General features: G+C 39.0%; 5 protein-coding genes across 7 annotated transcripts; 3 read left to right on the plus strand and 2 right to left on the minus strand.

Moving 5' to 3' along the window:
- Positions 1 to 11,878: 11,878 nt before the first annotated feature.
- Positions 11,879 to 20,321, plus strand: LOC116194334 (high mobility group B protein 15). 2 transcript variants are annotated; one of them, XM_031523123.1, is made up of 8 exons: positions 11,879 to 11,977; positions 12,153 to 12,223; positions 15,842 to 16,075; positions 17,671 to 17,749; positions 18,028 to 18,190; positions 18,274 to 18,399; positions 18,788 to 19,197; positions 19,491 to 20,321. In XM_031523123.1, exons 3-8 carry the CDS (start codon positions 15,900 to 15,902, stop codon positions 19,977 to 19,979), a joined length of 1,443 nt encoding a protein of 480 aa, XP_031378983.1. In that variant the 5' UTR covers positions 11,879 to 11,977; positions 12,153 to 12,223; positions 15,842 to 15,899; the 3' UTR covers positions 19,980 to 20,321. The 2 variants fall into 2 exon arrangements, with proteins under 2 accessions (XP_031378983.1, XP_031378982.1); XM_031523122.1 differs by having other exon boundaries at positions 11,938 to 12,223.
- A 14,949-nt stretch (positions 20,322 to 35,270) lies between these two features.
- LOC116195592 (copper transporter 5.1-like) lies at positions 35,271 to 36,408 on the plus strand. The gene has a single exon (XM_031524859.1). The coding sequence runs from the start codon at positions 35,658 to 35,660 to the stop codon at positions 36,132 to 36,134; it is 477 nt and encodes a 158-aa protein (XP_031380719.1). The 5' UTR covers positions 35,271 to 35,657; the 3' UTR covers positions 36,135 to 36,408.
- A 520-nt stretch (positions 36,409 to 36,928) lies between these two features.
- LOC116195591 (transducin beta-like protein 3) lies at positions 36,929 to 43,915 on the minus strand. Of its 2 annotated transcripts, none has more exons than XR_004154686.1 (14): positions 43,362 to 43,915; positions 43,075 to 43,257; positions 42,303 to 42,452; positions 41,940 to 42,157; positions 41,552 to 41,834; positions 40,901 to 41,035; positions 40,600 to 40,718; positions 39,809 to 39,965; positions 39,403 to 39,649; positions 39,243 to 39,319; positions 38,899 to 39,018; positions 38,197 to 38,327; positions 37,927 to 38,097; positions 36,929 to 37,546 (listed from the first exon to the last, which is right to left on the minus strand). XR_004154686.1 is itself a non-coding variant. In XM_031524858.1 (14 exons), the coding sequence occupies exons 1-14, from the start codon at positions 43,659 to 43,661 to the stop codon at positions 37,166 to 37,168; spliced, it is 2,676 nt and encodes an 891-aa protein (XP_031380718.1). In that variant the 5' UTR covers positions 43,662 to 43,912; the 3' UTR covers positions 36,929 to 37,165. The 2 variants fall into 2 exon arrangements, 1 of the variants encoding a protein (XP_031380718.1); XM_031524858.1 differs by having other exon boundaries at positions 37,927 to 38,101; positions 43,362 to 43,912.
- A 9,299-nt stretch (positions 43,916 to 53,214) lies between these two features.
- On the plus strand, positions 53,215 to 56,460 carry LOC116197606 (cytochrome b5, seed isoform-like). The gene is made up of 3 exons (XM_031527784.1): positions 53,215 to 53,635; positions 55,523 to 55,589; positions 56,050 to 56,460. Exons 1-3 carry the CDS (start codon positions 53,546 to 53,548, stop codon positions 56,292 to 56,294), a joined length of 402 nt encoding a protein of 133 aa, XP_031383644.1. The 5' UTR covers positions 53,215 to 53,545; the 3' UTR covers positions 56,295 to 56,460.
- A 5,484-nt stretch (positions 56,461 to 61,944) lies between these two features.
- LOC116197094 (cyclin-dependent kinase inhibitor 5-like) lies at positions 61,945 to 65,557 on the minus strand. Its single transcript, XM_031527118.1, has 3 exons — positions 64,872 to 65,557; positions 63,280 to 63,486; positions 61,945 to 62,638 (listed from the first exon to the last, which is right to left on the minus strand). The coding sequence occupies exons 1-3, from the start codon at positions 65,378 to 65,380 to the stop codon at positions 62,560 to 62,562; spliced, it is 795 nt and encodes a 264-aa protein (XP_031382978.1). The 5' UTR covers positions 65,381 to 65,557; the 3' UTR covers positions 61,945 to 62,559.
- Positions 65,558 to 71,479: the final 5,922 nt, after the last annotated feature.

A 71,479-nucleotide genomic window follows, 5' to 3' on the forward strand; every position in this document is an offset into this window, starting at 1 on the left:
ATGAGCCGCCCATCCATTTCACGATGGTCCGGATCGAGTGTTGCCGTGATTTTAGATCGATTTCATCACGGGCTTCAATCATGGGCCACTCCCAGTTGGGCAAGTCTCATGGGCTTTTTATGTTTAGGCCTTATTTACTGCGTAGTGCTGAAAATAAGTGTAACCAATACCTCTCGCCTGTCTAGCAACAGGATAGTATCGAGCAAGGCTGGACATGTAATTATAATTTGCCGCACAATCCTAATTGAACCATGTGAATGTCTTGCCTCCAATGGTTGTAGGTTAGCAATTAGCTTGAACTTCCCTTTGAAGATAGCAATAGCGGCCACGTAGCCAGCTATTGCATTTGACGCTCTTCTAACCATGAATCTGCTACATATGTGTCTTTCGGCCAACTATGCAACCAGCCGAGATTCATTTGGATGGAGAAAGCAGAGATGTTTGGCTCTTGCAAGCAAAACCTCCATTGCATGATGTACGGCATCTTAGTCACGGCCTCGAGCTTAGCCGCGACCTCCCGAGCGATGGAAATATAAGGAACAGCTAGCTCGGTCTAATTTCTTGCCAAATTCCGAGAATCCTCAAAGCTGAATTGAATGGAGCTGAAAACAAAAAAGTTGTAGAGCTACCTCTTGGCTTTATGTGTCACTTGGAATTACTTTGATCCAACTTTCGTAGAACAAGATATGAGATTCAGCATGAAATTGTGCATAATAGGGATAACTGGCTGTGACAACTTCTTTACTGCAGCTGAGCATCTTCCAGGCCGAATTGGATTGAGGCTAAAACATAAAAGTTGTGGAGCGTCTTCTTAGCTTTTCATTGTATTTGAAATTACCTGAATCCGAGCTTCCTAGAGTGAGATACAATCTGATCAGCAAGACTGTGCAAAGCTACAACAAACTCCTTTAACTTGTTGCAACGAATCCCAACTCTAGACTTCTTTCTTTGTACAGCAAGTTGAAGCCCAAGCTTCCTTGGATGGTCGAAGTCTTGTGTGAGGCTACCAAAGTAGATGTAGCCATGGGAACCTTAGGCGGCCACTATCAGGCGGGCGTTATATTTAGGCCTCTGCCACCGACTTAAGTGTTCTATTAGTTCACGTGGCATGGGCCACAATCGGGATTGGAGTAGCCACTATACCGTTTTATTTGGTTGGTGAGCCACCTAAGTCACATATGGGGTCATGATACTAATCGCCTAAGGATTTGTATTTGACTCGGTCTTTCTAACTAGAGAAATGAATCTAGGGATTTTATTACGAAATTAGAGACCCGCAAACCAATAATTCGCCCTTTCGGTACCCTCATGGACTCCTAATAGTTATAACTTATAACACTTTTTATTCGTTAAAGTTGTGTTACTTAATCCTATGGTCGGATCTATATTCGTGATTGACAAAGAATTTAAAGAATGAATTTACAGACTCCACACAATACACGTGTTTATACAATTATATAGTTCGTCCCAAAATGGACCACATATTCGGGCAAAAAAAAAATGAAATGGGCCATACATTCAGGCCAAAGTAAATCGGCAATACATTCAGGCCAACATACATGGCACTCACATCCACCGACCAAGTGGGCCGATAACTTGGGCCTAAAGCCCATGGAAAGAAAGTGGGCTTAGGAAAGTGGGCTTAGAACTCCTACCTAGGAAAAGTCTATCATTTTTTATCTAAGTGTACTCGTTTTCATTATTCTTTCCATTTTTCAATTTTATTCAAGAATCATATTCGCACAATTAATTATCTTAATCCCCAAATGCCGGTGTCGACCAATTCTCTAGATCTTTCAGAGTTGAGCAAGAACCCCAAAAAAGCCAAAGAATTGGACGATCTGTCCAAAAGTGATCTAGAAAGATCTTCTGTATCATGACCTAAGTTACTTGAAATCAGGTAAAAACTCAAGTTGAGACACACAAGTCCTTTCTAGACCTCCGTGCTACATCAGACCGCGCGTTTTGGGATTTTGGAAATGCGAATTTTGAAAAGGGCATTAACATGATTTGACAACTTGTCAACGTCAGTTATTAGTTAATGGCCAATTCATGCAAGTTTATTAGTGTCAAGTTGGTTTAATCATGTGAGCGTCCCGATTAACCCGCTTGTGGAATTACAGCTTAAGGATTATTGCCGAATGCAGTAAATGTGCGGGTTATAGATAATCAAACAGATCATGAATTGATCCACACAATAGAGTCTAAATACCCAAAAAACTTAATTTAATGAAAATGATTTGTGACACATCGACCAAGACAGTTCCAGGAAGGTCGAGGAGAATTTGGTCAAAAGGACCAAAATACCCTCGGAATCCAAATGGACCTGGAAAAGTCACCGATACACGAATCCATGCATTTTGCTTGGAAAATAACATTTTAATACGGGATTTTAATACGGGATTTGCAATGATATTGAAAATGCGATTGCACAAAATCCGAGAAATGGATTTCATCGAAGTAAAGAGGCGTTCTTGACCTGAATAAGGTCAAAGAGCTCTCGGCCTTTTCCTCTTGAGGATAGTCGTGAGCTTCCTTGATCTGTTTCGGGTTTCAAATGGTCTCTTTCACCCGATTTTAACTATTTCTCGCATGCTCAAACTTTAAAACACAACAAGTGACACGTCTTTTAAACATGTAAACATATACAAACATGTTATTTATGGAATCGATAAAATGATACCGACTTCATTGATGTGGGAAAAATATAAAAACTCGGGAAACGACTTAAATCGAGGCAAGTAAATCTCTCTTAACCTGAATAGCCCAAGTTAGGTCTCGGTCATCTCCCTTGGAGACAAAACTGAGAGCTCCCTTGGCTCTCCCAGGTCGGAATGATTTCCTCGACTCCGATTTAAACACTTCTCGACATGTTAGCATGTCACACGATGGTAAACGTGCATGATATAACGTGAAAATTGCATAAAAACATAATCTTACATGCAAACCAGTTCTTGAACAGCCTTATAACCCCACAAACGCAAAGAAAATGTAAAAATCCTAACTCCTCTAAATCGGGAATGGTTATACCTAGTTCCGGAATGCGCGATAGGACCATAAAAGTCGGGTTAGAGCACTGGTGGGTCGGGTTTGGGCCGGTTTTCGTTGAATAGACCCGAGTGGGAAGCAGCAGACTCGACTGTAGGTTTCTGACCCAATTGGGCACTCGGGAGAAAACAGGCTGGTTCGGACAGCTCGGGCGGCTTTTCGGAGAATGCTCGGATGTTTCGGAAAGCCAAGAGGATGCTTAACATTCCTGCAGTGGTTTCGGGAGGAGTGCAAGCGTAGATTTTCCGGAAATCAAGAGCAAAGTCAGATCAATAAGCAGAAAACAGACCCAACTAGGCTAGAACTGACCCAACTGGCAGTCCGAAAAGAAACGGCTCTCCTGGAGGCTCCCGATGGTATTTTGCTGCAAGGTCGGTGGCTCCCGACTCTTAAGAGACCCGGTCGTTTGGCGAGAAGAGCTTCGGGTTGACCCATACAACCTTGCAAAGATCAAACAAAACAGAGCACGCCCAGGAACAGACCCGATTGGGCAAGTTTCGGGTCGAACGTCACAACGGTGGCTCCCGATGGTATTTTGCTGCAAGGTCAGTGGCTCCTGACTCCTAAGAGACCCCTAGAGGTGACCGTGGTGGGCATTTGAAGAAAAAGGTGTCGGATCGACCTGATCTGCAAGGAAAAAACAAGGAAAGTCAAGAAATCCAACCCGACTAGGCAGTCGAGATGAATCTTCTTGCTGGGTTAAAACCAGCGGGTTTTCTCGAGATCTCTCGACTCCTGGATACTCTTAGGTCGTGTATGGAGGTGGTTGATAGGTTGCGGCAGCTCAAACCAACCCAAAAGGCTTGGAAACCCGAAAATGAAAAATCGGTCTGGAAAGGACCAAACTGAGTTTGGTTCTGTGGTGGACTGGTTCTATGGTTTAGAGGCTTCAAACTAAAAATATAACTTCGGAAATGGACTAAGGGGGTCGAAAACATGTGGGATATGAAGTTTGGTCAAGTTTGGATTTAAGCTGGGATGATGATCACCATGATTCCGACTTAAGTTCTTAAGGTTTTTGCTTGGTTTCAGCTGAGCTGAAGCTTGCTGCGGTTTTTCTGGTGGCAAGGGAGGTTGAGAGCATTTTTTTGAGTGAGAAATGCTAGAGAGATGATGCTTGAAGGTGTGTGATTAAGTTAATGACTTAAAGGGTATATATAGGTAAGCTTAATGACAAAATTAGTGCAAGCAAAGAGCAATTAAGCTCTTGATTAGTCTTGGGCAGTTTGGAAGAGAATATTAGGGAGGGATTTTGATTGAATGAAGATAGGATGCATTAATGAAGAAGTGATAAGAGCATTGATGGTGAAGTTGAAGTTGAAGTTGAAGTGCAAAATTGAAAGACTAAAGATATTTTGGGGCAAGTGTGCAAGAGGACTCGGAATGGGCGGCTAAGGGCAAGATGAGGCTACCCATGACCAACTGTGAGCCCCACGAGTTGTGAAGGAGAGTCGAGATGAAGTTCGGGGCTCGATTGATCGCATGTTCGAGGCTCGTGACTCAAACGAACGTTGAATTGTCGATGTGCGCGCAAAAACGGTTCAAACGAGCCCAAGATTACCCATTTTGCATAAGAAAATGTTCGGGTGATTTTGGGGCTCAAATGCCAGTTTTGCTCATTTCAGGCGATCATAGCAAAGTTAGCCGTTTCTGAATGTGTATCTCGTGTTTGCATTCCACGTTGGTCATTTTGACGTGCATTGTCAATCAGACTAAATTATTGACCAATAAGTCGGTATTGCAAATGTGAAGCCGGAGATGTCCTAGGAATCCGAAGCCGGATTTCTCAAGATGCTTTCTGAGTTGCTTGGGCAAGCCGGAGGTCACTGCAATCTCTGTTCGTCAAGAACGGACCTTGAATGATTAAAAAATACATCTGAGACCCTAAACGCACTGTTGTGGAGGCCTAGATGAATTGTGCAGTTCAGTCTGAGGATTTCACACTGAGCCTTGGGATAAGTAGCACCGTGTTGGCCAATTATCTGACGTCAAGTTTTTGCCAATAGGACCTACGGTTATGAATTTCTGTTGAAAAGTATTCTTCTTCTGTCACTCGAGAGTCATTTGAGGAGTCTGTGTGACTTCCGAGAAGTAATCCAAAGCGATGTTCATGATTTGTAGAATTGTGGGATATGATTGTGTTTAACATCGGGCATTAACTTTTGTTTGATGAATCGGCGTTTTTGGACTTCCATTGAAAAGTTGTCTGTATTCAGAAAATTGCTTGTATAAAGCAGATGATCTGCGAAATGTGTTTGAAGACACTTTTCATCTGTTTGGCACCACGAGGGATTTTTGAAGCCCAATATTGATTATCTTCTGATGGTTGAGTGAACCAGTAGAAAATAGTATTGTTGGCGTTGTATTCTGAAAATGTCGATTTATAAGTTGTTTGGGCTCTCTGTTTGTTCTGTATGTTGCTGGATGATTCTGTAAGTTTTTCTGTCATCTGCTTGTCTTTGTTGACTTGAAAATGAATAGCAATTAGCTGCTCTGTCGAGCTCTCTTTTGTATCGATACTCAAGTCATGGCCCCGAATTGTTGTGATGGACATTGTATGAATTGGTGAGCCAAAATAGAGTGTTGACCCATCATCATAAATTCACCATACATAATTAGGAAAGAAATTGGAGGAATTCACAATATTTACAAGCCACCTAACCTATTCAAGCTAAAGGAACCACTAATTGTCCTAATTAACAACTAATTGAGGCTAATTAACCACGAAATCAAACAATTGAGGCCTCATATCAATTAAGCACAAAACATAAAAATATGCATATAAGGTCCATCTCTTGCTAATTTCACCTAAGTAAGCTACTTCAAGCATAATTAAGCGTAGCCAAGTTTGTAATTAGTCCGATTATACACAAATTGAGGCAAATTACACCTAATTAACCCCAAATTGGACCTAATTGTTACCCGATCAGAATGTCAACTCGAGCATTAAGCAAGATTAAACCCAATTGGAACCTAATTAACACGTACATAGACTAATTCTAACTAATTACATCTAATTACAACTAATTATGCACATATTGACTCAATTAACTCCAAATCAAGTCCAATTAATCATGCCATTAGTCTTTCCTGAGTAAAATCAAGATTAATTAGCCAAATTTGACCCTAATTAAGCAAGATACTACTCAATTAATCCTAATTAAGCTCTAACTCACACAATCTACCAACTTAGGCATCTAATCTACGCATAATTACTCTAATTAAGCAAGTAACTACCGAAATACAAGCTAAATAGCTTGATTTTAGCTGTGGACAAAGGCTTGGAGCCTCGCATTACCTTGATTCCGAGAAATTTTCGGATCTTCGAGCTCAAATTCGGCGAAATCGGTGTTCAAGCTTTAAATTATCCTACTAATTAAAGGAACCTAGGCTCAATTAAGGGATTTGGGTCGGTAATTTGGCAACACTACAACATATAAAGTTAGCCAAAGGTCCTTAATATGAAAAATGATCCTCTATTTATAGAGAAGGAGAGTCGAGGATTGTTTATTATAATTTTCGAAACTGCAGGGATGAAAATGAAAGGATTTTTCAAATTTCGGTGGTTGAGAGGGTGCTAGCTGTCCGAACCTGTCCGTAGGGGCAACTGGCCTGTCGGAGCCCTTACTATCAAGCCGCGCGGTTACTTACACTGCCCTCGTTCAGGGACGCAGGAGGAACCAATCAACTCATACAATTTTTTGTAAAATGGGCACGAATAGTTATAATTAAGTACTTAACCCTCGAGGACTCATTTGTTTATTCTCAAAAGTTCGTCTTCTGACTTGTGATCCCCAGGTGCTTTCATTCGCTCTTCGATTCAATGTGGTTTCTGAATGATAGACCTAACCCATATCGGAATGAGGTGCTTATAGCTGCCCATATTCGGCTCAGACAAAGAGGACACATTCCAGGATTGGGCTTGGCTTGTTATTCACGTAATACTCCCACGTCCCTGTCCCTTAATAGAGATGTCATTCCTGAATGACTTTTGAAAAAGGAATGTTGGTGGCTTGATAGGTGTTTTTCATCTTTTGAAAATGATGCATCTTCCACTTGAGATGGAAGATGCGGAGTTGCTGGTTGGGGTTGAGGCAGTGGAGTAGCCGGTCTCATAGGCATTTTAGCTGCTGGCTTAGGAAGCTCCACACTACTTTCCTCATGTGCGGTAGGATGGGCACTCGATGCCTTAGCAATACTAATAGGCTTGGTGGTCGAAGATTTGGCTTTCTCCGTTGGTAAGGGTTTAGGCGATTGAGTAACCGGCCTATTTCGCTCCTTCACGGTTGAGTCGGGAGCCTTTGTGCTTCCTCCTTCTGTGGTGGTTGAAATGGCTGCATCTACTTTAGAAGGAAAATGCGAGCGTGTAGTCGAAGGTGATCGTCGATCTTTTCGACTGTTGTCTCGAATCTGCCTCAATCGCTTCTTTCGCCCGGGCGAAGCTTTCTCTTAACTCTTTAAACTCTTGTTGCAGCTGTGCACAAAGATCTAACAACTCTGAATTACCAGCTGACTGCGACTCTGTGTAACCAACTAATAGCGAAGAAATAGCTAGTTGTGCTCAACTATTGGCTGGTTGAGGCTGTGATGGCCAATAATATATGGGCGACGACAAATAGCTTGTTGAAGGCGATGCCAAATAGCTTATTACAAACTGTAGCTAAATGGCAAAGAGCTATCGGTCGATGGCATCAACAGTGAATAACTAGATGATGAATAATAATAATTATAAAAGTTTGACGAGGGTGATACGCAAGTCGATGGCGACAATGAATAATCATAATTGTTCATGTCGATGTTAGCACTACTTTGGTGGGGTCCCACCGAGTGTGCCTAAAGTTGTTTCGCGTAAAGTCACGTAATTCCACTTTTGGCGTTGGCCAGGTGAATCTCTTACGAGATCGGTATTGCCAGGTGTGCTAGGGCACAGTTCAAAGGATTGGTAGCGAAATCACCAATCGACCTCACCATGCTAGAACGTAGCGCTACAGCCCAAAGATCCGTAGGTCTAATCAGCGGATAAACTTAGGAGAGATGTCATTGTTGTGGTTGACGATGATGGTCAGACGATTATGGGGCCTGAGGATTTGGCCGCTAGAATTCTCCCCAAATATGGGCGAGTGCTAACAATAGGATGACGTCAAGAGAGACGGCTAGAAGCTGGCCTTTAGCGTAGCTCACGACCTGGTTTGGCTTGTGAAGGACTTGGATAACTTCATGATTGAGTTAGCCAGAAGTGGAATGAAACATTGGGTCAGGCTACTAGGAGCCGAAAAGGGTTAGCGCGTGTCGAAACCTTAGCTCATGGATGACATCCTCGATCGGGAACCAAGGTGGGTAGAAGGATATGCCGATGGATCGGCGGGATTTTCTCGGAAGGCTATTGCATGATAAGGAAGGGGTGCATGAAAAATAGATATGTTAGGAGCAAATGCAATAAGTAAAGATTGAAAAGATAAGTGCGTGCGTAGAGCTATTTTGTGATTGATGTCAGGGGGTTAACAATAGACAGACTCAACTTATATAGGCTAGATATGTGTGCCGCCCTAGACAATGGAAAACGTGAAATGACCTAGTAAACTAAGCAATTAGATAACCCTAGGACTATGTGAGAAATATCATTTAGTTATTGCCTAAAACGCTAGACTAATGAAAGAAATAAACATCTAGCTACTACTTAGAGAATAATTCTCCATTATTCGTGACTATGCAAAGCTAAAGACTAAGGAATGAAAATAAAATAAGAGGGAAAGTCCATATGCAGCACGTCCATACAATCTTCAACAATGCAATCTTACATCTGTTTCCATACGTCTCATTTGCTTCCAATTTGGCTCCATGGATGCATCATGTATGTAATCTTCTTCACTTTGGTAATATATGGACACCTTCTTGCATGGGAATTTTCTACCATCTCAGGCTCTTTGGAATATTCTTCTTCCATCTTAAGATCTAATTCATATGAAAATTCCTTGATGCTCACTCAATCTTCGTACGTGCCCAAGAATTCGTCCACGTTTGTTCTCACCTATGCTTAGAAATAATCCACGATTTTCCTCCACGAGCCAACCATCCATTTCGCGGTGATTCGGGTCGGGTGTTGCTGCAACTTTGAATCGGTTTCATCACAGGCTTCGATAATGGGCCACTCCCAGTTGGGCCGGTCTCATGAGCTTTATACATTTAGGTCCTACTTACCGTGAAGTGCGGAAAATATTTGTAAATAATTTCATGTGGGCATTATAATTACTATTAGATGCCATCTATGTCCACATCATCACTTGTTGGCACTCTATGATGACTTGAATCAAAAGGGTATAATAAGTTAGACGTTTTAAGGTCGATTTACCTAAAGTTGTACTGATACTACTCAATTGACAATATGGGCGAACATATAAGACAACCGCTATTATATTACCAAAATAAAATAGAAATAGAGCTAAGGTTGCATACCCTGGATGGTAAAACCACCTATTAGCAAGACATTAAATGGTCATATGCAGAGGCACTTTAATTTAGAATAGGGATTCTTGAAAAAGAACGTATGTGGCATGATCTGTTGGCATGCTCTATCTTTCATGTATATATTCATAACAATTATGATTCATTTAAGAAAAGGATCTGGTGCAACAGCATTTTTATTGATTGAGGTACTAAGTTAAATTTTTATCGATGAAACTCCCGTAATTCTTATTTTTCCTTTCTCTATCCACTTCAAGGCTCATAGACATGGTTCATAACCGGGAAGAAAGAAAATTATTACCGATCTCTGCCGCATGACTAGTGACTCATTGCTAGTAACAATGTTTTTCTTTTTGCTGGATCATTTAGTGACCATGTTAATTGTGTTCTTGTGTGGCCCTTTTCATTCAAATACCAAAATGGTATTTTAATTTCTTGGATAGACCACATGCCTTTAGTCGATGAATGTCGACTTTAATTAGTGCGAAATTGAGAACTAATTGATACAATATTCTTAACACAAAATAATTTTTAATGCCATCCTTGTGCATAAAGTAAAAAAGACTATAACAGCTCAGTTATAGATATAATACCCCGTCAATTCAGAGTTATTTGTTTATAGAGTCTTGGGTTTGTACATGTAAAAAATGTATTGAGAACTCGAATTAATTTTATTATAATTGACTCAATAAGTTAATATCTTTTTAAGTGATTTTTATATTTTTCGCAAAGTTTCTGGATTGATTAAACTCCTGGTTGATATGAATGCATAGCTAGGCCCCATTGATGTCGGTCCATTCATCATGACAAGGTTAATTAATGTTATTTCACCTTCCAAAGTTCCAAAAGGCCATGAGAAAAAGACTTAACGTGGCCAACCCAAATCTACTTACCTTCGTATCCTCAAATTTTATCATATTTTCATAAATAAATCTCAAATTTATTTAGGAAAAATAAACTGTATCTAGACATGTGTAGGTGCCAATTGCCACGAATTTAGCCATGCACGTGACTTGCACACCTGCACGTGACCAATCACCTTCGTTCCTCAGTACGACCTGCTTTCATGGGATGCCCATGATCTCAAAATTCTAGAAGTGATCATTTTGTCCGACTTTATTTTATATGGTCGTGCTTCTAAAAGATATTTATGTTGATATCCGAATATTACGCACATTGATTTTTGAAAATATATCAAATATCTTACATGATATGATCTCTTAAACTGCACAAAACTGTTATCAAAATTAGAAGGATCCCTAAATAATGGAGTTCTCAAGAGATAATGTATTTTGCTTTATCTATTTATAGTAAAATATACCTGCATGAAATTGGCACCAGATATAATAAATCCATATATATGCGGTCGATATTTAGGAGATCATATACAATCCATAGAGCATATTATCTATTGGTCTTGTTACGTAATTGTTCTAAAAAATTTTAAATTACGAAAATTTCATATGAATCTTGAGATTATATACTTTGTTCATAGCGTTAATTAATTCTAATTCAATAGGCTTTGGCTCCGAATTCACAGTTATAAATTCTTTCCTAGGAAATTAGTCATACCTTCAATATAATTCGTCGAAATAAGAAATGGTAGGTAGTGGTATTAATAGGAGCGTCTATTATTAATCATTAATCATATGCTAAATATAACCGAGTCAAATAAATAAGAGGATGTAAGACTTTTTCCAAAGGCTAATAAATGGACGATTTTTGCTTCCAAAGAAGCATTTGTTGCGGCACCCATATCTCATCACACAACCTTCCATTCATTTAATTTCCCCATAAACATAAAAAAAGTATAAATTTATTTTTAGGGTTATTTAAGATTTTTTTTTTAATCTTAGACTTATCATTTTGGTTTAAGAGATAATGCCGTTCCAAAGAAGAATGCGAATAGGCTACGTTTTGGGATTCGCCCGCTTGTTTTGCCACCATTATAACCCATGATTTTATTTTCATAATTTTGGTTATTTGAATTAGTATACTGATGGACAAGGTCCTCAACTTTGGATCAATTATAAGTGCATCCCTAATTCTTGAAACAAGTCATACTTTTACGGGTGCTAATTAGACCTTCTTTTCTCACGCACAAATCTCCTTTTCCTTCTATCGTTGCTCATGTCAGAATGATTCGATGAGTGAAAAAACAACATCCATGTTCAAACTAGATCGAACCCGGAGAAGAGCTAACTTTATGCTATTAATGGCAACTTAGATTACAATAAAAATAAATTGGAGAGAAAGAGGTGTTAACTTTCGCGGATCACAAGCAAGGCACTAAATTATTAAATTGTAAATCATGAAAATGAAGCATTTGGTTAATTACTTACATAATTAATATCTATTATATTTAGCCAAAAGAACTTGAAAACCGTATTTTTATCTAATATATATATATATATATAGATATATAGATATGCATAGAGATATCATCATCAGCATCGATATGATAATTGTATGCTCTTAGGGCTCCTCTCTGGTTTTCTTTTCTTCTCACCCAACCAAAGTATAAATGGCTTTTTATTGAATCACCCCTTCAAATTGTCATTATCATTCTCATTATTTTTCCTAAGCCATTATTTATATATATCAATCAAATTACTAAATAGAAAAAGGAAATAATCAAGCAGGGATTGATGGATGGAAGAGGGAATTCTGAATCTGAAGAAGAAAGCTTCCATTAATTCTGAATCACTGTAAGGTAAGTCCGCTTTTTCCCTTCTTTGTCTATTATATTATTTATCTATCAATTTCGTTTGCTTTTGGTTATATTTTCTGGGTTTGCTCTGTTCTGCTCTGCTCTGTTTTGTTCTGTTCTGTTCTGCTCTGCTTCTGTGTGTATTGCCATTGTTATTAAATAATCAATTCAGACACGACCTTGAATGGGGCATTCTTGACTTAATTCCGGCATTGCAATTCCGATGATAATAATAATGGCGATGACATCATGAAAAGCACTGTCGTTCTCCCGTTTCTTGATTCAGAAATTTGCGGATATTCTTTGTTTTGTTATGGTTTTGTGTGTCCGCCATGGAAACAGAGCTCCCGATTCGAAAATTCCAAAGGGTTTAGGCGACTGGTCTTTTCTCTTTACTTGTTCGTCTGTATATATGTATATGTATATGTATGCAATATATATATATATATATATATGCATGAATTTACCCATTGCTGCCGAGTGTCATCGTTCAAGAACGAAGCATGTGGGTATCTGTCTCTCCCTCTTATGGGTATGTCTTTTTTAAGGAAAGGTTTCAATTTTACAAGGAAAAAAAAATGAAGGAAAAGTTTCAAGAAAATGAAGGAGTAGTTCTTCTTGTCAACTTTTCTTGGAATTTCTGGCTATCTGGAGGCAGAAGAAAATCAGTTTTTCCTTCAAATTTTTACTGAAAATTGGAAGAAATTTAATTATGGTTATTCGTTGCTCTTGTCTTTTTGTTTGGATCACTGGAAACTTTTACTGGGAAGAAACGATTTGATAATAATTTGCCAGAGAAAGGGACAGCAGGGAACTGTTTCTTCAAAATTGCACTGCAACCAGAGATTTTAAATTTTTTTTAAAAGAAAATTTATTTTGGAAGATTTTTACTGCTTATTAGAATTATTCGACTTAAATTTAATATTATTTTAACATTCAGATATTAGAGTACATATTAATTGATTTTTTTTTAGATTAAACATTTTCTGTACTTTTCCTTTTCTTCCTTTGTACTTTTGTAGGGCCCAGCGGATAACACTTTTTTTTTTTGAGGCATGATTATAATTTTTTCATTTTTTTTGAAGGGAAGAGAAGAGTAAATGTGTGCAGGTTGCAGAATAGATATCACAGTATCTTTGGAATGTCAGGGCAAGTAATAGCCTAAGCCTAAGTATGATGTAGGCCTGTTGCCTTCCATGCTTTGCTTTTTGTTTTTTTCGTTGAAATCTCTGCTTTGCTTTGATTCGCATAGTGCCACAGATTTATTTACTAGATACTTCTTCTTTAATATAATATGAGCAGTGTCTTTAGTAATTTTTTTAATATACATAAATATCAATAAAAGGGCATTATAGAAGTTCATCTACTTTTCATGGATTGTAAATAAATGAATAAATAAATAAATAATCCTTGATCATCATAAGTGATCTTTAAGCATTGGTTGGTTCATCTTTGGATATGAAACTAACCGAAGTGCTTGCTGCAAAATGTATTTTCTGAACATTATATCCTGAATAATAAGAAAACTTAGGAAATATCAAATTATTTGTCGAATATTCTAGCTGTTTGACATAAGTAAGCTATCAGACGTCAGATAAATCTATCAGTGCTAGCAAGATATGGGAGCAGATTTGGAATTTAATACCAGGGAGTAGGGGCCTTAAAAGACCAGAGCTTGAAAGAGGGTTATCTGCTTCTTTCCTTTTAAGCATTCTGATTTGGGGCTGAGTGGGGGCATTGAAGAGCCTGAGAGCCTCCTCTTACTGGGTACACAGAGAAAAAAAGGAGGAAATTCAATTGGTTTGTGGGACAGCCTACCCTATAGTCTGAGAAAACTCTGTACTATGTTTGCTTCTTTGCTTCTTTCTTTATAAATTATTGTGCTTTGACTTTACCTTCTATCTCCCCAAATGCTGCTGCCCTAATTAGTCCTATGGACAAAGCAAAGTTGCGATCTCAGTAAAAAATCTATTAAAGAAAACTCATATTTTACTCAAAAAAATAAAAATAAATGAAGAAGCTCATATTTTCAATGTATTTTTCATAGGTCCGATCTCAGCCATGTACTAATGCCGCACTTTTATTCTTATGATATAATATACATCTCATTCGAGTCATTTTGAAAACACACACGAGAATACTTCCTATTGAGATTAGTCGAGTGAAGTCTGCATATTCTCATTATTTAAAAAAAAAAGATTTAGTAAAAAGCAATTATATGTATTATATAGAAAATCTATTTGTTTATGGTTCTTTGGGTCCGCCATCTTGTCACTGTATTGAGTTAAGACGACTGAGAGAGGGTCGTTTTAGTTATCATTGTGGAAGGTGGCCTTTGGTCAGCAGCAATGCGTTCGGCCTCTTTAGTTGATTTTCTTTCCGTTGTGCTCTTTTCTTCCCCCTACCTCCCTCCTTCCCTCATTGTCTCTTGTGTGTTTCCCTACTGCACTTTTTGGCATCTGCCTAGTCTTATGATTTTGTCTCTGCAAGCAACTTCTCTTCCCTCTTACAGTATCTTAAGTTGTTGCTGAAATCCTTTCCTGGTTGTTGCAGTCATCCCCCTAAACCAATAGCTAGAAATCTTAGGGGCCGTTTGGATTCAGAGTTAAAGTTACTTTGATTTTGATTTTGATTTTGATTGTGGAAAATGACAAATGAGATATGATTATAAATTTGACTTGAGAAATGTGTATTTTTGTTGTGTAGTGTGTTGAGTTAAAGTTAAAGTTAAAATTTTTAAATTGGGAAATGTGTATTTTTGTTGTGTAGTGTGTTGAGTTAAAGTTAAAGTTAAAGTTAAAATCAGGATTCTTTGAATCCAAACGGGGCGTTAATACAATCATCGCGTTGTCGGTTCTTGTAGATTTGTATTAAAATAAAGCCATCCCACATCTAGACAACCTTTTCACGGCCAAAAAAGCATTAGAAGTAACTCGATTCCGAGTTACAGCTACACCTTTTCAGAAGCAGATCAAAGGACTAAACCTCGAGTCTAAGTCGCGAGTCATTGTAACATCAGTTATTTAAATGTCTATTTACGAAGCTGTCTTAAGGCAAATATCATTAATGGGGGCTACTACAATGGATTTGTCTAAACTCAGTGACTATATAGACGTCCTAAGGTTAGACGTGTGGTTAGAGTTTACATGATTAGATTTACTGAGCCATGTCATTTAAGGTAAATCCCGACTTGAAAGGAAGTTCGTTCACAGAACTGTTACAGTTACACTTATGCGACACTGGCTGGGTCTGTCAACGAGCTTATTTAGGAAAAGGGGAATGTGTCATATTAATGCAAACATATAGTTGACTAAATAACATGTGGTCACACCAGTACTTCTCCCCATTTTAGTACTTGTTATATTCATTAAGTTCCTTCACCTTTCTATGTATCAATGTGATTGCTATGGGCAATTAAAACTGAGCAAATCCTGTTTCTTCCCCATATATATATATATATATAAATGGCTGACCTCTAGTCTGACTTTTATTTATTGAATGAGTGAATATGTACGTGTAGAGTAAGAATGGCCTCTTAGGACCGAGATTTCCTCATTTTGGGTCTCTCTTTTCTTCAACAGAGAGACAATATATCTGACTCTTAAGCCATTTGACATGCAGTGTTAAGGGGAACTTAGCCATTGAACTCTTCTTTGTCAAGAGCACAAGGAGAAACAGGATGGCATCAAGTTCAAGGGCAAGTCAGAGCCAAACAATAGGAATGGGGATGAGGTCAGAGGGGAACTATCAGGCATACCCACCTCCAGTGGCAGAGTACAGTCAAGTGGTGGCAAGCCCTCAGCTCTTCATGTCCACTCTTGAGAAGCTCCACTCCACCATGGGCACCAAATTCATGTATGCTCTATGCTTCATTTCCCCTTCCCCACTTTGGCTGCAATAGTTTAAACCAGTATGTGCATATCATGTTGGACTCAACCATGTGTTTTTGCTTCTCTCTCTCTCTCTCTCTCTCTCTCTCTCTTTGATTTCCTTCTGGGTCCCTTTCGTTTCCTTGTTTATTTTTTTTCAGTTGGGACAGTTCTTTAATATATATAGAGTGGACTGATTCAAGGAGATGATCATTATGGGGCTTTGTTTTCCTAGTTCTTTAACACGATGAAACCTTTCTTTGCCCCTTTAAGAAGCAGATAGCATCACCTTATGATAGAGAAAAGGTTTTTTGATGTGCAATTTGGCATATATATGCGTGCGGTGTGTGGTTTGATAAGAGTTGGAAGTGCTTAGGCTTCAAGTGTAAGGTTTCAATTGCTATTACCTGTTCATTGAAAGGCTAGAGAAACCTATGGCCCACTGGCAATGCTTGTGGTGTGGGTAACGAATGATGCCCTTCGCCGACCGTTCCTTAGCTTTTCAGGCGTTGAATGAACAGTAAGGATGGGTCCCATGTTAATCCAACGGTCCCAAATTGCTAAGGGACGGCAAAATTTTCCTGGGATGGAACTCCACTTTTATTTGTACTTTTGTGGTACAAACCAGGCATTGAGTGCCGGCATATCCTTATAATTAACCTGTCAAAAACGCCGTTCCTCGTCTGTCTTCATGCGCTATTGGCTTGAGTTTGGATAAGTTGCACCAGACAAATATGTCTTTCCTCTTTCTTGCATTGTGGAGTAACTTTTGTTTAGGCTTTTCTGAGCAGATAGAACAGTATATTTGTTGTTGTGCTTGTAGTTTGAGCTTTAAAGCTATGAAACTTTGGCGTCATTATTCTCCTTTTCGTGGGTAGTATAACCTGGATCCATTGCCCTTATATGATAAAATTAAAACGTAACTTCTATGTGCATCGGATCTAGCGAGGGTGGCAGTCCTCAAGGTGGTGGATACTGGTATGGCAGTGATGGTGGTGGCATGAGGTGATTTCCTGTGAAAGGTTAGAGAGGAAACTTCTAGCGAGAGAACGGATGATCTAGAGTGAGAAGCTTGGAGGGAAGAAGATTCCTTTCAAGTAGGGCAATGTCCTATTTATACACTTCGAGAGCTAATATGTCACGTGGATGGATGAAGTGGCAGTGTGTTTCTGTGTCGACTTCGATCCATCCGAGCTTAGTTTAACGGAACTGGGTTGAGCTTAGTTTAGTGGAATCAGGTCTTCACGATTGTTTATATCATTGTCAGTATCATGACCTAGGGATGTACATGTCTAGATTTTTTTGCCATCATTCATTATTTAACATAATCAATTTTGTTTGTTGGCTTGCTGGTGATTCTTCATAAAAGGGTCAATGCTGCCTTTCTTTTGCATAACCAATCTTTCTTCAAAATTGTGGTGTCTTGGATGCTTAGAAGTATAGTGCTATACGAGAAAAATGTGTCATAGTTTAGGTGCTTGGCATACTCAACTTCTATGTTCGGTTCTTCAATTTGTCAATGTTTTTCCTTGTCCCTGATATTCTGTTTTTCCTTTTCTTTTGTCCTTATTTAAATTGCAGGATTCCAATCATAGGGGGAAAAGAGCTGGACTTACATCGACTCTTTGTGGAGGTAACTTCCCGTGGTGGCATCGAGAAGGTAATAACTGCAGACGTGTCTCCTAGAGTTATTTAGTTTGGTTCTGGAATACCTTTTCTTGCAATAAACATCTGAAAGCGGGAACATATTTTCTAGAAAAGTGAATTAAGAATCAATTAGATGCATCTGTTATGGCATCAAGTATTATTTTAACCAAACAACCAACAAGTCGGGCTTGTCTCAAACTTTTCACCTTTCATTTTGTACTTAACCAGCCTGATAGTGTTATATGCGACATAATATCAAGGAAATAATCTCTTGGTGAAATTGACCTGCAGATAATTAGGGAGAGGAGGTGGAAAGATGTGACAGCAACTTTCAACTTTCCATCCACCGCCACAAACGCTTCCTTCGTGCTGAGAAAGTACTATGTTTCTCTACTTCAGCATTACGAGCAGATTTACTTTTTCAGGGCCCGGGGATGGACCCCCATGCCAGCAGGTACAACCCGAGCATAAGATCTGTTCGGTTTCTAGAGAGCTGAAAAATTTCGTAACTATTTATTGCTTGGACCTTTCTTTCAGGAAACCTGCAGAGCCCTCCACTGCAGACGCTTCAGTTCCAGAGAATAGAACCTGCACCAACTCCCCAGGCTAGCAGGCCGACTTTGACCCAACAGATGAGGATGGTTCCTGCAGAGTTGCCCCGAGGTACAATATTTTTCTGTGTTGAAAGTCACATGCATACCTTGTCGTTTGCATATGAATAGAATGACATTCACTGTGGTGAAACTAGGTGGGCAACTGACCATTTAGATGAGTTGATAGATTGGTAGTATAGTATAAAGCGCAGGTGTGAAATTGATCGCTCCATTTGCTAAGCATTCATTGCTGATCTTCACTATTTTTCCAGCCCACATGCGAGGGGTTAATGTACTACATGTATATGTTATCAGGCCTTTATGGAACATTATATATCTGCAATGCAAATATTTCCCACATCCCAGTTTATCATTGATACACATTTTTCTGACCATTTGCATCTTTTGATATCTCTTACTAATGTACTTCTGCTCTTTCTTTGATGTTGATATTGTAGCATTAAGCTTAACAAACTCAGCAGGGACTCCAGTTGTGGGCGTGATCGATGGGAAATTTGAGGACGGGTACTTAGTCACAGTGTCACTGGGTCCTGAGAAGCTAAAGGGGGTGCTTTATCAGATCCCACAGGATCCGTCCCAGAAGATGCCTCAGCATCAATCAGGTGGCTTCAAGATCAACGACCGTGGGGCTCCTGCAGCATCAGTCACTGTTCATCGTCGACGACGCCGGAAGAAGTCAGAGATCAAGAGGAGGGATCCTGCACACCCTAAACCCAACCGGAGCGGGTACAACTTCTTCTTTGCGGAGCAGCATGCAAGACTCAAGCCTCTCCACCCAGGAAAGGATAGGGAGATCAGCAGGATGATTGGTGAACTCTGGAACAAGCTCAAGGAGACGGAAAGAGCTGTAAGTACCATTATGTTTTATAAGAAGATTTTACGTTGTCCCCTGAAGTCTGTTTCGGTTTTATTTATAGCTTTTCCGGGATTCATTGTCATTCTCCTATCACTAACTCGGTTTTTACATGCAGTCGAACTTGTGCCTGATTTTTCCATTATGACAAAAGGAGATGGGTTCTAGGCGAATTTGAAATGAATTCAATCTTAACTTACGAAAATACTATCATCATGATCACTGTCGTACTGTTTTTCCCATGCCTAATCGACATGAATTGATGCTTTTGTTTATGGCTTATGAAGGTGTACCAAGAGAAGGCGATGAAGGATAAAGAGAGGTACAAGGCAGAGATGGAGAATTATCGGGAGAGGCTGAGATTGGGCCAAGTCATAAGTGATGCCGTGCCATTACAGCAGAGGCTCCCCGAACTCGATGTTGAAATGGCGGAGGCAGACACTGGTACTGAGGAAGCCGAAGAGGAGTCTCCCCACACTCCTTACAATGAGAGCAGCACCGGGAAAAGCAACTCCGAGGAGTTTAAGGAAGCAGAAGCATCCTTGGTATCGGGGGCAGCTGGTGAAAGCAGCAATGAGAATATGGACACAGAGGGTCCTGCTGGGCCAAAGAGTGCGAGCCAGAACCCCGAAGATAAGGTCGAGAAGGGGAAGGTGGGGAATGTAGATGTGGGTCCGGAGGCTGCAAATGCGGAAGGTCAGCTTGGGAAAGTTGAGAGGGACGGGGAAGGTATCGACAGGTCGATGGAAATGAAGAAAGAGTGCGAGGGAAATTAGGGGTTTTGCAGTTAGAAACATAGGTTATGTTATTGGTTCTTTGATCATATCTGGGATGGTTTATAGTCGATAGAATCAGCTCGCTCTCTCTCTCTCTCGTTCAGGCAAGAGCTGAAGTTTTGGCCGGCTAATTTCCATATGGTTTCTAGGTTGAAGAAATTTGATGCATTTTTTTTAGGAAATCAGCTGCATTGATCCTCTTTATTGAACAGTAGCTCTTTTGCTCCTGTTACAGTTCTATCATAACTGTCCATAAGAAATTTGATGCATTCTAAGTAATATTTAATTTTGTATGTTTTACAACAATATATACAAAACTAGAAAAAGTTGTGTTTGGAAATATTTCATGACAAATGAGTCACTGTTGGACCATCTCATGGTGTCTTCATGTGTTCCGTCTCATGTCACTTAATGTCCATGACAAGTTGCAGCCGGCTAAGGCTGTTCCAGCTTTGACCGCCAGACCCGAGGCTGGATCAGAAAATGCAAAGACGAGACCTTTTTGTGACTGGCCAGAGATCTTTTGATGCTGGTGAGTAAAAAGAGGCGGGCCTGAGCTACCAATGCCGGGGATGCTTATGGTGGTTTGGGTCATCCACAGTAGTGGTGTGAGGCCGGCTGGTCGTCACAAATGCAGCCACCCAGGAATCCTCACCGTCATGGACCACCCTAGACAACTTACAAGATTTCCATGATCAATCTATGCGCAACAGAGATACGTTCGATATATGCGGGGATTCCCTAAGGTCAGCTTAGATGTCCAGTGGTGGCCCGACATCATCTTAATGGGCAACAAACCTGAGACGTTCCAGGGCTGGAAACTGGCCTTAAGACCATAATATGTGGCATTCCCTACGAAGGTCGGCTTAGATGTCGAGTGGTGGCCTGACATCATCAGGCCTGGAAACTGGCCTTGGGACCATAATACCGAAGCGGCCTAAGGCCTAAACAACCCAATAAAAGAAACAATAAGGATACTGGAGAGACCCAATTACACACACTAGTGGTATGTTAATGGAATTTTTCATCTTCATCCATGAAACAATTGAAAGTTTAACCAACGTAGATTGGTTCAAGCGGTTCGGCGCTTATTCCGCTTAAGCAAAGGCTTGGGTTTAAGTCCTTGTGAATGCAAATAATTCACGCTATGAGAGTTTTACCCCTTAATGGGTCGACCCAGCTTGATTGAATTAGTCGGGGTCCAACTAGGCTTCTGAATACCCGGGTTCACACCGAGAAATAATTGAAAATGTAGCAACTTCTTTTGGAAATGGGTTATGGGTATACTCTTGGAATCAACCAAATTAACTAACCGGATAAGTGGATTTTATTCATTTTCAGAAATTCTATAAGGCTTGCAATTGTTTCTCAAAGAACAGAAAGAGAATTGGTAGCAAAAACTGAATTATGCAGCAAGACAAGATGTATTGGAAGGGAACTTCTACTTCATTCAAAAACTGAAATTGCAAAAATACAGACTCGAGACTAGAGCTTCACGATAAACACATGTTGCCCACTAACAACTTGTTTGGTCCATAAAACCGGCTACTAACTAACAGAACAACTAAAACATGCATCTAAACACTCCTAAAAGATAGGACTGACCAAGTAAGACAAACAACTAATTAACTCTTAGAAAATAGGACCGACTTAATAGAAAATAGACAAGTCTTCTGAATTGCAGTACACCAGCTTCACCTCTCTAGTCTTCTACACTTCTCTCAAGAAGTACTACCTGACCTTAAAATGCTTTGTTCTTCCATGAAATACTGGATTAAGTGAAATGGCCAGAGTACCTTGATCATCCACAAATACTTGTATGCCTTTTTCTTGCTCCAAATGCATATCATCCACCAGCTTCTTCAACCATAATGCTTGATTCACAGCTGCAGTTGCTGCAATGAGCTCCACTTCTGCAGTTGATTAAGCCACCAACTCCTGCTTCTTTGAACACCAAGAAAAACATCCCGATCCAAATGTGAATATAGCCAAAAGTACTTCTCATGTCTTCTACTGATCTAGCCCAATCATTGTCAAAATATCCCTGCAACTTAGACTCCTGAACTCAACAAAACTTAATCCCATATGAAAGAATACCCTTGAAGTACCTCAACACCCTCTTTGCAGCTATCATAAACAACTCACTTGCACTATTGAGAAATATATACAAGATACTTACAGGAAACATGATGTCTGGCCTAATTGCAATGAGATACATTAGATAGCCAATCAAGCTCCTGTAAAGACTTTCATCTGTAGAATATGCATCATCCTTCTTCTGCAGCCTCTCTTTTTTACCCATTGGAGTATTCACACTTTTGCGCTCCTCCATACTGAATCTCTTCAAGATCTCCTTCAAGTACTTTTTCTAACAGATAAAAACTTCATTTTGAGTCTGCCTAACCTCCATCCCCAGAAAATAAGACATCTCACCAAGATCAGTCATTTCAAATATCTTCATCATCTCTTTGCTTGAATGCAGTAATATGAGCACCATTACTCCATCTTACCAGCATATCGTCAACATAAAGAAACACCACCACCAAGTTAGATGCTTCTCGACATATAAAGTGGATTTATCGAGTCTTTTCTTAAAACCTAATCCCAGCAAGTGCTCATCCATCTTACTATACCATGCTTTGGAAACTAGTTTCAAGCCATAGAGAGCGTTACCCAGCAAATAAACTTTTTCCTCCTGGCCTAGTGTGACAAATCCTTTGGCTGCTCAGCATAAATTCCTGCCTGCAACACTCCATTCAAAAATGCAAATTTCACATCTAACTGATACACTTTCCATCCTTGTTGAGCTGCCAAAGCAAGAATCGTTCTAATTGTATCTGGTCTTGCCACATGAGCAAAGGTTTCAGAGAAATCGACTTCTCAAACCTGTGCATATCCTTTCACCACCAACTTGGCCTTATGCTTATTCACCAAGCCATCAAGATTGAATTTGGTCCTGAAAACCCATTTTACTCCAATCACTTTCCTGTCTTTAGGCCTCTCCGCTAAGTCCCATGTTTGGTTCTTTTTTTATCATAGCCAACTCTTCCTTCATTGCATTCATCCACCTCTGATCACATTTGGCTTCCTCATAACTTGCAGATTCCAAAACAGCCACACTGTACCTCTGATATATATCAGTTAGAGATCTAGTACCTCTAATTGGAACATCATCCACCAGCTCATCAGATTCTAGTGAGAGCTCTTTCTGCTTGCCTTGTGGCTCATCTGTCCAATCCCATTGCTCATCTTCTAGAAACTGAACATCTCTGCTTGTGATTACTTTTCTAGTCTTTGGTTGATATATTATGTAAGCTTTTGACACAAGGCTGTAGCCAACAAACACATCTGGTTTAGCCTTCTCTCTTGGCTTGTCTCTCTTGACCTGTGGAATATAAGAAAAAACACAAACAGCCAAACATCTTAAGGTTATGCAGATTTGGTTTTGTTCCAAACCATGCTTCAAATGGTGTTTTTCCCTCTATTACCCTCGTAGGCAGCCTATTTAGCAAAAAAATAGTTGTGTTAACCGCCCCCGCCTAAAACTCCTTTGGTAGACTTTTCTCATGCAACAGACATATGGTTATCTCCATGAAAGTTCTATTCTTCCTGTCACTGACTCCATTCTGTTGTGGTGAATATGGAGCTGTCAACTGGTGTTCAATGCCAGCTTCCTCACAGATAGGAGTTGAATCTTCTTGAGGTATACTTATTCCCATTGTCAAACCCGATAACATTTATCTTCTAGCCACTTTGATTCTCCACTAACTTCTTGAACTTTAGAAAGATGTCTGTACCCTCAGACTTCTACTTCATAAAGTAGATCTAACACATTCTTGTAAGATCGTCAACAAAAATAATGAAGAACCTGTTGTTATTTAGTGATGGAGTTGCTTGTGGACCATAGACATCTATGAGAATTAATTGTACCTTTTCATTGGCTCTCCAAATGGATTGCTTGAATCAACTTCTGGTCTGCTTGCCCATAAGACATGCTTTACATCATGGGAATTGCTCATCCAGAGTTGGCGGACCACTTGTCACGCCACTCCTATACATATACAACAATCTTTTGTGATGAAAGTGCCCCAACCTCTTGTGTCGTATTTCTAAATCACTGGCCTGACACTTGAATGGCACTTGCTCATTTTCGAGAGGATTTGGAGAAAAACTCTTATGCTGCATGTTTATCTTGAACAACTCCTGGCCACTGAAATCAAAGATCAAACACTTCCCCTTTTCAAATATCACGTTAAATCCCTTCTCTACCAATTGCGCCACACTCAACAAATTTTGATCAATCTCAGGCACATACATCACTTTAGAAGCCAGCTTAGTTCTGACACAACTCTCTATTGCTACAGTCCTTTTACCTTTCACCTTTAAGGACTAACCATTCCCAATCCTCACTCTTACCTTCATTGACTTGTCAAGGTCTCTAAATAGCTTTTCATCACTTGTCATGTGGTTTGTGAAACCACTATCAACAAGCCAACTATCACATGGAGTACTAGAGTGAAACAAGAGGCAACAAACAGTTGATCTACTTCTTGTTGGACGGTAGCATGTGTTTCACCTTTATGCTGGTCTCCATTCTCTTTGTAGAACTTCTCAATGTGTCCAATTTTATGACATCTTCTGCACCTTACATATGGCCTCTTCTAGCACATAAAGTGGGGATTATTCTGTTTTCCACATTGCTCGCATGGTGAGCACCTCCGCCTTTGTTGCCTGCATTGCCTTTGAGCTACTGTCATTCCCTTTCTTCCATTTTCCACTTCTTCTCTTTCCCTCCAAAATTTGGTTGCACTTTGGCCTTTAGAGCTTCTTCTCCACTTCCTTCTAGCCTCATTGACCTCCTCTATTCTAGTGCTTGCAAAGCACTAACCAATTCTGCCAGCCTAATTTGAGATGAATCCTTGTCATTCTCCAAAGAGGCAATGGTTGCCTAGTACCTCTCAGGTAAAGAAACAAGGATCTTATGCACCAGCCTATTGTCAGAAAGGTTAGTACCAAGTATTCTTGCCTTGTTTGCAATGTCTATCAACTTGGTTGAATACTCATTGATTGTCTCATACTCTTTCATCGGCAATCTCTCAAATTCCCTGACCACATTCAACATTTTCATGCGCTTAATCCTTTCATCTTATGGATACTTAGCTTTGAGGAAGTCCCAGATTGCCTTGGCTAATTCACAAGCCATAATTATGCTAAAAATGGCAGGTGAAACAGCAGCATATAAACAAGCTTTGGCCTTGACTTTCCTGGTCGTCATTTCCTCGTGATACCTGATATGATTCAAGGTTGAATTGTCAGGAAGTGCAGCCACCTCAAAAGCGTTTTTCATTGCTTCCCAGTAATCACAACCCTCCAGATAGGCTCGCATTCTCATTGTTTGATAATTCTCCCCATCAGATACTAGTGTAGCCAGGGTAGAGAAACTGCTCAATCCTGCTTCCATGTTGTCTCAACTTCTATAGATGCAGACACAAGTCTCAATCAGTCTCACAAGTCACTCTCACAACTCCTTAAGATCAGGTAGGCTATGATACTAGTGTTGTTTCTCAAAGAGCAGAAAGAGAATTGACAAAAAAAACCAAATTATGCAGCAGGATAAGATTTATTGGAAGGGAACTTCTACTTCATTCAGAAATTGAAATTGCTTATATACAGACTCAAAGCTAGAGCTTCACCATAAACACACGTTGCCCACTAACAACTTGCTTGGTCCACAAAACCAGCTACTAACTAACATAACAACTAAAACATGTAGCTAAATACTCATACAAGATAGGACTGACCAAGTAAAACCAACGACCAATTAACTCTTAGAAAAACGGGACTGACTTAATAGAAAATAGACAGTGCAGCATTGATACATCAACACTTGCTCCACTTTTCCAAATTAAATTTCTGGCGAGTTAGGAGCATCTTGATCAGATTTAATTGTTGATGCAGAAAAGGACGAAGCTACAAAATGATTGATGCCATGCTTGCCTCAAATGTAGTAGAGCTAAGCGTCATGTTGGTTCGATTTTAAATAATCCTGACATTTTGATTAGCTTTAAAGATATTGTTTGGTACGCCATATATAGATTGGGATTGGGATTTTAAAATCCTTATCTCGTGTTTGTTGGCGTCGGGATAGGGACTAGATTTAGGATAAATCGAGATATAATTATTAAAGGCAGACAAGGATAACAATATATGTATTCAATAAAAAATAGGATGAAAAAATATGTAAAATGACATTGCTTTGAATCATATTTTGAAATCTACCTTAGCAATGGAAGAGCAATAGCAAGGGGTGGTGATCGCCCCGACCTCAGTGACCACCGATCTTGCGAGGTTATCGCCAACTCCAGAGGTCACCAATAACCTCAATTGGCACGGTGATTTCCCAACACCGGCCACCATCTCAATTGGCTCAGTGGTGGCCGATGCGTCTTTTGCCCTCCTCCTTCTCTCTCTCTCTTTCATAAGAAAAAGAGAGCTGGATGATTTTATGGTCAGTGGCCTGACGCAGACCATCATTGCTTGGTCGAGGTTATTGGTGACTTCTGGGGTGGTCGACGACCTCTCCAAGACGGTAATAGGCGACGTCGGGCAACCACTGCCCTTCTCACCGTGTTAAGTAGTCGACTTTTTTTTTCTAATTTCAATTTTTTTATTTTATTTTAAGAAATTTTAAAATAATTAATTTTGGACACGTCACTTTTGTCATCTCTTTTTTATATTCCAATCCCAAATCTTGATATACCCTAAACACTTAATTAGGGTATTATATATGCTTGGGATTTAAAAATCCATCCCATCCCACCCTCATCCCTATTCCTAACCAAACTACTAAACATAGGTAAGAGTAGTATTTATGTCTAGAATGAGATTCACTCTATTGTTTTCATGCATTGATAGTTTCGGGAACATTGCATATATGGACAGATTTACTACCATTTATAGGCTATACTGCTGGGAAACACAACTTAACAACAAATCAATAAACATCTCCCATGGTGCTACTTTCAGAGGAAAATACATTTCCATACAAAAATTGTTGTAAATTTATAAAGGAAGATTGTGACTTGTGAGAGGAAACATGCATGGAGTGAATCGAGGAAATATGTGAAAGTAATTCACAATGAAAAGTGCTTCGAGTCAGGAGTTAAGTGCTTCGAATGGGATACGAATCAAAATTCGTATGAAAAAATAATAATCGGTCAAAAATTATTGTGCAGCTAATAGATGACTTGGTGCCACATCACTATAGTTTTAGTGCTGCAGCACCGAAGTTGCTATTGATTTTAAGATCAATCGATGTCGCAACACCGAAATCGATACTGTTGCATGGCGGCAATTACCATGTTTTAGTTCAGTCGACGCAGCAGCACCGAAATCGATACTGTAGCACGACGCCACTTACCATTTAAAAGTTGTAAACGTTGGCTGCAAGAACATGACCGTTTGAAAGAACACAACTACTCATATTATAAATAAACTGATGAGGGATGAACAGATATAACAACACAATATTAAACACATTTTCTCCCCTTATTCTCTTTGTTCTTCTTCCCTCGGTACTCTTAAGAGAAGTCTCAATGAGAGATCTTCGTTCTTGCTGCACGAAGATCTCAATGGTCGTGGCATTTTAGAGGTGATAATATAATCAAGATTCTCGTGATAAACTTTTCGTAATGGGGCGACAATCACCTTAAGGAAACAGATCTTCATGCCTCTAACCACACTTGCTGATCTACTTTCTGACCCTCTTCTTCAACAATCTTAAAGTGATTAGTCGTGACAGAGAAAGGATCGAAATCCGCTTTCAAGACAACGGCTCTGTGCAGGTGAAGGTCGAACGACGTGAAGACGGTGAAGTTCTCGGTAAGTATCACATTCTCGAGACACTCCCCAATCGTCATGCAATCTTAGTATATCCGTGAAGTTCTCGAATGAGATGCAACAAGGGCTCGAGTATGAAACCAACAATTGAGGTGCGCGTAAGCTTTTAATTATGATGCTCTTTCAATTTGAAATCATAGATTATATATCCGTGATGAATTAAGTCCATGGTTTACTCATATTTGTGTCCAAATTGAAAGAAATATATGTGTATTTTTCTGATTCAATGCAAGCGGATGCGATCATCGTAAAGTTGCTTCCCGAATTGCTTGATTACATAAAGATATTATTGCACATCATTGAAGCATTCACTATAGAGCAAATTTGTAAACAACTGCAGGTTAGATCGAAAAATCGCGATATGCGGTAGAAAAGCATTGAAATTGAGCTCTAAAGTGAAATTGGTCTATTTAGAAAATAACACCCAAAAGGCAAAGGACATGAGAAAGTTTCTTTGAGTTACACAACAGTGAGCCCAAATAAAATTAATGCGAGTGGGAAGCGATACTATTGTGATGGAAAGTTTTGGTTATGCATGTGCAACAATAATAACAAGGGTTAATTACACTAGTGGTCCAAAAAGTTTTACAAATGTATTAGGATGGTCCAAAAAGTTTTTTTTACTACTTGACGATACAAAATGTTTCAAAACCGTGACATTGTAGTGCATTCCGTCAATTCATGATTGATGTCGTGGCAAAATACTGATGTGGCAAGAATATTGTAATAATAAAAATATTTTTTTATTTTAATTAAAACTCCAAACTTTTTAAATTTCAAAAGGACCTAAATTTTTTGGATTTTTTCAAATTTTCCCCAACGCTCTCTCTCCCTCCACTATTCATCGTCTTCCTCCTCCCCCTCCATTGTTCATCATCTCGCCGAGTCAAAGGCGAGTCCCTAGCCTGCGGTTGCATTCCTTCTTGGACCTCACGCGTCCCATGCACGAGACCTTGGGCGAAGACAGCTCGATCACCGGAGCCTCCGATTTCCCGGTGGATCCAAACCATTTGAGGAAAAGCCGAGTGTTTCCTGCTTGATCACCGGAACCTCTCATTAGCTCCGGTTTCATTTGATTTTCGTCATTTCTACTGAATTTATTGGGCTGATAGGGCCGAGATTTGGCAGCAGCGGTAGAAGGCTTCGGAGCATGAGTTGTGGCTCCGAGCTCGCGTCATGGTGACGACCGTGTCGACAGCTCTGAGCCCTAAGGCAGCTCAGCAGGGAGGTTCCTGCATTGCCATTTCAAGGTCACTTCTGTTGCCCTCCAACTCCGACTCCAACAATGCCGTCGCTTCTCGTCGTCCCAACGGCCGAGAGGTAAGCTCTCGTTACATGTCTGCTCTATCTTCGAATTCCTTCTCGTCTTCCACGGTAAAACGGTCCGCGTCGCCCCTGATTTCAAGAATAGCCGTTTCGCCAGCTGTTTCGACGTCGTCTCTAACAGCTCCTCCAGCAGCAATGAAGCACTCACAGTCCGTGGAGAGGAGGCCGATGGCGACTCCTCGGCCTTCGACTCAACGAGATGATGAATAGTGATGAATAGTGGAGGGGGAGGAGGAAGATGATGAACAGTGGAGGGAGAGAGAGGGTTGGGTCAAAATTGAAAAAGTCCAAAAAATTTAGGTCATTTTGAAATTTTAAAAGTTCGTAGTTTTAATTAAAATTTAAAAATATTTTTTATTATAATATTATTGCCACATCAGCATTTTGCTACGGCGTCAATCATGAATTGACGGAATGCACTACAATGTTACGGTTTTGAAACATTTTGTACTATCAAGTAGCAAAAAAAACTTTTTTGGACCAACCTGATATATTTGTAAAACTTTTTGAACTACCAGTGTAATTTATCCTAATAACAATGAGATCATGTTTCTGTTTATATTCTTCTATTTCATTGTGAATAGGCTAGTGCATGTTAAGTTCAGATCATTAAAATCTATGTCAAAGTATGATTTATTAGTTGTGATAAGTGTGATGCTAAACAATGTAAAATTTGCATTGAGCCTAAAAAAAAATTGACAAGAATATCACTTCCTAAGTCTCAAAGGAATACCAAGTTAGTAGAGTTAATTCATTCAGATAGATGTGAACTAATTAGCATGGTAACTAGAGGAGGAAAAAGATATTTCATTACATTCACTGAAGACTTCTCTAGTTATACATTTATTTATCTGATGAAACATAAAGGTCAAACTTTTGAAATGTTTAAATGTTACAAATCAACTGTTGAAAAACTAACCAAAATAAAATTAGAGTTTTGAGTTATAGAGGTGGAGAGTATTTCTCCATAGAGTTCTCTTCATTCTATGAAAAAAATGAAAACAAGTGCTCCATATACTCCTCAGCAGAACGTCTGGCAGAAAGAAAAAATCGAACACTAGTGGACATGACAAATGTTATGATTATAATTGCAAATCTTCCAATAAATTTGTGGGGTGAGGCTCTTTTCACTGCTTGCCATGTGCATAATTGAATTCTCTCAAGGAAGTCGAAAGTTTTTCCATATAAATTATGGAGAGGGAGAAAACCCAACCTAAGTTATCTTAGAGTATGAGGTTGTCTAGAATATTATAGAGTTATGGATCCTAAAAGAACAAAGTTATGACTGAGAGTTCTAAGAAGTGATTTTGTGGGTTATGCATAAAATTCGAAGGCATACAGGCTTTTGGATTTATATTTGAATATAATTGTCAAACCAAGGGATGTAGAATTCTTAGAAAATAAATTTACAAACTTTGAATCACATCAGGATGTGCAACCTACTGATCCTAACTTGGAAGCTCCACTCAGGGAAAAAAAATTCCCAAAATCTTCTAGTGAACCTAGGAGAAGTAAGAAGGAAAGGAAGGAAAAGAGTTTGGATCTAGATCCTTTTTATTTCCTGGATTTATGTCATTTGTTAGAGGTGTACATTCGGTAACAAATAATATGCCCATTACTTAAATTGTGATGATGATCTAAAGACTTTAGGGAGGCATTGGCATTGAGAGATGCGGTCTTCTCGAAGGCGGTTATTAACAAAATGCATTCCACATTGTCTAATAAACTTGGAATTTAGTTGATTTGCCTCCTTGGTCAAAGCCTATTGGATGTGCATGGGTGTTTAGGAGAAAATTTAATGATGTTGAACTAGATTTAGTTGCTAAAGTATTTAGACAGAATGAGGGAATTGATTATTTGATACATAAGCACCAGTAGTTTTGATAACATTCATTAGAATGTTGTTTGCAATAGCATCAATATGTAAATTGGAAGTACACCAAATGGATATAAAAAAGAAAAGTTTTGAATGGTGATTTGGGTGAAGTTTATACGGAGCAACAAGAAGGATTTGTTATATCTGGAAATGAATAGAAGGTTTGCAAGTTAAATAAGTCCTTATACGGGCTGAAACGGGCACTAGAAACATTGGTATAAAATTGAACTAATTCATTTATTTTATCCCATGGTCTTAGGCATAACAGTGTTGATAAAAGTGTTTACTCAAGTTAACTAAGAACTATGGATTGATTGTATGCCTACATGTGGATGATTTGCTTATATTTGGTACTAGTAAGAAGGGCATAAAGGAAATCAAAAGGTGTCTAACTTTAAAATTCCAAAGGAAGGATCTTGAGAATTAGACACTATTTTGGAATTAAAGCTGGAAAACATAGTGGGGGTCGTGCCTTGGGTTATGCCTTTTGTTAGTTCCAGTATATTGAAGATTATTGAACAAATATAAGTATTTGAGATTCAAATTAGCAAATACCTCATTTGATGTCTCATGTAAATTAACAGTTAATGAGGGTCGGTCAACTTTTCAGTTGGAATATGCAAGTGTAAAATAAACATTAATGTATATAAAGCATTGTATTGGATATAATATAGATCTTGCAATTTGCAAACTTTCAAGGTGTACAAGTATCCTTGGTAACATATAGTGAAAGACTATTGGCCGAGTACTTGGTCTTTAAGCAAGGTAGCTATCAACATAGGATATTCTTAAGGTATTAGATCGATACACGGACGATAGTTGGACATCTAGTGTTAACAATAATAAATCAACATCTGAGTGGGTTCACTCTTGGAAGTGGAACGGTGTCATAGGCATCGAGGAAACAAACTTGTATTATACATTCGACAATGGAGTTGGAGTTTGTAGTTATTGCTGCAGGGTGCTAAGAAGCAAAATGGCTGAGGAACTTATTGTTGGATATCGGATTATGGTCACATTTGATGTCAACCATCTCATGGAATTTTATTAGAGAAACTACGATCTTTAGAGGGTCAAGCAAGATTTACAATAGAAATCTAGACATATGTGCCTGAGACATGCATATGTTACACGGATGCATTCCTCGGAGGTAATCATGATCGTGTGTATTAAAGAATTTGACGGATCCGTTTACAAAAGGTCTTGGATGAGACACTATAAGTTCTACCCCAGATGGCATGGATTAAAACCTATAATATAAAGAGTCCTTGGTAATGAGAACTAACCTTTTCTTGAGCACTACCACTTGTTTAAAGGTTTAATGGGTAACAAGAAGTTACTGATAAGTGACTGGATTGATTGTTACGATTAAGGAAGGATGAGTATATGTACTCTTAATAAGGTTGAAATAATTTTGTGGCCTTAGTACCATGGCATAATGCATGAACCTCACCTATATAGACACTAGAAGTGGTGTTGCTTCTACCAAAAGTTGGATTTTACTTTTCTAAGACTGCGTTTGATTTGTTAGTGTGATTTTAAAATCATGATTTTGATTTTGATTTTGATTTTGATTGTGGAAAAAGACAAATGAGATGGTATTATAAATTTGACTTGGGAAACGTGTGTTTTTGTTGTTTAGTGGGTAGAGTTAAAATCAAAATCGCGATTCTAAAATCACACCTACATTTCAAACGGGCCAATGTTCATGAAAATTAAGATGAAGCACATGGCTAGAAAAGTGCTAGGTATAATTTATGAGCTTCTCATAGAAAACGGGATGTTCTTGTGTGTGTGGTATTTCCGATCTTGATACTAGGAATCTCGGTTTAAACACAAAGCCACCATTGATTTCATTGAGGTTTTGAGATACCTACACTAACTGGAGGTCTAAATCGAAAGATACCTTCTCGTATGCATGAGAATGTCATATTGCTCAAAGTCACAATCTAAGTTGGACAATGTTGTAAATTTATAAAGGCATATTGTGACTTGTGAGAGGAAACATGCATGGAGTGACTCGAGGAAATATGTGAAATTAATTCTCAATGAAAAGTGCTTCGAGTCAAGAGTCCGATGCTTCGAACGGGATATGAGTTGGAGTTCATATGAAAAAATAATAATCTATCAAAATTTATTGTGCATATAATAGATGACTTCGTGCCGCAGCACTATAGTTTCAGTGCTGCAGCACCGGAGTTGCTATTGATTTCCAGATCAATCGATGCTGCAATACTGAAACCGATGTTGCAGCACAGGGCGATTACCATGTTTCAGTTCAGTTAGCATTGCAGCACCGAAACCGATGTTGCACCACGGAGGTGGTTATCATTTAATAGTTGTAAACGTTGGCTGTAAGAACATGACTGTTTGAAAGAACACAACTACTCATATTATAAATAAACTTATGAGGAATGAACAGACATAACAAAACAACATCAAACACATTTTCTCCCCTCATTCTCTTTGTTCTTCTTCCCTCGGTACTCTTAAGAGAAGTCTAAATGAGAGATCTCCGTTCTTGTTGCACGAAGATCTTAGTGGTTGTGTTGCATCTTGGAGGTGATAATATAATTAAGATTCTCGTGATAAACTTTTCATAGTGGAAACGATAAGAAAAGGGATCTTCACATCTCTGACCACACTTTTCGATCTACTCTCCGATCCTCTTCTTCAACACAAATACTCTTGAAAGTTTGTAGAAAATTTTGGTTTACTTACATTCATTCTTTAATTATTAAAAAATAGTAATTTGACAATTTGACTCCAAAACAAATCCAAAATAATAAAAAAAAAATCCGATAAATTCCTCCAAATCGTTTAATGAACTATCCAAACAAGGGTTTCGGAACCCCTTTGTAACCTCTCAAAACATTTTCCCTCCTCACCCTGTCATAATCTTCCAAACCCCTCCCCTCCAAACCCCTTAATGATGGAAATCCAAACTTAGTGTTAAAAGTAGAATTTAAAGCCCTTACGCTTGGGGAACTTACAAAAGCTTCACTGGGATATATAATAATTAATTTAAAAGAGCGCACACACTCAAGACTTGTGAGAGAGTATTTAGGCTAATGTCTTCTCCCGTAAGACACACACACCTAATTATATTAGACACAGAGACACTAATATTTTAAATACGATGAATTGTGCACTTGTACAATATTTACACTAATAATCAAAGATCATGGATACCTGCACAAGACACTGATATCCGAGTAATAATTAACGAAGGTCTTCGTCAACTTGACTCTTTGGGAATTGGAATTGGGGATGGTGCCATCTGTGTTTCTTGAGACCAAAACCAAAAATTTGCATCTTGAAATCTACAATTTTGCCTGCACACGATTTAACCAACAACTTTGTATGAATATCATATATCTTCAAAAACTAGCACCTTAGCTTTTTTTTTTTTTTTTGGCGAACCCCTCTTTAAAAGATTGGGGGAAAACCCGCATGTAACCTAGGCATGACTGAAATTGTTCGAAAGATCAAAGAAAAGGGTGCATCATCTCCCTTGTTTAGTTATTCCTCATCCACATGCACATTTTTTTTTATACAAATCGATGCATCAGATATTGGATTTGGAGACATTCTCATATAGACGGCAGATTGATTAAACAAATAAATAAAAAAAGGAACAAATAGTGCCTATCATTTGCTTCTCTTCGATGAATATTTTTGATATCATTTCTATATGAGACCATGATTTATGTGTAATGTTTATGCAAGATTAGTAACTGATATATTGATGGTATGCAATGAAACCGAAATCTATATATCATATATTGAAGACTCCGAGCACCTTGCCCCCTCCTCTAGTCAAACCCAGCGGTAGGCTTGCCCAATGTTCAAGAACCCTAGACTGGGCGAGCTTGGATTCGTATTTTAACTTTTTACCGGGTTTAGGTTCACCCAAATTAGGGCTCGCGAGTCGCAAGCCGTGGCTTGGACGAGCAAGTGCTACTTAATTAGCTCCCACGAGCCTCTCTCACTGAACTTGTTTCTCTCGGGCTCTATTCATGAATTTGTTTGTGTTAACATAAAAAATATCAAGGGCAAGTTTGTCCTTTGATATTTTAGTCCCATCATGTGCCATATGTTTATTTCGAGGAGCAATCAAAACAGACGAATTCAATCAGAATCTCAATTCTCATTCCCTCTCAGTTCCAGTTTCTCACCAAATTCCAATCAATTCTATCCTTATCCTGACAATGTCCCAGTCCCACCCAACCCACGAACGAGTACAATCGCCTTGCTTGGGGGAAGGACTACAGTACTTTTGGACAATTAGTACTGGACAGGGAAAGAACAGTTGTACTTCCCCATCTATGTATCTATCTTAAGCAAGAACAGTACGTACTACCTTGTGCGAGAAAGCTTAACGATAGTACTTAACGAATCCGCCTTGTTTCTCATCTCCCTTCCTCCATTGGAAATTCCGACAACCTTTGTAACATCAATCATCAGTTATTGCCCTCCTGTCCTGTTGTGTCTTAACATCAATCATCAGTTAGACACAAAATAAGGAAGAAGAAAGAAGAAGAGGAAGATCAATCGATTAATTAGCCAGCAAAAAGATGATGCACATGACGTTCTACTGGAGCAAGGAGGTGACCCTCCTGGTGGACTCGTGGCGCACCCGGTCGTGGGTCGACTACGCCCTCACCCTCCTCGCCTGCTTCCTCGCCTCTGCATTCTACCAGCTCCTCGAGGACCGCCGTGTCCGCCTCAACCTACGTCTCTCCTCCTCGTCCTCCTCATCCAGCCGGGCCACTGACAGCCCGGATGCGTCCCTGAATACGACGCTGTTATCCAAGTCGGCGAAGATCGGGTCCGGGAGTTCCAACAGGTGGTCCCGGGGTAGGGTCACGGAGGCGGTCATGTTCGGGGTGAACTCTGCGATCGGATACCTGCTGATGCTCGCGGTGATGTCATTCAACGGCGGGGTCTTCGCAAGTGTCGTCTTCGGGCTAGCGATCGGGTACTTGGCCTTCAGGAATGGGGACGAGGTAGCCTCGATGGTGGTTGCTGATAACGCCTGTGCCTGTGCCTGATCAAGCCCTACGTATAGTAATTTCATTTCTACTCTATGTTTTGTTTTTCTGGTTACTTTTGCACTTTTCAAGTACCATTGTCGAATGAACCTGCTGTGATTCCACATATGAAATGTAAACTGTGTCCAACACAATAACAGGACATTTGTATAACGCGAAAATCTTTCGAAGTCATCGACAGATTTCCGAATAAATACGGACACTATTGATGTGGAATGCATTATTAACGAGATATTTCAGACATGTCCGAATGATCGGATGAGTCGTCAACCAATAAGTGCCTCTCTAGCTTGTTACACTTCTTCCTAATTTTGTCATCTGACATCGATTTCTACATCCTTAGTATTTAAACTCAAGGGAAACGATCCCTCTATTACTTTCATCTTTTCCGGTCCCATCATCCATGTTTATAGAGCTTAATTGTTTCCACGAATTGCATCAAGTGACTCGTATTTCGTATGGCCACAGATGCATTGTATATATGCTATCCATCACTAATCATGGGATAAACGTAGATGAGCCGGCTGAGTCCCGGAGTCAGTCTCCTCCCTGTTGCTTCTCTTTAATTCCGACTCCTCAGATCAATCCTCAGAACTGCGATCCAAAGAGAGTTGGCAGAAAAAAATCCAATTCTGCGATAAGCAGCGCCAACTCTCTTCAGGTACAACCGATCCCAATCCCAAACCCCACTCTACAGAGTCTTCTCTAGCCTTACAATTTGTCCCAGCTTACCGAGGTCCCTTTTCGAATCAAATCCGATGATATAAGCTCAGTCACTTGACTTCCCAACGAGATCGAGCCAAATGCATGTGACAAACTAATGGTAATGATATGAGCTTGAGTCGGTTGATATTCCAAGGAGCAGACCCCATCTTACATGACTTGCGCTATAATATGAGGAAAACTTGTAATCAGATGTGATTTCTCTACACCTACGTCGCTGGGCCCTGGATCAAAACGGCCCTCAGCTTTAAGAAATGGCATAAATTACTCACTGATACAACAAGACAGCATGTGTTCAAAAACCTGTCTTAAGCCTCTATCGGGATAGCGACGCCACCACCTGCTGCGCCATCCTTTGCTTTCTTAGCTGATTTTCTATCTTTGGATTTGCCAGCCCGTCCTCTCTTCTTAGACACAGAAGATTTCTCTTCCAGCTCCCCTCTAATATCCCCATCTGATTTATCTGTTAGAGGCACATCATTTGTGTCTTTCATCTCAGAGTTAACTCCTAGAGGCACAGCTCTGCTACCAGCTTCTCTCACGGTTTCAGGAGCTTCTGGTTCAATGACCGACATCCCCATCAATGTATAATCCAACAAATATGTGCTCCTCACAAGCCTATCGATCCTGCTGAAGTGCCTCTGAGAATACGGAATGAGACCCTCAAGGAGCTCCCCTATGCCTTTGATCTGAAAAACACACAATCAACTTTTTGTTAATATGAACATCTTACAGAGAGCATTGCTGAAATCAAACCACAGCTTTCCTTCAAAATATATCCTCGTCTCCAACACGTCAATAAATTCGACAAAAGATGCTCTTTTTCAGAAGTCTCAGATTTTTTAGTAGAGTACTACGCATCTCCTTGTTCAGAGGTTAAAAAGGATTGCCTAGCACAGATATTATACAGAAGTGATAAGTTGATGCAACAAAGCATGCATCTTGTAGGTTCAACTAAATTCTTAAAGCAATTTTCCAGGAACATGCGGTCTTGCAAATCTCAGTCCTGACAACAGAATATGTAACAGGAAGAGGGATACTTTAATAGCATTATTAAAATGACTACTACCTTAATTATTTCAGAGGGAGGAAAGATTTTGAAGACTTCAAACAGCAGAGACTGAGCAACATGACACATTTTTGGTTTTGTATTCCACTCTCGTGCATATTCAAGAAGCTTATTAACATCTTCCTTCCCAAGGGAAGAAAGGGCTCTCTCTATGAGCTCCCGAGCTTCTTTCTTCCTACAAAAAGGATTATTAGATAGATGGATACAGATCTCAGACCAGAAAAAATGATAAATGGATATACATCATATAGAAGATAAGATGTTACATACCTACAGATTTCAGCAAACAATTCAAACAATTTATGAGGCCGCCGGAGTTCAAACGCAATTTGGATTGCTTTTGTGTAGTCAGTATCAGCTACCGCATTGTCAAGCTCTAAGCCTTTCAATACTCCTTCTTCCTGCATCATCATCAGAATTATACTTACACAACTGTGTCGCTAGAATTTTTCATCTGAAGCTCCAAAAGCATAATGAGCAAGACTTTTGCCTCGTTCAAGCAAAGATTTCACGTATACACAAGACATAAGCAAAGGACGGGAATTAGTGAAATAATGGTATTTATCCATTTTAACTGGCCTCTAACTAGTTGCTCACTCCAGTCCTTCCAGTTGAAAATTACCCATTTTTGCACATGGCAAGAGAAACACATGCTAAATTTATATCGTGGACTCTCTCTTAGTGCCGGAACCCATACCACCAGATCAAAAAGGAAATTTTCTAAATATTACTTTAGCAATTGTTCCACATGCATTACATCAGCTCTACCTTTCTACCGGACTTAAACTACAGCAGCGCAAACATAACTGACAGTGACCCATAAAATGCACCACAGTCTGACAGTGAAATGAAAATTTTCGAATGTTGCTGAGCTGATACACCTTCAGCAATGGCCAGCTTCTAGTATCTGATTACGATGCAAAAAAGCCAGAATAAAGAAAAGAGAAAATTGAAGCAGTTTTCAGACTATACCTCTTTGCGGAATGCTTCCTCTTTGTCAGAAGCAGTTGAATCATACCACAGATTGACAATAGCATCACTGCCACCGGTTGCAAGAATTTCTGTCTTTCTCCCAACAGCTACAGCCCAAACCTGTTGAGATAGCTTATCAGCATGACAAAAAGAAGATAATCTGTCGAAAAAGAAACCAGCTAAAAAGCCCCAATGTTTATCATGCTACCACCAAAATATGAAGCATCTTCCTGACAATATTCTTTTGATAAAATGAAGTGCAATAGTTTGACCATTCACCAACAGCACATCACAGTCTTGTTAAAACAGCAACTCAAAAGAAGAAACCAAGATGAGTTCAGGACCTTGTCCTCATGTTGATCATATGTAGCAATGCATTCATTGGTTCTGACAGCCCATAGCTTCACCAAACCATCAGCTCCTGAAATGGGTGGGTCTTACGTTAATCAGTTAGATTTTCATGCACTGATGGAAATAAGATACAAGATACAAACTAATTCATACCACAGGATACAAACTGAGTCCCACGAGTGAGAAATGATGCTCTTAGTACACTGGAAGTATGTCCTTCGAATGTCCTCAAGCAAGAACCATCAGGTATAGACCATATCTTAACTGTCTTGTCACCGGATGCTGTGATAACACATTTATCCACAGGCGAAAACTCCACTGACCATATTCCCCTTTTATGTCCTCTTAATACAACAACAGAAACCAGATCGGGGAGCTTCCATACACAAGCTGTCCGATCCTGTGAACAGGAAATAAGCAAAAACAATCAAAGCATATCAGACATATTTCATTAAAACCAGATAAGGAACCGCAAGGAAGCAATGCTCTTAAATTCTGTAAGAGTCTCGTATTAAATTCATGAAATAAGCAATGATGTGAATCATCAGGAACCACCAACCTGAGAACCAGAGCAAACCAAACCATCATTTGGTGAAATTGCAATGGAGTTTATATCCTTATCATGAGCTGCTACAACAGCTTTAGCCTTCAAACTAGCAGGCTCTTCTGCACCATCTGACGTGTCATCCAAACTCCAGACCTTAAGAGTGCGATCACTACAAAAAGAATGGAACAACCCCATTGAAAATCAACCCTTGAACACCATTTACTGAAAAGAAAGATGAAGACGCATGCACCACACCCTATTCCTTGCATGTAATTCTACATCATTCAGTGCCCCAGAATTTTTCAAATTAAAAATCATTACATTTTACCATGCGCACAGAACATCCACGCCAGCAAAGGTAAAGTTACAGTATACCTCATAAGGCAAAAAGGGAAAATCATTAAGTTCTACCAATGATACAACAAATAGCTGATTGAAACTCTAAAATCTTAGAGCAGCCAAGCTTGGCTACATGGAGCAAAAATTTCCTTCAACTTATAACCCATCAAGTAAAGTATATTCTTTTTTTCAGCTCAGCTCTTTCCAAGTTCAGAGTTCTGATCTAAATTGTCACATAGTGCCTAGCACTAAGGTGCAAGTTTGCAACAAGTCTTTGGACAGAAGATGGTGGTCATTTGTCCCTAGCAAAATCAAATTATGAAAAGCGTCCTATGGATTTCAAGAGCTCAGCGGAAAGCCCTCAGATATACAACAGAGATTTCTTTGATTAACAAAAACGATCAATTGTAAATAAACTAATAATACAGATTCACAAAAATGATCAGGCATGCTTATATATTTACCTACTACCACTAACGAAGAATTTTCTCTCTCTCTTTGAGAAAGCTACAGCAGCAACAGCTCCCATGTGACCTATTCCAACTCCAATACAGCATCTCCTGTCACAGTCCCACAACCTAACCTATAGAAAAGTGGAGTCAGTAACCTAGGCATATTGCAGAGAGTCCATTCATAGAGTAGTAGATCATACTTGTGCTTGAGAGATTGGCATATAACCGTAAACCATTGGTTTAACATGATAATTGAAGAAAAAAGTAGGAAAAAGGATACATCCACGGAATAATATAATTGAAAGAAGCTTACACTGCTATCCTTGCTTCCTGAGACAATAAGTTTCCTTCCGGAACTTGATACGCAGGTATCTAGGCAGAGCACAATTTCCGTGTGACCAGCCAAGACATAAGAACATGACATGGAAGCAAGTTCATATACTCGTATCTGCAAATACACAAACATAACAGAAATCAAAATTTGGGAACTTGACAACATAAACCTTCACATACAGAATAGTATACTACTATATAAAATCTAAATGACCAAAATACTGAGACTGATATGATATTTCCCTGAAGCTGTCTTTGAAACATGAGCAATGGCTTCACATAATTCAGATTGAACGTTATAACATGCATCTTGCAATTAAAATAAATGTTGCTCATTTCAGATTGTTAATGCCAGTAAAGCAATAAAACAGAATCAATAGACAATCTCATGTTTCATTTGAGGGACACCTCATTACACTTAAAAAACAATATAATGACAGCAAAGCACTAGATGAGAGTCAATAGACAAACTCCTTTTCATCTTAGTGACGCCTCTTTTACGCCTAGAAACAACACCTACCCACACATCCCACTATCCCCAGCCCACGCACTGCCAAAATATGTCCCACAACCAAGACAATATAGCATTACTTTTACTTTTTATTGAGTATAGAAGACCAGAATACACTACCTGTTCAAGATTTGTTGCAACAGCAAGAAATTGCTCCTCCTCTCCAAGAAACTTCATATCAACTATTTCTTCGTTGTTCCCTACAAGTCTTCTTTGTAAGGTTAATTGGAGTCCTTCAGGAAGACTCTCAGGGTAATAGAATAAAAACTGTTGATCAGCAGTAACACAGAGTAGCCCTTGATTCAAGGGTAACATAACAGCAGCCGTGAAACCGCTCCTTGAGTCATCCACATCTGAGCTTACAGTAACGTCAGAGGATGCTTGCTTAAACAAGCAAACCGAACTGCCAAATTAATAAAGCAAAATAAAAAAAATTCAGGAAATTCTCAGGTATTTCCTAGTATAATTGCAACAAAATAGTGTTAGGAAAGAAACTATCAATCTTTACCCTTCAGATTCCCATATCCGTATAATGCCACGCTCACCAACGGTAAGAAAATAAATTAGTGAAGATCCGCCTTTTTTCTTCCGATTTAGCTGATCATCCAAATTGAACAATGAAGCCAAAGGATTTGCAGGAGATATTATACACACGGCTTCAAGCACCTCATATGTCGGGATAGTCTTCTTACAGGTAAAGTCGAGTAAATCCCACAAAGATACAACCTGCAATAGTTTCATGCATGAATGACCAGATAGCATTTCCATATAGCTTTTAAGTACCCAAGAACATCTAAAAAGAATGAAGAGGCATGGCGTTGGATAAATCATGAAGGCAGATACTAGTAGAAACAAAGTAAAGCATGCCTGCCTTATCTCTTCCTGCAGCAAGCAATGTCCAACCATCATCGGATAATGCCACAGAGGTCACTGTTGAGTTGTGTGCTCTCAAAGTTGACACGCGCTTCTTTGCCAGGATATCCCAAACTCGTACTGTCCCATCATCACTCCCAGAAAATAGCTTTTCGTAGAGAAGAAAGGAAAAGCATGGAGCAAAATCAATGAATATAAAGAATATACAATTGGTAACTTCGTTCATGAATAAATAACCATCATATATTCAATCTTTAAAATCCCCATAAATTTTTTGGCCCCGCAAGAGGGAGCCAACCAGCACCACCAGTTAGCTTTTGGAACTTCCTTCAATTAGCAGTCATTTAAACAGAGTCCTGCTTAGGGTCTGCGACCAGTCAAATCTTCACAATACAACTTGCAGTGTATGTGGAAAATCCATAATTTAGAAAGGCTACCGGGATCCAACTCTATGGAGGAACGAGTTATCCATCTTAAGCGAGGGTTCTACTTTATGTGATTCAAGTTCTTTTGCGTCCTGACTAAAGGAAAAGTTCCATAAAAGGATCGAAGAGGTTCACAAAGTGCAACCTCCTTGCAAACTGAACTACCACAGCATATCACGCAAGTAAAAACATTTCGGGTTTTTTGCCTTGACCGACACAATGAGTCTATTCTTATGAGTAACTCTAGCAGTGGGAGACTATCCAAGCCCCGAGCATTTGAAATGCACGAACAGAGGAAGACCATACAAAAAGAGAGTGAGGGAGAGAGAGAGAACAATAACTCACAAGGGACTTATTTGGGTCAGGATGGAACAGAATAGTGGTGACAACGCCTTCGTGACCCTTGAAGTAGTGGGTGCAGAAGCCACCATCCACATCCCAGACAAGCACCTTCCTATCGGCTCCGCCTGTCGCCAGCAACCCTCCCGAGACATGGCAACCCATGCTCATCACAGGACCGTCATGACCCTGCAAGCAAATAGCATAGGACACCACTATCTATCAAGCCCCAGTTTCGTACGAACACCCTGCTGAGAGAGAAGCGGCCACTCCAAAGATTCATGTTTCATTACCTTCCAGGAACGAAGGCACTTCAAGGTGGACAATTCCCAGACTTTAATCTGTCGGCTGTGGCCGGCGGAGAAGAGGAGCTTATCGTCGGGGCTGAGACACAGGGCGGTGACGGTGTCAGACTCGCAGTCAATGGTGGACCTGATGGATGCGTTGGAGGAGTCGACGATCTTTATGGAGTCAGAGCAGGTGCAAGCGATGAAGGAGCCGTCGGAGGAGACAGCGAATGGTCCGCCGGAGTAGAACTGCTGCAGGGCCTGGGAGCACCGGTAGTTCTTCTTGAACGGAAGGGGCGCCGCCATCACCGATAGTTCTTGTTGTGGAGAAGACGAAAGCAGAGGCTGAGACACCTCTATATAGCTGTTACGAGTTAATTGGGATCGGGAAGGAACACAAGCTTGAGCGGGGAAGCTTGAGGGTTGGGGCGACAGAGCTCGGCCGGCGGAAGAGGGGTACGGTGGAACGGCACCGGTAGTGGTATTCGGGGTTTTAGGGTTTTAGGTTCGTTTGGTTTTTTTCAGAACTCAAAAAGTTTTTTCTGCCCCTCCTACGATTTGATTTTGGACCATCAACTCCATTTTTTTTAACTAAAAATATTTGTTCAAGGGATTTTTTAATTTTTTTATATTTCTTTAATTTTAGAAATAATGAGAATATACTTTCAAAAATTTACAAAACTAGGAAGGAAAAAAGGCCTTTTTTTTTTGGATAATTGCGTCATGTAACCTAACGTTTGAAGAAATTCTTAGTTCTAACCTAACGTTAATTTTGTAATAAATGTCGAGATAGATGTGAATTTAACGTGTCACGTGTGCAATTTCGTCAAAGCGGGGAAGCTTGAGGGTTGGGGCGACAGAGCTCGGCCGGCGGAAGAGGGGGACGGTGGAACGGCACCGGTAGTGGTATTCGGGGTTTTAGGGTTTTAGGTTCATTTGGTTTTTTTCAAAACTCAAAAGTTTTTTTTGCCCCTCCTACGATTTGATTTTGGACAATCAACTCCATTTTTTTTTAAACTAAAAATATTTGTTCAAGGGATTTTTTAATTTTTTTTATATTTCTTTAATTTTAGAAATAATGAGAATATACTTCCAAAAATTTACAAAAATAGGAAGGAAAAAAGCCCATTTTTTGGATAATTGCACAATGTAGTCTAACGTTTGAAGGAATTCTTAGCAGTGTTATCAGAACTGGACCGGATGATGAACCAGAAGGGGTACGGGTTCATGGGTTTATGGGTTCAACCGGGGGTTCGATGGGTCGGACCGCATGTTTATTTAAAATAAAATAAATATTCATATTATTAAAAAAATTATGATAATTAAGATAAAAGTATGATGATTTTAAAGAAATATAACAATAGTATAAGAAAGTATCTATATTTAATATTTCTTACTTCAAAACAAATATTTTATTTTAATAAGTACTTAAAAGTAGAGTTAAAAGAACAAAAAAGTGGTGGTGGCTTAGTTGGTAGTATGCTAGTATGAGAAGCAAGAGGTCATAAGTTCAAATCTTTACACAACCAACCAATTTTTACATTAAATAGGAAACCCATAAAACCCATAGAATCGGCCGGTTCAATGGAATTTTGCTCAAAACCGGCCGGTTCAATGGGTCCGATGGTTCAAAGCTGCGATTTCGATTTTCAGGCCAATCGGATCGGACATGGTGCCGGGTCCAGGACCGACCAGTCGAACCGGCCGGGCCGGTCCGGTTCTGATAACAATGATTCTTAGTTCTAGCCTAAAGTTAATTTTGTAACAAGTGTCGGGATAAATGTGAATTTAACGTGCCACGTGTGCAATTCCGTCAATTTTGAACGGAAAATTAGCGTCAGGATAGATGTGAAACCCAACACATCAACGTTGGGATATCTTAGGCAAAAAATCAAATTTGGACTAGAACTAAGAATTCTTTCAAATGTTAGGGTATATGGTGCAATTAACCCTTTTTTTATCCTCAACTTTTGACACTTTTATCATTTTGATCCTTAATCTGTTCTCTCTTTTTTTTTGACCATTTTAGTTCAAACCTTTTTTTTGTCACTTTAGTCCAGCCGTCCAATTTTCTATAAAAAAAATTCATTTTCCATCTAAAAAATTCATTTTTTAAAATAACATAACTTTCAAAATTTTAAAAATTACAAAAAAAAATTAAAAAAAGGAAGGGGAAATCGGCACAGTGAAAAGGGAGGAGGTGGTGGGGTGCCTTGCCAACGGCCACTTGGTCAATCGAAGTAACCGGCAACCTCCCTGTTGAATAGTGACCTTAATGAGACTAGCTAGCATGGCCCCAAATGCTGGAACTTGACAGAATTAAAAAAAAAAATTGAGGTTGAGAGGGAAGGGGGACGACGGGAGCCTCCCCGGCAGTTGCCACGCTCAATCGGGGTCGACGGCAACCGAGGCAGTGGCCTTACTAGCAACCACCACCCTTCCAATCATGGTCGTTGGCGACCTTAGTAGTCGTCATTAATCCCGCTTAGGGTATTGTTAGCCGTCGATCAGGCTCCCACTGTCCCACTCATCCCTCCATCTCTTCCTTCGACCCATTTTTTTCATTTTTAAATATTTTTTAAAATAGATTTTTGGACAGAAAATGAATTTTTTTGACGAAAATTGGATGGGCGAATTAAAGTGGCAAAAAGAAAACGAAAGGTTGGCTGAGAATGAGAAAAAAAAAGTTCAAAATCAAAATGATAAAGGGTCAAAAGTTGAGGATTAAAGTGTCATTTTTTCCAAATAAATAAAACTATTTGAAAAGGAGAGGACTGAACATACCAATGAGATCTCAGTGATTTCCCTTTTTCTCTTCAAAGAGGGGTGGAAGGGGCATGGGTAGCTAAGAGGAGGAGAAGAACGTGGGCAACTTAGGACTCGCATGCTTTGCAATTCAGCAACATCAGCAGCTCCCGAGCCCACCACATGACCATCATATACTCTCTCCATTTGCTAACCATTATTCCTTTGAGCCGCTATTGATCACATGCTTTTGCAATTCATATTCAAATTTTGTTATTCTTCTAATCAATCGAGTGATTCAACACTTATCCAAAATAAAAAGATCGAGTCATCGGTTAGATCCAAATAGCCCAAGTTAGAGATAAATCTCATGAGAAAGGTCGTACAATACCAAACCATCCCCACCCCTACCCCTACCCCAATCCTGCCCTTGGGGAGTGAGCATCAGTACTTTGATATTTATCAGTACTTTCCCTTTTTTGGACCTTTAAACAAATCCTCGCCAATGAAGGAAATAGTTTTTTTTTAATGGATTTTGAGGAAATCAGAAGGGAAAAGAGTTCTATTAGTGTAAGTCAGTTCCGTATTAGTGTTGGCGCTATGCTCTTTCCTTCTCGGATTGATATTTATTATAGAGGGAAGTCTTTCATTTCCCTGTTAGGGTGGGGCCTTGTACAAATTTTTAAATGATCATTTATGAAAATAATATGACGAAGAAGAACCAATAAAATTCTTTGCATTGGCAAACAATTATGGCATTGCCCATGAGATTAACACCTAATATACGAGTTTATTACATTCTAAATGGTTTTTCCTCATATCACATGACGAGATACGATCACCAAAGAATTTATCGTGCATTTATAATTGTCTTCTAGGCTTTGACCAGTGTTACGGGATAAATTGGCCAAGTGAGGAAAGAGGGCTTACAGACTTGCCTAGAGTACTTTGGGGAAATATTGGTTTTCTTTAGCGTGGGCGTGGATTTTAGATCTCCGTCACCGACTTTGAGGTGTTCTGTTAGTACACGTGGCATGGGGTCCAATTGGGGATTAAAGTCGCCATTACATCGTTTATTTGGCCGGTGAGTCACCTAAGTCACTTACGGGATTGTAATACTGACCGCCTAAGAATTTTAAGTTTGACTTGGTCTTTCTAACCAGAGAAATGAGTCCATAGGCTTTGTTACGAGATTAGAGGCTCGCAAGCCAATAACTTGCCCTTTCGGTACCCTCTTGGGCTCCTAATAGTTTTAACATTTTTTATTCGTTAAAGTCGAGTTATTTAATCATAGAGCCGGTCTACATTCGCGAATGTACAATGAAATTAAAGAATGAATTACAGACTCTGCGCGATACACGTACATATATAATTATATAGTCCGACTCAAAAAATGGGCCACACATTCGGGGCAAGAAAGAATGAAAAGGGCCATACTTTCAAGCTGATCATACATGGGTCATACGTTTATGCCAACATTCACATAACAGGCCGAATGGGCCTAGAAATGGGCCTAGGGCTCCAATCCTAGAAAAATTCTAAGTTAATTTCCTAAGTCTACGTATTTTATTCACGGTTTTCCAATTTTATTCACACGGTCATGTTTTCGTAAATTAGCCAATTAATCCCCAAATTTCTAAAGAAAGTGTTCATAATCCCTTAAGGTCAATTTGACCTTCGATTTGAATCCTAAGACTCAATTAGTAGGTTGATTACCCTTAATCCCCGTTGCACATGTCAATGTACGTGATTATTCATTTTTACTCAACAAACCGAATTATTAATCCGATTAAACTAGGTCACGACGACCTTCCTAAGAGTATGAAACATCCTAATTGTATCTAACTACCCCTAGACCCGTGTAATTAAGCTAAATTTACATAATTATTACAAATTAACATGCAATTTTCACAGTTTGACCAACTTTGACATAATTATACACAGACAAGTTCGGCTGACACTCAGCAAAGGTAGTTATCCACATTAATCAAGCCTAAAGACACTCGATTAGGCTCAATTGGATTCTAATTCCTAAGGCTGAAACACTAATTAAGTCAAATTTCACATAAATTGATCTAATTACTCCTAATTAGACTCTAATTTAATAAAATCGGACTCAATTGGACCCTAATCCACTTTGCCATACACATCATTCATACATTCATGAGCTCCATACATCTTGCTTAATTGAAAGAGATGGCCACAATTGGGCTTTATTACACATAAGGAATGAATAATCAACATAATTAACACATAATTGAGTCCAATCGACCCGTAATTCCATCAACTAAGACTCGGATCAATTCAGCAAAAACTTTCCAGTTTGCTTAAAAGGTCGATTTTGGGTTAATTAAAGCTGATTAGACCTAATTAAGCAAGGTTTCAAGCAATAGGAAGATAATTACACATGATTAGACCCAATCAAGCGATAAATCATCAAAATGATTCCAATAAATCATCAAAATGATTCCACTAAGCCTATTTTACAAAAAAATTCAAGAATGTTGCCAAGTCCAATTTCATGCTAATTTCTCCCAATTAGGCTAACTCAAGCATAATTACGCGTAGCCAAGTTCATAATTAGTCCGATTATACACAAACTGAAGCAAATTACACCTAATTGTCCCCAAAATGGACCTAATTACTACATGACCAGAATATCAACACAAGCAATTAAGCAAGATTAAACCCAATTAGAACCTAATTAGCACATCAATAGAGTAATTACAAGTAATTATGCACAAATTGACTCAATTAACACCAAATCAAGTCCAATTAACATGCAATTAGTTTTTTTCCGGGTACAATTACTTAGCCAAATTGAATCCTAATTAAGCAAGATATTACTCAATTAATCTTTAATGAACTCTAATCCACCCAATTAGGAGAGTTTTATAGTAGTGGGATAGATCCGGACTGAAACTGAATTAGCTTGGTCTATTTTAACTTTATAAACTGAAAATAAATAAATAAATAAATAAGCGTTGGGTGGTTCCCACGAGTTGGAAATCCCATCCACTCGCCCCCTCCTTCTATCCTAGAACAAGACTTCTTAGTTTTGTTAAACGAAACGATAGAGAGCAAACCTCTATGATTACTTAGAAATGCATGTACCTGACAATGATTTGTTCTGATATTTATTGAAATAATTTGAATTAATTATGCTGCATGTGCTGCATAGAATGATTATACATATCTCCATATTATATGTGTATCATATCTCCATATTATATGTGCGTCCACGTGAAACATGGAATCAATGAAGATTGGGTTATTATACTTTAGAACTTAGAAGATTAGGTGATTAATGCTAGCTTTGACCTTCTTGATGGAGGAACTCACGGATGACCATACCTCCCAATCAGTACTTTGACATGGGCGTGCAAGAGTTTGTTTCAATAGAAATATTCATAATTTTTTAAAATGAATTTACTTTTTAAGTACAATGAAAATTTTCAATAATAACTAAATATTTTGAATTACGAACCTAATATATTAGACTAATTTTAAATTGTTTAATGCAAGTTTGTTACTAATTTTCCTATTTAATGTGTTGGATATTTATGTAAAACATTATTCAAATTCACTATGAGCATGAAGTGCAACAATACAAATTTGATTTTCCAAATAATTTTTTAATAATATATGATTGATAAAATTTTTATATTTATGTGACCCTTGTTCATAGAATTAGAGTCATGTGTTAATTTTTTTTTGGAAATTCTGCGTGTAAGTAACTGGTGTTTTAATTCAACACAAGTTGAATATTGCTAAATACAAATATATAAAGAAGATATCACATTTAGATATATTGATTTTATTTTGCACATTTTTTGAAATATTGCAGTCAAAATCCTTATTTTCACATGATAAATTTTATATTTTAATTTGCTCTAGCAAATTTATATAATCAGTGTTCTTATGATAATTTATTCATATGGTTACCTAATTATTTTCAAATACAAAATATTCTTTTTTCATTTTAATATTTGTTTATTAAATTATTTATTTTTTAAAAAATTAAGTATGATCGTTGCATTTGTTGAAAGCATTTATTATAAAAGATAGTCATTTTTACATATGTGATCTAGATTAATTTCGACAATAAATAAAATTTCGAATAATAACACTATTATGTGTTTAGGCACATGGAGAAGAGACTCCGATTTCGCTGTCAGAGACTACGGCACCTATCAGGATGAGGCCATTCAGTGGAAAACCAGCACCGAACGGTGTCACTCTGGAGCCGTTCGGCTCCGCTTTAGCCTTTGTACTCAAAGCAAGCCCGACCCTAACATTCTTTCCATGTTTAGCACACGGCTCCTGGTTTGCTATGCGATTTTTAGCGAAATTTTTAGGAAGATAAGTCTCACGGGGGGTCGTCCATGTCAACGAATAAACACAAGATGACCTGGAAGTCGAGGTGTCAGACTGGATTTGGGATTTGCACGATTGAATTTACGGGACTCTAGGGGACTCGTCCGGATGAGTTAGGACACCCGTAATATATCAAACCAAAGAGCTCCTCGATAATGGCTTGGGCTCGATCCGATTTGATATAATGTAGTTCGATATAATTTAGTTCTGAGAAATAGGTATATGAGTCTGGTCATTTATAGACATTTGACTTAAGCTCGGTTGCTCGTCCAACTCATCCGATAGGCTTGATTCGTCCTTCTTGAAAATAGTCTGATCTCGAGACATCAACTTCCAAATCCAACAAAATGATTAAGGGCATCACTCATTTATATGCTCATATCATCGGAAAACTCGTAACACCGGTGGTCGACCGACTTTATTGAGGCCTATCGAAAATCAAGTGTGAATAAAACTGCAGTCCTTAGTGCCTCACTTCAGAAACTTTTAGGTAGCTTCTTAGCATGTGACAACAGATATATGATATGCTCCTTGATCGTTTAGTTCATTCTCTTTGTGACTTCGTTATGTTTAGGAGTTTAGGAACTGCCTTTCGAAGCTTAATGCTAGTAGCTACATTATTCTTCAAATGTCCCCATGTATTCACTTCTGCATGGACACATTTGAGCTTCCTGTCAGTTTCTCTCTCCACTTTGGCATGAAATTTCTCAAATTCTGTCAATACATGATCTTTGTGCACCAAAAGGAAAACCTAAACACCAAGAGACATATCCCTAAAACGGCAGTTCCTAAACTCGTAAGACGAGACATTTGAGAATGGTCATCAACAAAAATAACAAAGTAACTAGCACCACCAAGAGACATATCTCTAAAAACAGACATTGGAATGCTCCAAGTCAAGAATATCACGACTTCTAGTTGAAGAAAAAGAGTTGATTTGACTTCACTCGACTTACCAACCAAACAATCAATACATAAATCTATAAAAATAACTCTTATGCTTAGAAGTAGTTGTTGCCCGGCTAATATTAAGAGTCCTTTTTCACTCGTAAGGCCAAGCCGCTTGAGCCACGACTCTGAAGGAGGTGTTGCTTTAGCCATGTTTATCTTCCCCATACATTGTTGAGCTTCAGTTCTATGGAGTGCGATATCTTTTCTCCCTCTTACCAGAAGAAGTGAGCCTCTCTTGAGTTTCCACTCTCCTCCTTTGAGGGTTACTATCATAACCTTCATCAACTAATTTTCCAATAGAAATTAAATTAAATTCAAGTGGATAACCGGCACATGTTGCAGCCCGTGCTATTCTGCAACTGAACATCCCCCGTGCCAATAATTTCAGATTCTGACTTATCTCCCTTTTATATCGACTTGAAATCAGACATCGGATATGTAAAAAATACGTCTCTGCAAGGGTAACAAGGAAGGAGGATGCAGCATCTAGAATCCATGTAGAGCTTGACTGACAACATAGATACAGTCTTCTTGAATTAGAAGGCATACCTGATCATTGGATGCATCACGTTAATGTTGTTCCTATCATTGCTCTTGCTTTCTTTGCCTGAATCCTTAGACCTTTCTTGTGTGATTTATTAAAGTTTGAATTGCCCGCACGCTTTCTTGAAACCTTGCTTGCCACAAATATTGCCCGTAAGATTATGTTGGGTATTTGATTTTCCTCGATACTTGGATCAGCCATGACTGTATGAGTTTGTCAACTCGTTTCTCCAGCGATCTTCGATAATGAGGGCCTCTGGTTCAATATAAAGGCCTTGCATTTGTCTCCTGGTCTCCTGATTGATAGACTGTCTTTGATGATCTCTATGGATAGCTTATTCGGAGCTGAATCATTGAGGGACACGACAAGCGTCCCCCAATCGTCAAGCAAAGAGTTGAATAAGAGCAATGCTTGGATCTCATCATCGAACATGACCTTTACATTTGTTAATTGATTGATGAACTCCTGGAAGCTACCAAGATGCTCTGCTACGTAATAACCATTTGCTTGCTTTTCCTTCCATTTGTTGGGCCCAATGAGCAAGGACATCACAACATTATCCAAATACAACTATATCACAATTCAACCTATAATCCAGAAATAATGATTCTTTGATTAAACATTTTTTTGTAATTTTAACATCCTTTGTAATTTAACATACTCAAAACATATGCCCCCAAAGTTTACATATGATAACGAAATAAGCAAGCAAGTGAATTATGATGCAAATCCACATCGTTACGTATTATTGATAATGCAGGTGCTAATGACAATCGCATTGCCTCTACTCACCTAATTATTGCACTTGTTCTATCGACCTTGTTATCAAACTTCACATATTTTATACAATACAATCGGTTGTCGGTGCGAGAATGGATCTGCAATCTACCCCGGCCTTTTAAATTAACAAAAGGCACAATTAAGACGAGATAAAAAATAAAATATGAATTTCCGTACTCCTTGATCCACCTAAGAGTAAGACCTACCATAAACAAGCAACCACCAATCAAATTCAATTCCTCCCCCCCCCCCCCCCCCCCCCCCCCCCCCCCCCCCCCCCCCCCCCCCCCCCCCCCCCCCAAAACAAAACAAAAAACTTCTCCTCTTCTTCTTTCTTTGACCAAACCTCTGCTGAATGAATCCCATTTATTGCTCGCATGTGTTGGCGTTGGAAGAGCGTTTCCGTCAACCCCAGTCCCCCACTCCCCCTCCATTAAAACGGACCTTAAATGTTGCCGTTGGGTTGATGGCCCCCCACCATTTCTTGATTTTTTTTATTTCTTATACAATGAAATAAATATTAATACTAGTAGTTTTTAATTAAAGTACAGAGAGTCCCAACATCGAATAATTTTCTCATATCACTTATTATCGTTCGCCTCTGGGCTACGTCTTTGATATCATTTCTTGAACTTTTAATAAGCCATACCCACCTTTCCCTCTAAACTCTCTGTCTCACTCTCTTCCTCTCTGTCTCAGTAGTGCTGCATAGCGAGTAGGGGGGGCAAGGAAGTAGAAAGCACCCAGAGGAGCAAGAAGAAGAAGAAGAAGAAGGCAGGAGTGGAGAGAAATCATGGGTGCCGGTGAGAAGAAAGTCTTCACTTTGGCTCAAGTGTTCCAGCACAGCTCCCGCGAGGATTGCTGGCTCCTCATTGGTGGCAGAGTAACATTCCTTCCCCTTCCAGCTCTCTGCCCTTTTATTTACTTTGTCTCTCCATTCATTCGCCCGAGACACAAAGGTACTACGTTGGATTGTATTATTTTTAATAAACATGTTAGGACAGGCCATTAGGTGATTGTGTGCTGTGTTTCTGGTTTTCTCTTAGTAAAAGATGAGGGAAGATGGTGGGGCAATCGGGTATGACGTTCGAGATGATGTCTGATGATCTACTTGAAAATGACAGTGTGTTAAGAAGGTGGTGGATGGAATCATGTGAACATTCTAAAAATGGACCATCTCATCTGACTGTTGTGTTAGTCTTCATATGAGACTTGGAACTGTTTGGCATCGAATCAAGCGATCTGCTTGTTGTCGAAGTGATTAGCTTTGTCGTGAAAAGACAAGGGAGAAGAATAGTTTTATGCAGAAACTGGAGATATTCTATTTTTCAGAAACAAGAATGATGAATTGCAAGTTAGTGTCTGAGCGTGTTAGATGTTGCCACAAGACTTGTGATAAATGATGGAACGGAATCATCAGATGGTCCAACTTACATGCTCAAAAATGCCCATATTTGTGGAATGGATTGATTTGCCCCATTTGACCCCCTGAAGAATTGAACACTCCTGTTTGGTTTGGTTAATATATGTGCCCTTTGGCGATCACTTGGATTTGGTGCGATATCCCGCAACCTGCTGGACCATCTGTTGTCCTTTGTTTGCTGATAGCCTGACATGAATTGGTCACTGGAAAAATATTCAAACTGTAGTTCAAGTTTCATTTGATTTGATTTGCTTATTTATTGTTGGAGTTCAAGCCGAGCTCAAAGCGACCTTGATGATCAAGTGAGTCTAGCTCAGGCTTGGCCATACTTAGCTCATAACTGTCATTAGCCTGTTCAGCCTCTCTTTTGTAATTTTGATCATCAACCAGGCCATTGTGGCCCAAAGGAGAAAATGGGAAACATGACCTGGAGAAAAATAAAGACCCCAGCCTCAGCCCGTTCCTTTTCTTTCATGTCGAGTTGAATGCAATGGGACGGGCTACTTATAAAAGGTTTGTCCATCAGGTTCACTAAGTTCGACCTCTGTTGGTTTGCTTAACTTGAACATTTGGTTAAGTTCATTAAGTATGAGCTTAAATGGTTATATTCAGGACCAATCTCTATTAGATGGCCCGACCTACATAACCCAAAATCGAGCTTCTCAATCCTTGTCTCTACACAAGCTCAGGCCAAAATATGAAAGCTTGATCAAATTCATGCCAAGCTGATTGCCGATGGTTTTACCTGAATGTGAGCTTCCTTGCACTAGTCATAGCTCAGTTCTGCTCAATCACGGCTGCATCCTTGAGTCTGAAACTCTGAATAGCATGAGTCAAGGCTGGCAAATATGAACCCTTGCTCAAGATGGCTTGGCAGTGGAAAATGCAGAGAGAAATGATCCCGGGGGACCATCAACTTCAGATCTCATTGGGTGTTTATCCAACGATATTTTTTACACATTGAATTGGATGTTCGTTTTTGGAAATAAAAATGTTTGGGGTTGAGATGAAAATTACTCAAATCAGCTTATCACCCATGAGACTCGCCATCCGAAATTACTTTCGGAGTAATTGGACAAATCCAGTTACAACACTGGCAATATGCCAAATATTAAATTTTTCTTGTCCTTTTTTATTCGGCCTGCTAAATGCAGCCCATGTTGATGAATTTGAAAGAAGGCTCGTGGATCTTCAAACCTGCTCAACCCATTACACGATCGCTGGAAGCTCTGTTCTGTACCAATAGAACATTGGCATGGGGAGACTTGAGCTAACCACGCTTGTTATTTATTTGAATCATGTAAGATAACTGAATTGCTGATATGCGTTCGTTTTTGGTTGAAATAGGTATACGATTTGACCAAGTTTTTGGAAGAACATCCTGGAGGCAGTGATATCTTACTCTCAGTAACAGGTACACTTTAATCAAGTATTATGACTATATTGATGCTGTAGCACAAAGTAGCGAGGCAGCTCTTTATGGTGCTTTTGAAGTTAATAAAGAACTAAATTAGCTGTGATGTAAATAACAAGTCATTGAGTGCTGTAGTACAAAGTATTGAGGCATCTCAACAGAGGTTTGGGGCAATGATTAAGTCGAAAGCCGTCAACTCATTGAGAAGGCTAACCTTTGTCTGTCCAAAGTTAACCTTTATGAGCAGTTTCTCCAAAATAGAGTGGAAAACGAACACTTCTGTCATCTCAAAACTTTTGGTGTTCGAGTCTAATTAATGGATCAAGTATTATGACTATATTGATGCTTTAGAAGGTTCCTTATATTTTCGCCCCTTCTAACTACATCTCTGCTTCCAAATGATATTGTAACTTTAGAAACATTTTCAAGTTTTCCGAACTGAGTAATCTCTTTCTTACAGGCAAAGATGCAACCGTTGATTTCGAAGACGTTGGACACAGTCCTGGTGCTAGGAACATGATGGAACAGTACTATGTGGGAGATATCGATGACTCATCTACCCCAGTAAAGAGGGCCGACACACCCCCGAAGCCTAATAACCAGGACAAGACAGCGGAGTTCATTGTGAAGATCCTCCAGTTCCTGATACCCCTTGCTATCCTAGGTTTAGCATTTGGCATACATTTCTACAGCAAATCCACTTGAAACGCTGGAAATTATTATTTTTCAGCTTCTATTACATCTTGTGTTTTTTTCTTTGCATTAAAATGACAACATTCAGCGAATAAGAGATCCGCTGGTAATTTGTCATGTATGTTTGTACGACTCTATTTGGCATGCGAAATTTTATGGGATCTCCATTTCAGTGATACCGTCTTCGTCCCGTTGTTTACATAAGATTAAATGGCAAGTCTGCATCTCCGGTATTTTCTCCTGTTGGTTAATTCGATATTGGGAGCCGTCTGAGATTATTGATTTCCTCTACTTGTCTCTCATCTTTGTTTGCTTAGCTCTGCTTACCCTGAGGTAACAGTAGTTCGATTTGAAATCACAAAGTTGGGCTACCTTGATTCTCTATTCGTGTTTGTTCACGCAACTGAATCTCATAATGACAACGGTTCGAGACCAGTAGAAATCTACATCTTGCATACCTTGTGTCGTGTTTGTTTCCGCTGACTTTGTCCAATGCGTCCACGTTACTGAATATAGATGATTTACGCATATAAAACAAAGCCATGTTATTTCTCTCATTCTTTTCATTGGATTGAGGGGCCTTAATTCATCATATCATATTGTTAGAATGCACAAAACAGATGCTGTGAACATATCCAAGACTTAATAGTTTGCTCGTTAAGGATAAAACCTCGAGTTAATAGATCCATCTGAACCATTGGAATCCAGAGACTCGGTCGAGGCAAAGCAAACAATTCTGGCGAGCGGTTTCAAGGTTTAATTTTAATATCGAAAAGTATTTACAAATTATCAAAGGAAATGTGCTTTTCTCTCTTCGCTTTCTTCATTGATGTGTAGTCATGGGTGCGGACACTGCCTAGCAAAAGGATAAAAACTGCAGTTGCTCGCTGATATGAGCCATCATTATGGCCCACAAAACCGAGTAAAAGCTCAGTCTGATAAATTTGGAGTCCGAAGCCAATCCAGTAACTTGGTAATTTCGGGCCAATGCTGGTTGAGAGCCCCCATCCACGAGAGCATCCAGAACAAAGGCTTGCGTGAGGGGCCGTGCCTGCCGACAGTAGGGCCACCTACAAACAGCTGGCCGCCCGTCGAAGGCAGGATGACTCTACCGTTGAAAGGCATCCCAATGCCTACCAAACGGTAGGGGCAACCCCTATGGTCATCAGTAGGGTACATGGTACCGATGGTAGGGTCCGCCACAAGTAGTGCCTCGCCTCCCACTGTCTTGTATGGTCGTACCGTTCCCGTCGGCACTACTACCAGCAGCAGCTCATCACGTGGTGGTCGCGCGACCGCACCTTGGGCCCAAAGGTAAGCTCTTTGGGCCGAACCGATTGACCTATGGACCGTCTATCAGGCCCAAGATGAAGACGTCGTCACCCATGGGGCCTCTCAGCACCTACAAGTCAACTAGACATCAGGAAGGAAGCAAGCACATTCATCATATCCTATAAATTAGCTGACAGTCTTCGCGTAAGGAGTATGTTCACCGTTCATATACATTACTTTGGATCTGTTGTCGACGGAGGGTGACTTGGGCGTCCAAGGGTCGTCTCGGGATCATGCCCGAGATTTGTTATCTTAAGCTTTGAGAGACATGAAGATCAAGAATCGGATTTAGGATCTTAAGATTTTTGCCGCATCAGTCAATTATGACAAAATGCCATTGGGAATTTCTATAGAGTTTCAAAGGGGAAATCTTCTTTAATCAAGGGTCATGCAGGAGAATTTTCACAATAAATAATCTAATTCTCTCTCATCTTTTTTCTTTTCACAAGAAAAAAAGAAAGATGATATGGTTAAATGGTGGAGTATATATATAGATTAGGTTGTAAGACTTTTAGGAGGACACACCGTTATTCTTTTACATATTTACATCAGGTTACTTACTTGAAAAATCATGAATTTTGCCCCTTTATTATTATTATTATTATTATTATTATTATTTTGCAAATCTAGCAAGCCTTTTTGTTTTATTGCAAAGAAATAAACGAACTATCATGTAAGCCCCAAATCTACCATCCGTCAACTTGAATAGGCTAGCCGCATGAACTTCGTTCTTTAATCAATATTCAATATATTTGTATCATACTCACAATATAAAAAAAAACACTCAAATATACTTAAATAATTTAGTACTTTTTTCATTAAAAGTATTCCAAAGAATATTGGGTTAATTTCACCGTACAACATAATATTTTGAAAATTTTCACCACATAGCACATATTGTATTGATTTTACCAAATTGCACAATATTTTGAAAATTTTCACCACATAGCACATATCGTATTGATTTTACCAAATTGCATAATATTTTGAAAATTTTTCATGGCATAGCATGACGTCAATTTTCCATCCATTCCCTCAAGGAGAGCTGACGTGGCTGACCTTTTTGGCCCACCTTACACAACTAGACCTTTTGTGAGCTCTAAAACTTTTCACAGTATAACACGAAACTTCAAAAATTTTCACAATGTGACACACATAGTATTAATTTCATCAAATTGCACGTTTTATATCATGCATGGGAAGAAGCCAATGGGGCTCACAAAAAGTCTAGTTGTGCTAGGGTGGCCCACAACGTCGACCGCGTCAGCTTTCCGTTATGAAATTAAAGGAAAATTGACACCGTACTATGCCATGAAAAAAATTCAAAATATCGTGCAATTTGGTAAAATAAATACGACATTTGTTATGTGGAGAAAATTTTCAAAATATTGTGTTGTACGGTAAAATGTACCCAAGAATATTTTATTTTATTTATTTTAAATAAAAATCAATATTGATTTTTCTAATATTATGTGGATTGTTTTTCATTTTTATTTTTCTACACTTTAAAATCTTCAAAAAAAATTTCCAGTCAACTTCACAATCTTCTATAAGAAATTCTTTTATACAGAATTCTTTTTTTATTTTATCATATTGAATGTGTTAATACGCTTTTTTTATACTCATTGATCACTTGAAGATAACTTTATCCTTCAACATGTACTCACATCTTATTATTGTAAGTAAGTGTCATTTTTGACAACCTAAAGCCATTCGGCTGATAGATGAATTAGCATCCACTGATGATTGAAATGGATGGGGTGGGAATATCATTTTTGCATGTTGAAATGGATGCCTTGTTTAAGATCTCATTTTGGGCGCAGGTAACTCTTAACAGATTTTTTTTTTCTTCTATTGTACATGATTGCAGGCTCCTAGCCAACCAGTTCCGTAGATTTAGAGGCAACCACATCTATTGGGACGCAAACTTTTGAGCGGATGCTTCAGCAAAGATAGGAACAACGTTACAACAACAGTTCATGCATTTTGCTAAACCATCGGTTTATATTAGACTTCTTCTCTTGGGAGAATTATCGAATGCTTCTTCTTCACACTCTGTAGGCCTAAGTATGGGCATGGACCCGACATGATGCATTAGCATCCGCTTTTGATTGAATGAATGCAGTACCATTTAAAAAAAAAACCATTCGAATATGATTAGCCTTTCAGTTCTAAGTTAGAGTCATTTGTCAAAAATACATTAAATCATACTTTATAGAAGTATTCAAGTATCCATAGGTCTTAAAAATATACAGTTTATAATTAAGCGCGAACTCGTAGTCAATTCAGTTGTTCGCCTCTTTGCCATCCCGATCTGACCCCGTACGTCTTTTCTTTGTCTGGCTCCTTATTCACATTCAACTAGAATTATGTAACGGGCATCGGATGCTGCATTTATAAAACGTGACCGCATATATAATTTATAAATTATATATATATATATATTTATATATATATATTTGAGGAATATAGTGGGGAGCAGGATTCTCCATTTGGCCTTGAAACAATGAATTCCATTGTTGAAAATTGGCTTCAAGTGTTACCTCTAAGTCTTTTTTCTTCATAATCTCGATTGGGAATAAACAAAAGAAAGAAAAGGGGAGATTCCTTGGAAATTGAAGGACTCCCCCAATTGTTTGAGCCAATCCATTCAAATTTGAGCAAACACCATCATTAAACCCTCCCCCACAACAACTCCAACGATTTTCTTGATTTATGTATATAAATAAATATAAAAATAAAAACAAACGATTCAATTTAGTGACATGTACCATTACTTAATAATTTAAAATTTTCAGTTCAATTTTCATAAATGAAACTATTAGTAACGTTTTTATTTTTCTTTTTTTTTTTTCATTTTTTCGTACAAAACTTATAAGCCCTTTTTATAATGAAAAAAATAAAGTAAAATATGTATTCTTCCCGAAAATATATTTCCCTTCTTTCGGCTGAATAAAAGCCACATTGTCCCTTTTGGGAGTATCCTTCCACAATAAGGACCATAAAACACATGCTTCATTCTGATCTGACGATGAGAGTAAACTTACTACAGGAGGGGCCTCCATATCTTCTTCACGTTACCTGTGCTCTACCAGTTCTTTTAGTTCGAAATAAGAAAGAAATTGCAAGGATAGGAAATAATGATTTGTACGATAATATTTCGTCAATATATCATCGATTGATCTTAGGTTTTCAGTAACGTACAATGGCTATGAAGCACCATGTGAGCATGCTTCATATGTCATATCGGGAAATTGTCCCCGTACTCCACTTTTTTCGCCTATCTTGCTGTTCAGTTGCAAAACTAGGTATGACTATCGGATGGGATACCCCCCGAGTACACCCGCGTTCTCCGTGCAAAATACTAACGATCAAGAAGATCTTTCTCAGCAAATTCTCGACATGGTGTCTCGGATTAATCGGCTTACTTGATTATGTTACGCCCTTCTTCTTCTTCTACATTTCTTCCCCTTTCTTCAAACAATGATTTGGCTCTCACTATTTACGGAAGAAGAAACATCAGATGTGCCAGAAATCACCACCAACAACCTTCCCTAGTGGGAACAAAATTTCCAATCTCAAGCAACCCATATTATTCTCTTTCTTTTGTTTTACTCCCCAGTTGTTTTGGCTTTTCTTTATCTTTTTTTTGTCAGTACCCAGAAAATTTGTTTTTCCAACATGTACCGGAAGACTTTTCGAGGGCAAAGAAAACAGAGAAATGACAATAGAGAGGGAGGCAACAAGATTCTTCTGCTTCCACCACCACCTCCACCTCCAATAATGCAACCACCACCCACCATTCCCTCTACATAATGTCAAATTAGCCAATTAGGTACCATATCGACTAAACTGTTCTCCCTTCCCTCTCTCCCAGAGGGAAAAGATGTGGTCGCAGATATGATTCGGAGTCGGCTTCGCTTCCGGACTGAGCACGTATTTTATATATATATATATATATATATTGGCGTGAATTCGATGATAAAAGGATTCCTTTTCTTTTTACATCGGGCATTTCGTATCCTAGAATGAACAAATTCAACTTAAATGGGGGGTGAAACTGAATGGATTAAGAAAATAACCTTATCCCTCCAAATTCTCTCCATCCCTTTCCCTCCATCTGCATCCAGCCAAACAAGTCATAATGCACCATTCTCCATTATCCTATAGCCCTTTTTCACCATTTTTATATAACTGTTCTGTCTTCACATGTCACATTTGAGAGAGAGGAGAAATATAAATAAATAAAAAAAGAAGGGGCAAAAACACTTCAGGAACAGCCAGCCAACAGAACTCAGCAGCAGATATTGCAAAAGACGAGAACATTGAATGGGACAGAGAAAATGCATGGGCCATGTTTATTAAGATTGATGATTACAGAGATAGAGAGAGCTCTCTTTCCAATTTCAATCCCCCTCATGGTCATCATCATCTTCTGCTTCACTACATTACAGCAGACCCACCAAAAAAAGAGAAAAGACGGCTTCTGTACCATTAAAGAGATAGGGACTGGTAACCTAAGTTTGATTAAGCCCTAGAAAAGGGAAGAACCCTAAAGTCCTAAAACTACTACACTTCTTACACCCATTTCCCTATCCATCCATTGCCGGATGATCTGTTAGAAGTAGCCCAGCCCCAGCCAACGGTCTCGTTAGTCCCAGTATTCTGTTGCTGTAAACTCACAGCAAAGAAATGCCACTTTTATGTTACAGACCAGACCCCTTTTGCTAAGTAAAACCATAATTAGTCCAACCAGTTTCTCCCTACTCCATTAATTCCCCTTCTTTTTACAGATTATAATTATAAATATGGAAGAAGAGGGCCGCGGATGGAAAATGGTAATAGCACCATCGCCGCTCTTCCTTCCTAACTAGTTTAATATTCCAGCTAAATTATTCCAGCAACTGAAATCAGCCAACCTGTTTCGCTGCAGGAACGTTTCCTTTCATCTCCTTTTAGGTTCCAACTTTTCCCATTCATATCGCCCTGGGAGTGGCTTGTCATTCACGGGATCAAAGTTATACCTGCAGCAAGGGAGAAAAACGGAATCAGAATCCCCATCGTTGTAGTCTTAGATATGTGCGATTAGGATGCAGAAATTCCCGACTTCTCAATTTTCAGGCGTGCTCGTTAGATTCTCTTTAAAGGTTTTACATTTTCCAAATAAAAATAGGTGGAAAAATCAAATGATAGGAAAACTGAAAGTTGGAAACAATGATGACCAAATAGAGTTTCTCAAGGAAGGAAACTGGAAAAAAAAAAAAAAAAAAACTGTGCTGTGTTACCCCAACCCAAAGGACATTAGGCGAATACCCTTTTCGCCGTCTGCTTTCTTGAAATAGCACAAAACAAAAGGTAATAAATGTAGGAGAGCACCTTCAGATTGCATGCCTTTTGCCGCATGAATGGTAGGTTGTTCATTCAAAGGAAATAAAACAAAAGGAAGAATAAAGAACTCTAACTCATTTTTCATGCATCAAAACAGAACTAGAACCATCTTTCAAATGATAGAATTTACAGAAGCATTTCTTTGTAACACAAAAGTTGGTAAGCTTTCAGGACGGACTGCCAATATGCATGTATATGTATCATGACCAAAGAGCACATATCAGCAACCTCAAAATACCATGGTAAAACATAGCTCAAAAGGGTCGAGTAAAGGTACTTCTCAATGAAGCTTCTTTGCTGCTCTTCTTCTGCACCAGCGAAGAACTCATCCATTTCATGTGATGTTGGGATGTGTCTATGCTCTGTATCGCTTACTCTCCTGTTAGCTCCTTCTAAGACTGTAGTGGGCCGGGTACTGGACCCTGGGGTTCTAATAACGTCTGGGTCCCGTACCAAACTACAGGGAGTTGATTCCCTTGTTCCCCTGTAAGAAGAAACAAACTTTAATCCCCATATCAACCATAATGAGCAACCAAAATTTGGCAAGAATGCAAATATCTGTGAATGACAGTAACTAACGAGCACAATAGCTCAAGGAAAGTGCTACTTTTCTTGCTCTTATCATGATCTATTGCTCAATGTAGAGACAAGACATCATATAAGGGAGGTTACCCCAAAGGGGTTCGTGGTCCTACCAATCATATCTGGAATAATAGCTAAAGTCCAAGACACCTTGGGACATTATTTAAAAGCAAAATGAACCGATGTCTCACTATATTTTGAGCACAAATAAAGTTTGCAAGCATACAATTCAAGTTAGAAAAGGATGCTATAAAGTATTATCATTGAATTTAATATAAAGTTCTTCATAAAACTGACGAAGTTATAAAAGGAAGACAGGATTTTCACACATTTTAGGTTTTAATCTAATCCTTCCTGCCAAAGAGATATTCACACCACAAGTACAACATGCGAAAAGAAGGATATTCCCACCGATCGGTATCCTAACCAAGTACAAAACTAGTACTGCCATTCAAAAATGCATCTTCTAGTCTATCGCCTGACATTGCAAAAGAATTACAAAAGGCAACGGACAATTTATTATATAAGAAATGAACTGCACAAGTTGATTGCACCAATAATTGAAAGCAGAGTGATGATGACAGCACAAATGGTTCGTCACAAATGGTAAAGCCTTCTCGTGAAACAGAAACATCAATTGTACAACATGCACTTGATTTCAGCAATGAAGAGAGATCACAGAAACCACATTATTATGAAGCAAAAATGTCGAATTCCCAATGCCAGAAAAATGAAAAAGGTAATAAATTTCTGAATTCACCAAATATCCAGATTCTACACTGACCATAGCTTTTGGCTGCAGAGAAGAGATTTGGAAAGCAAACAAACAATCCACAAAAGGAAAACCCAGAAATTCATGTTTGCAGGGAACACAAGCTTTTCAATAAAGCACAAAGATTAAGATTGTCGACAACAAAGGGCAAGTTACCATCACTATTTTGTCACTATTTTGAAAACTGTGATGAAACCTACTCGGAATGCCGTTTCGGAACTCTCTCATTCTCCAAATACGTACAACCAACGGGAAGTTCACGAATTTAAACTCAGGCAAACCCCAACTCCTTGAAATTAACGGCCAATTTAGTTTCCCAGCCACCAAAGAAGAAAAATCCAAATTTATTCTATCAAAAGATCCTTGATTGAGGAAAAGTTGAAGAGGAAGAAGAATTCCCCAGAAACCCAGAAATTTCTTCCATGAATGGCATCGAAAACACTCGGCCGACCGACTAATCCCCGGAAAAAGAGATCAAGGGAAAGGGCAGAGAGAGAGAGAGAGAGAGCCCCCACCTATCTCTACCTTCAAACTCCAAGACATTGTCCCCAAAAGAGGCCTCGCCGGCACCGCCCAACTCACATTTGCTGCAGACCTTGTTCTCGTCGTCCGCCACAGAGTCCTCCCTGCAACTCAACTCATCCGCCGGCTCCTTCTTCTGAGCGTCTTCACCGCCGGCGGCGTTGTTATTCAGAAAGGAGCTGATGGACTCGGTGGAGCCCGGCCTCAGCCTCGAGCTGGCCCTGGTTACGGGGTTAGGGTCGGGTATTTGGCAGGACACCTTCTGGGTCTGCCGCTGGCGCTTGGAGACGGCGATTGGGGGCTTGAGGAGGCGTCGGCTGCGGAGCTGGAGGTAGTTGGCGGCGGCCGGAGGAGGGGATGGTGACTGGGAGCGGCCACCGGAGGCGGCAGCAGCGGCGGCAGCGGCGAGGGTCTTGGCGCGGGTGCGGACGCCGAGGGAGGATTCCATGGCGGCGGCCAAGTCGGGGCCCGCCGTCTTGGCCTTGCGAATGTACTTTCCCATAACTTTCTTTATTTTTTCTTCCCTCTCTCTACTGCTAAGAATCACCAATTCTCATCTCATACAGAGGGGAAGAGAGAGAGAGAGAGAGAGGACCTAAGGAAGTGAAGTGTAGAGAGAGAAGATGAGAGAATAAGAGGGAGAGAGAAAGAGAGGAGGACGAGGACGAGGAGGAAAGGTTTTTATTAGGGTTGAGGAAAGGAGAGAGGTTAGGGACTGGTTTTGGCTTTGCTTACCAAAAAGGTTGTCCTGTGGGGTTCGTCTTCTCTCCTTCTGGTTTCTCGGGGAGGGCGACTACGTTTCGCCTCAATTTCTCACGCTATTTTACAATCTTCCTCTCAGTGGGTTATTTAAAGTGGTTATTACATCGTATATTTTATAATTTCACTGAATTCTTAAATCTATTATATACTTTAAAAATTATTCAAAATAATCAATGATTTATATTTGATTCTAAATCTATTCCGACATTAATTCTTCTATCAACATGTAACAGCCATGCTGACATGACACTTTTGAAGATCAACGGCGCCTACGTGGAGCGTTAATCCATACTTGCCACTCTGGAAATTTTCCCTAGATAGATTTTAAAAAATATAAAACTATGAGATAATGATTGAGAATTCAGTGAAACTATAAAATGTATGACGTAATAATTCATAATAATAATAATAATTTTTTGAGAGGAAAACAGTGAGAGCATCTTTTAGAATATAATAGGAAGGAAAATCATAACTTATCAAACGATGAAAAAAAAGAGAAGAAAAATAATTTTTTACAGTATTTATCTTTCCTTTCGTATGACAAATACTAAAAGAAAGAAAAGCTCATTCATCTCATATGCAAAGCCCATTTTACTTTTTTTGTTCTTATTTATTTATTTATTTTTGTAATTTTACCAGATATGAATAGTAAAATGAATGAGAATATATAGATATAATTCAATTCACCCTCCTTTTTCGATGGATAATATCATTTTTATTAATAGCAAACATAGTTTACATTGCATAGCCGACAATAGCATCAGCGGACACATACACTAAACGACTGACCATGGGGTCAACCACTCGATTACCAACTAAGAAAATGACCACACCAACACAGATGGTTGAATGATCATCCCTCATTAACAAAACAAAAGAACAAACTACACATCCGATATGATAGAATCTCCAAAGCAATTTAGTACTAACCAATTGAGAATTAACCCGACTAAAAGGTCCTTAATACAGTCACCAGGAGGAACAACAAGACGGGCACTTGAGTGGCGTCGAGCAATGTTAGTAAGTTGTCGGCGTGGAATGTCTGACCAGCCAGTAAGTCTTCTCCTTTAAAACTTCACATTCACCGCCATCTTTTGATTGATTTTTGATTTTTTTTTGTTATAAATAATTAATAACTATTTAATACTGAATTTAAATAAAGGTGTTTTTACGTCATATATACTATGGTTTCACAGAATTCTCAATCACTATCCCATAGTTTTTATTTTTTTTTTCAAATCTATCCCAGGAAAATTTCCAAAGTTGCATGTAGGCGCCGTTAATCTTCAAACTTGCCATGTCAACATGGCCGTTACATGTTGACGGAAGAATTAATGCCGGGATAGATTTGAAACCAAATGTAAACCATAGTCTACTTTGGTTAATTTTTAAAGCATATGATAGATTTGAGAATCCGGTGAAACTGTAAGATATATAGAGTAATAACCCCTAATTTAAAATATAGGGTTAAATTCACTGACGGAAGAATTAATGCCGGGATAGATTTGAAACCAAATGTAAACCATAGTCTACTTTGGTTAATTTTTAAAGCATATGATAGATTTGAGAATCCGGTGAAACTGTAAGATATATAGAGTAATAACCCCTAATTTAAAATATAGGGTTAAATTCACTGACGGAAGAATTAATGCCGGGATAGATTTGAAACCAAATGTAAACCATAGTCTACTTTGGTTAATTTTTAAAGCATATGATAGATTTGAGAATCCGGTGAAACTGTAAGATATATAGAGTAATAACCCCTAATTTAAAATATAGGGTTAAATTCACTATATAACACGATATCTTGAAAATTTTCATCACATGGCACGTATCATATTAACTTCACTATTCAGCATGATATTTTGAAATTTTTTCATGACGTAGCACAACAAGTAATAATTTCACCACATAGCACAAATTTTGAAATTTTTCCATCACGTAGTACGATATTAATTTTTCATTAATGTTTTGTGCTATATGGTGAAAAAATTTCAAAGTTTTTTACTATTTGGTGAAATTATTGCTTGTTGTGCTATTTCATGAAAAAAAATTAAAAAATCGCGTTAAATGATGAAATTAATACGATATTTGTTATGTGGGAAAAATGTTCAAAATATCATGCGATACGAGGATACTAACCCTAATATATATATATATATATATATTAATATTCTATTTCCAAAATATATACTATATTAGGTTTTTTTACCCGTGCATTACACAAAATTCTTACTACAAATATAATTGTATCCACCTACCTCAAATTTTAATTGCTTTTTTCTGTAAAATTCAAAACTTTTCATAGAGGATATAATTTTCATATAATTGATTAATTCATTATAACTACTATATTCCATCAAAAATTAGTATGCCATTAGTTTTTAAGACAATTTTATAATTATAAAGGAAGAAGGATTGCAGACAATATACTCCTGGCTCGTGAACTGGTTAACAATTATCACAGATCTAGGATCACCACTCAATGTGCTGTTAAAGTAGATTTAATGAAAGCCTTGATTCCCATCTCGTGGGATTTCATTCTTGCTGCACTATCTGTTATGGGAATGCCTTCAATGTTTATCAATTGGATTAAGGGATGCATCAGTACTCCCTATTTCTCTGTAGCTCTAAATGGCACTTTAGCAGGATATTTTCCAAGAGCTAGAGAGGTGCAACAAGGAGACCCATTGTCTCATATTTGTTTGTAGTTGGTATGGAAGTGTTGTCTCAATTACTTGATTCTGCAGCTAGATCAAGAAGACTAGGATTCCATCTTAGATGCAAGCCTATCAAACTCACGCTCCTATGTTTTGCTGATAACCTATTTATTTTCACTAATGGTTCGCGTGAATCTCTACTTTCTGTTTTGGATACTCTGGATAAATTTCACAGATGGTCAGGTCTTCGCCTCAACCTAGAGAAATCAGAACTGTAATGTGGAGGACTAATCGAAGAGGATATCCAACAGTTGTTAACTGTTACAAGATTCAAAATAGGGCATCTTCCACTCAAATACCTGGGACTCCCTCTAGTCTCAGGAAAGCTCTCCTTTAAGAATAAAAAAGGGCATCTTCCACTCAAATAACCATGCACACGTTTTACGAATTGAGGATATAGGTTTTCTTAAAATTTCAAACATTTATTTTTCGAGAAGAGGAAAAATATTTAGTTCAGATTTGGTTACTATTTCCTTTTCTGGGAAATGTTTTAGTTACTATTTGTAATATTGAAAACCTGGGTTCATTACATGGAATCGCTATTTATATTTTATCTATATATTAGTTATTAAAATAAGTTCTCCAGTTTTGTGCTATGAGAAATCTCCGTTCACGTGATAAGAATTTTTCACATAAGTTTCTCAAGCACTTTTGTAGCATGCAGTTGATCAACTCTTCAAATTTCCTATACAATATATGCATAACTCAACCAATTTTCTATTATAGAAAAAGGAGAATTTAACTTTCCTTCTCTCCTCTACTTGTCGCATTGTGTCTCTTCTTCCTCTTCCCCATGTCTTCCCATGTAATTGATGCTAGGAAGAGGAAGCATCAGCAGAACAAGCTCAGTGCCATTGCCATTATTATCAATACATACCCTTTTGATCAAGGCCTCTTCTCTAGGCAGCTAGACTCTATGTCTTCGAGTTGTGTCCCTGTCCCCCCCCCCCCCCCCCACCCCCAACCTTCTAAGTGCAATTAATGTTGGGAGGAGGCTGCAACGGTCGAAGAAGCTCAGCACCGTCACCGCTGTAGTCAATGCCTCTCCAATGAAGTACCTCTTCTCTAGTCGAGCAAGCTCTGCGTATTCTACACCCTTGATGCTGACCCTTTTGTTGTTGTGTCACTCTTCATTAGCATTATGTCTTTTCACCATCAAAGTTTGGACACCTTCATTTTCAATGCGAATGTATCTTCATTTTCATATATTTATCACCTGCTGATAATTCATTACTGGCAAATTCCAAAAGGCTCTAGAATTATCTTCTAGTTGATAGTTATCTATTATAAAAAAGATAATTATCTCTAACTGTCAAACTTATTAATCATAAGCTCAAAGCTTGAATTCTATTAAACTCTGGTAATGTGTACATATAGCTGAATACAATGAGAAAATAGGAAAGATTTCTACGATATCTACTTACCTATTATACATGAATTGAATTAGGCTAGCTAAGATTATATACAAAATAATTCCGCTAATTTTGGCATAATATATCCCATAGTACTCCCCCTCAAGTTGGAGCATGAGGATCTCGAATGCCTAACTTGCTCAAAAGAAAGCGGAACCGATCTCGCCCTAAAACTTTCGTAAAGATACCTGCAGGCTGCAGCCTTGTCGAAAGGTGTGAAGTTTTGATCACGCTAGACCGAATATGTTCACGAACGAAGTGGCAATTTATCTTTATATGTTTCGTCCGCTCGTGAAACACTAGGTTAGCTGCAATATATAAAGTAGCCTGATTATCGCAAAATAGTCAAGTAGGCGCAGAATAATTGATCCCAAGAGAAGTAAGTAAGCTCCGGAGCTATAAGACTTCACTAACTACCCCTGCCATAGCTCGATATTCCGCTTCAGCCGAAGAGCGAGACACTATTGATTGCTTCTTTGTCTTCCAGGAGATGGGACACCCTCTTAATGTTACAAAATATCTCGTGATTGAACGACGTGTCATGGGACAACTGGCTCAGTCTGAGTCACAATATATTTCGAGTTTCAATGAGCTCGATCGAAGAAAAATTCCCTGCCCTGGTGATTGTTTCAAATAACGAAGTACCAATCACATGAAAGTACATGGATTGTTAGTCTCTCTCATCTCCTCTATAAATAGAGGACCTCTGTTCAAAAACTAACAGTGGAGAAGAGGCACAAAGGCCTGAAGAAGCTCTACCGAGATCAAGACTTCAGTCCCCCTCTCGAAACCCTGCCAAACCAAAAACTCGGAGGATTTTAGCAAGGACTCATCGGACTTAAGCCACGGGGGCCTCGATGGTTCCTTAAACATCTGGATGAGATCAAGCTGCTCAAGCTCTCGATCGAGAGCCTGCTACATGTGAACGCGAATTAGAGGATCGACTTGTATTTAAATTTTACAAGTTATCTATTTAGAGATTGTACATCCATGAATATTAATGCAAATTTCTTTGTCACGTTTATTTCTTGTCGATTATAGTAGACTCGAATTGTTTGGTACAAATTTTTGGCATGACCAGTGGGACCTCTCTACCTCTCATCTCTCTTTCACAACGGTACAACTAGAAACTGCAATGGCTCTAAGGAAGCTTGTTATTCAAGATCTGAAGAAAGTGGCTTGCTCTGATGATGCTGCTATTAATCCCAATGTGATGAGACAACCAAGGGCGTACACCAATAGAAAGACCAAAGGAGTAGCAACACAAGGTAGGGTGACGTTGAAGTCCAACATAATTTTCGGGTTAGGACATCCAAACAAGGAAGGTTCCGAACAAAGTGCCGACTCTACTCCTCCTTCACCAAGGAGGATAGTAGTCTTAGTGGAGAGCCCGGTAACACCCGACTTCTGCCTGTTATGATGAAAAACACGTCATCGCTAGAGGACCAGGTGTCCAATATGACCAAAGTCCTTGAACGTCTCATGAAGACCATCGAGGAAAGTGATACACAGATACCTTTCTTAATGAAGAAGCTCGAGAACGTGGGAGAGTCGAGCCAAGCCAACAATGATGCTCCCAAGCAAACGCAAACATCAGAGACAATTGCAACTACTCAAGGGTCGACAAGATTGATGTTGCTACTGCTCCGATAATGATTGTGTTCGCTAAGCCATTACTAGCTCTTGGCCATGAGCAAACATCAAGTA

This window comes from Punica granatum, chromosome 2 (assembly GCF_007655135.1).
Source record: "Punica granatum isolate Tunisia-2019 chromosome 2, ASM765513v2, whole genome shotgun sequence".
NCBI classification, from domain to species: Eukaryota; Viridiplantae; Streptophyta; class Magnoliopsida; order Myrtales; family Lythraceae; genus Punica; species Punica granatum.

Excerpts from the sequence above, each read along its gene's own strand:
- LOC116195592 (XM_031524859.1), top strand. The coding sequence starts at position 35,658 with ATGATGCACATGACGTTCTACTGGAGCAAGGAGGTGACCCTCCTGGTG.
- LOC116194334 (XM_031523123.1), top strand. The coding sequence starts at position 15,900 with ATGGCATCAAGTTCAAGGGCAAGTCAGAGCCAAACAATAGGAATGGGG. Across the intron at positions 16,076-17,670 it reads ACCATGGGCACCAAATTCAT|GATTCCAATCATAGGGGGAA; the intron begins GTATGCTCTATG and ends TTTAAATTGCAG. Across the intron at positions 17,750-18,027 it reads CCCGTGGTGGCATCGAGAAG|ATAATTAGGGAGAGGAGGTG; the intron begins GTAATAACTGCA and ends ATTGACCTGCAG.
- LOC116197606 (XM_031527784.1), top strand. The coding sequence starts at position 53,546 with ATGGGTGCCGGTGAGAAGAAAGTCTTCACTTTGGCTCAAGTGTTCCAG. Across the intron at positions 53,636-55,522 it reads GGCTCCTCATTGGTGGCAGA|GTATACGATTTGACCAAGTT; the intron begins GTAACATTCCTT and ends TGGTTGAAATAG. Across the intron at positions 55,590-56,049 it reads TATCTTACTCTCAGTAACAG|GCAAAGATGCAACCGTTGAT; the intron begins GTACACTTTAAT and ends TCTTTCTTACAG.
- LOC116197094 (XM_031527118.1), bottom strand. The coding sequence starts at position 65,380 with ATGGGAAAGTACATTCGCAAGGCCAAGACGGCGGGCCCCGACTTGGCC. Across the intron at positions 63,487-64,871 it reads GAGTTTGAAGGTAGAGATAG|GGGAACAAGGGAATCAACTC; the intron begins GTGGGGGCTCTC and ends TTCTTCTTACAG. Across the intron at positions 62,639-63,279 it reads CAAAGAAGCTTCATTGAGAA|GTATAACTTTGATCCCGTGA; the intron begins GTACCTTTACTC and ends CCCTTGCTGCAG.
- LOC116195591 (XM_031524858.1), bottom strand. The coding sequence starts at position 43,661 with ATGGCGGCGCCCCTTCCGTTCAAGAAGAACTACCGGTGCTCCCAGGCC. Across the intron at positions 43,258-43,361 it reads AGTGCCTTCGTTCCTGGAAG|GGTCATGACGGTCCTGTGAT; the intron begins GTAATGAAACAT and ends ATTTGCTTGCAG. Across the intron at positions 39,320-39,402 it reads GACTCAGTTTGTATCCTGTG|GAGCTGATGGTTTGGTGAAG; the intron begins GTATGAATTAGT and ends CACCCATTTCAG.